We start from the raw sequence: 57,671 nt of genomic DNA on the forward strand, positions 1-57,671 counted from the left end.
GGCACAGAAATGGGGTTTGGGCCCCGCGAGGCTCCGGGTCGCTGTGTTCAGCATCTCTCCAAGGGGGCAGCCCCCAGTCCCCTCCTGAGCAAGATGGGTTTGGGGGGCAGTTTTTGGGAGCTGTGAGCCTCCATACACCTTGCTAATAAAGCCACGTCAGTGCCAGCAGAGAGGGGCCGGTTTGGGGTCAGTGTGGCTCCAGGAGCCGACTCCTGGCTGCTAAACCCTGCTCAATCCGGCCGGGAAACTGCAGCCCTGCCCTTGTCCCCGATGACACGCTGCCCCGAGCTGGTGGCGGCCCTGGGCGGGCCAGGCTGGCTTCGGGGGGTGTGCTGCGGGGCAAAGACATGCTCATCCCTAAAAGCCAGATTATTTTGTAAGGAGAGCCTCAACCATACAGACTGAATGTGTCCTGGGGCGGTGCTGGGAGGAGAGGACAGCACGCAGGGAGATGCACCTGCCCCGCACGGGCTGGGCTGGCCGAGGGGCTGCTCCTGGCTCTGGGTTAGCCGGTCCCGAGGCTGTGCTTGGGGCCAAAGCTTGGGAGCAAGAATGTCCCAGCTGAGTAGTTCAATGGCAATAATCCTATCGGGGGTTATAGCCTCGAGGATGCTCAAGCCCATTTAGCTGTCTTTTGGGATAAAAACCAGATCCCAAGTGGTCTCCTCTTGGCTCTTTCATGGCAACATGGGACCCGCCGGGAGGGACTCCCTGCCAAAACCAAGGGCAATGCCTGGGGCACAGCCCTGCCTTTATGAAGCTAAAAGAAAAAGGTAGGGAAAAAAAGAAAAAGATTTTAGAGAACCTGATCACCAAAAGGCTAGTCAGTCCTTACTGAGTCCTGTTAGAAGAAGAAACAGGCTCAGACCTTTTAAATCCTTTCAGATCCTATCCCTATTCCTATCTTATCTTATCCCCATCCTACCCCCATCGCTCCACCAGGGCACAGGTAACCGGGTGGCCGAACATCCCCCAGGTAGCACCTCGGGCACCTCAGGTCACCTTTCGCTGCAGGGCGAGGGCGACTTCTTGGTGCTCTCTGGAGAAATGTGTGTGTTGCTCGTACCCGGACTTTCCCAGCAATTCTGATGGCTCGGGCCCACGCAGGTCCTCTGGCAGTGACACGGTTATGGTTATGGTTATGGATATTGCCTGATAGGGAGATTAAGATAGCACGCCCTATCTTAACCATACACAATCCTGACATAATAGCTGCATAAAACATTTTGAAATGGAATGTACATGAGAGAGAGAGAGGGAGAGAGAGAGAGAGAAAGCGGGGGTCATCCCTTGAAGGGCATCCCCCTTGTGCTGCCGTAGAGATCTGCTGGCAAATACCTAATTGCAGTCGTGGGTTAATCATTAAAGAGCCGAGTTCCTGAGCTGGTACACCGGGGGGACAGCTGGCACATGGGGACAGGGCTTGCAGGGGAAGGGGTTTGCATCCCCTGAGCCTGTGGGTCCTGGGTGGGGAGTGGGACAAACCCATTCCTGGTCCCCTGTAGGGATGAGTGCATCATGCCCTGCAGCACCTATAGGGATGTGTGCCTATATAACACACGTGCCCTGCAGCACCTACAGGCAGCACCTCCCCAGCTCTCCCTCCTGCCCGTTTCTCCTCTCACCATGGGCCCTTTGCCTTTGCACAGGAGCCGCGCTGCCTGAGGACGCCTGGTGTGGGACTGGGGACGGTTTCGGCTGCCTTTATCTCCGCAGCCTGGATGGAGCCTTCCTCCACCGCCCTGGGGAAGACGAAGGGTAACGGCCTTTGGGGTGGCGAGGGCGGGCACCAGCCCAAGGGCAGCTTCTCTATCGGTACTGGCTGCTAGTGCTGACAGCACTCCAGGTCGGGTATTTTGTCTTCCAGCTGGTGAAACTTTTCCTTCCAGAATGCTTCTGCTCTCTCTTCCTTGGCCACAAAAATTAAGGAGGAAATCCTTCCCTCTGAGGGCGGCGAGGCCCTGGCCCAGGCTACCCCAGGAGCTGTGGGTGCCCCATCCCTGGGGGTGCCCAAGTCCAGGCTGGGTGGGGCTGGGGGCAGCTGGGGCTGAGGTCTTTCCAACCCAACCCATTCTCTGGTTCTGTGAAAATATTTTTTTAACTAAATATGCTTCTCTGTAGAAAACATGGTCAAGTAGATTTTGACAATAATACTGAGACTTTTATTGAAAATCAAAAAAGAAGCTATTGATTTGCAAATAGCTGCTGAAAGAGTTCTGGAACATGAGCCTTTCAGTGCAAGCAGAGGCAGAAAATGAAGGGGAAAAAAAGTCCTCCCTCAAAAACATAATGGGATATTTTTAAAAACGATGTGGTAACAGCTTGAGGATGAGGCTAAGCAAAGCCATCAGGCTTTGACCTGAGACAGAACAGCATTCCCAGCCGCGTGCTGCTGCCCCTCTCTCGGGTGGCTTTTTGCTCCCAGCCGCTGCGGTTTGCAGCCCCCACCACCTCGCTGGCCCTGCACAGAGCCAGGCAGACCCCGCAGCCGGGGCTGGCTTTCCTCCTGCTGCAGCCACGGGCAGGAGATTTTATAGGAAATGACAACAGCAGCAAAAAGAGACTGCTTTATTTTTGATGATGAGAGAAGACAGCAGCCCTTCTACAACATCTCCCTTTGCTCAGAGCTTAATCTCTGCTGTAGCGAATGACTGCATGCCTCCAACACCAGGTTTTCCTCTCCACCTGTGTTTGTGGTTGTGTTTAATGCAGCTGCAAAGCACCAACCCTGCCGCCCTGGGCTGTCACCTCCCCAGGCCACTGGAAGGAGCATCTCTGGGCTCGAGCCGAACCAAAGGGCAGTGTCAACCATCCTCCAAGCCACGTGACCACAGACAAATGAGCAGCTTACTAAAACGTGCAGGAAATTTTTCTGAACCACCCAAAATGCATGCTAGGATGCAACTGGCTCCACCCCACCCTCCCCACCCAACCCCATCACCCCCAGCTGAGTTCCCAGTCCCTGGGTATATCCAGCAGGTGCCTTGCCACCTCAGCTGCTGATCAGTTCCTCCTCCTCTCCCTAAAGGGCTGCAGGGAGCCTGCACAAGGATGAGCACCCAGAGGAGGTGGAGGTGCTGGTGTCCATGCACCAGTGCGGGAGGCAAAGCTGCTCCCTGCTGGGGTTTTGGAGAAAGCCCAGAGCTGCTGGGCTGGTGGGGCAGCTGCTGGCAGCGGGGGATGAGGATGGGGAGCACTGGGAGCGAGGGGTGTCCGTGCTCATCTGCTGTGGGCTGCTTCCAGTGCTTCCCGGCACGGGCTCTGCTGGTAGATGCGCTCCCAGGTGCGTGTTTGAGGCTTTGTTCTCACAGGTTTTTATTTCTGTGCACAATGCTGCAAGCTATAGCTACCTGTTGTTTTTCCAGGTTTACAAACAGCTTTCAGGGTTTACAAATGGCTTTCCAGGTTTGCACGCAGCTCTTCCCTTAAAACCCAGAGGGCTCTGTGTGGGCTCCAGCCTGCTCAGGGCTGGGGCTGCTCTGCGGTGCCCCTTGGGTGCAGGGGATGAGGTCCCCGGGAGAAAGCTGGCTGAGCTGGGAGCTCTGCAGGGACAGCTTGGGAAGATTCCCTAGGTGAAGAAGCTCTTAAAGTCCTTCCTGGGCTTTTTGTGGTGTCTCAATGGGAATGAAGGTGGAGCTCAGTGCAGGCCTGGAGCTCTCTCATAGCCCTGTAGCAGGGGAAAGCTTGAGCGCTTCCTCTGCCAGCAGAAGCATGTGTTTGCAGAAGTCCTCCTCTCCCACCTCCCCCTGTGCTCCTTCTCCGAGCTGAAACTGGGGCATCCCCCCCTGTGCCGTGCACATAGGCTGGGAGCTGCCGGCTGCCCTAGGTGCTCCCCTGTAAGCCCCGAGCCCCGTCCAGCCTGTGTCCTGGGGCCAGCCCTGCCTCACCTGCTGCCAACCCCCGGCACGGGAGAGGACGAGGAGCTTGCTTCGGGGGGGTTTTGCAATCTAGGTTAGGTGGGGAGCAGTGGCATCAGGAAGAGGGTGGGAGGCAGCCCGCACATGACGAGTCTGTGAGGTTGCTGCTCGGCGAGGTGCGCGTTGCATTAGTAATGTGTTTGTAGCAAATATCGCTGGGCTGGCATGGGAATGTGGGTCACCGCCGGCAGAACTGTTGGAGGAAGAGGGAGCTGCTTCTGCCGTGCTGGGAAGGAAGCGCACGGTACCGAGGGATGTTCCTGGGGGAGATTGAGCTGCGGTAACTGCTCCGGCTTGTAAGTAGCAGCTCTGCGGCGTGCCCGCGGGTGGCTGCTGCTGGGGGTGCCCTGGGCGGCGTGGTGGGGTGAAGCCCTGCGAGGAGGGGGTGTGGGGTGTAGCAGCTGGTGTTCCTGGGGTGTAATAGTCACAGCATGCTGTGAAACTCTTAAAGACTCACTTGCTGATGTTGTCAGTGGCCCTGGCCGTGTCTGGAGCATCCCTGTGCCCCAGCAGGCACACCGAGGGGTGCAGCCGGGCATGGATAACCACGAGCTCGGTGTGTTTCCCTGACCTAGTTCTGCCTCTGTTGTTCCGCATGTGTGCGCTTGGAGAATCTTTGTGCTTCAGGGGGAGTAGGATTTGTTAGTGGTAAGGAAAAGCCTGTCTAGCTTCTGACTGCTCGGGAGGTTTAAGCCAGCCTGGCTTTGCAGGTATGCTCAGGCTGGGGAAGAAGGCTCAGAGTCTGAGTTGAAGGTGCTGCAGGATGGGGATATCAGTGTCCTAAAGCTGTGTCTCGCGCTTCAGTGCAGAGAGAGGCTCTTGTCTCAGAGCAGACACTTCATGAAACAGCCTGGTTGGAGAACGCTGCAGGTGAAGGTGCTCCACAAGCCCCTGCTGACCACGGGCAGCAAAGGAGCAGCCTGGGGGTGGGGGTGGGGGTGCGTGGCTGTGGTCCAGGCAGAGCTCCCAGCTGTTGTTCAGCAGAAGTGCTTCTGCCTCGCTGTGGTCCTGGAGACCTCACCACAGCAGTGCTGTCCGAGCCCCTCGGGGCAGCTGGGGGCTTGTCCTGCATCCTGCACTCACCAGCAGGTGCCTGCAAGGTGAATGGATGTGTTCCTAGGGCTTGCCCATGTGCTCTCCAAGACCCCCAGGCTGCAAAATGTCCACCTGTGCCTGAAAGGAGCGACTTTCCTCCCCGAGTCTGGGATCGGAGCGGTGTCTAACCTGATTCTAGGTTTAAAAACAGGCTTGTGGGGGTTCGGATCTGGCAAGAACAGGCTGCATCAGCTGGTAGAGCTGCGGGCACGCAGCAGGAGTGAAGAGCTGAGCTGCGTGGGCTTGGCTGGGCTGCTTTACGCAGGGGCTGGGAGACCTCACTGCATCACCCTCTGCCTGCTGCCGTTTGCAGCTGGGGGCTTGTTCCACATGCATGCTGCTCACCTCCTGCCCAGCACTGAGCCTTGGGTTAGCTCACCCCTGTGCTGTGAGAGCTGGCCAGCCTGCCCAGCAGCGTGGGACAGGTGTAGCCCCCAGCTCGGGTGACCTTCAGCGGACCTCGGTGATCCAGGCAGACGGCCAGGGAAAGGAGGACTCTGCCTGGTGGGAGGAGATGGGGCTTGACCTGTCTGGGTGCTGTCCCTCTGGGGGTGCCTGTGGGACGAGCCGTGCAGTTGCTGCGGGGTGAGTTATCAGGCAAGGTCAGTGTGCCGGTGACCAGGCTGACAGAAGCTGAATGGCTGCTGGGTTTTTCTTCAAGTTCCAGCTTTCCCTGCTCGTTCAGAAACTCTGAAGCCACAGCCTGGCTGGTTCCTCACCGGTCCTGTGCTGTTGGAAAAGCGTGTGTTTCTGTGAATGTTTTGAATCTTTCCTTCCCTCCCTCCGGAATCAAAACTAGGGCTGAGCCGGAGTGCACACAAGCCTTTGAATATTTCTGCTATCTCCTGCTAACCACAACAAGGAACTCCCCGGCTCAGGTTGTGCTCCCGAGGCTGTTCCACTCGGTCCGTGCGGTGGGCTCAGGGCTTTGCTCTTCCTCGGAGGCGATGATGATGGGTGGTGGCAGCAGCCCACGGGGATGTCCCTCGGTGGGAATCCCGGTGCTGGCTCTGGCTGCGCGTCCTCGGGCCGCTCATCGTGATGTGTGTGCTGGCTCACCTCCTGTGGGGCCCTGAAAGGTCTCATTCATGTCCCGAATTACCCGGTCCTGAATGAAAGGGGCAGTGGATGTGCCAAGCGTGTGACGTACCCCAGCACAGCATCGTCCTTGTGAGCACTCCCCTTGTCCCTCCTGGGGACTTGGGGCGCCTGGCGGAGGCTTGGTGGCAGTGCTGGAGCTTGAGTCCCCTCCCTGCCCTGGCAGAGGGTGCCTGCACTGGGGCTCCTGCCCTACCGAGGGCTCCAGGTGGGGGCGGGAGGGGAGCCGTCCTGGTTCCTATAACTCCCTGGGTATTTCAGAATGTGGGTGGAAGGGGGAGGAGGGTGGCTGTGGAGAGAGGAGCAAGGTCAGTGAAGAACAAACATGCCTCTGTGCGCTCGTGCTTGCGCCGTCAGCTGATCGGCTCCGCTTCTCCAACTTTCCCCACAGAACTTATAAAGCACGGCCGCGAAAGGATAGGACAAACCATCAAGGCATCCGGCTCCAGGCTCTGCTCGTAGTGAGTACTGAAGCCCCTGAGGGGCTGAGAGCCCTTTAAAAGCCCAGCCCCACAACGCCCAGCCTGGCGGTGGATGGAGCTGGCTGGCACGGGCCAGATGTGGGCTGTCCCCGGGGCGGCTGCCAGCGCCCGCTGCCACCCGGCGTCTCCGGCCGTGTCCCCTCTGCTGCAGGGCCAGGGGGCTCTGGGATGGCTGTGGATCTGTGTGTGGGGGTAGTGAGGGGCATCGCTCGCAGGTGAGACCCTGGGGGGCTGGTGGGGTCTTCAGGGCCCCTTTTGTACCAGGGAGGCTGAGGCACAGGGGGATAGGAGCCTACAGGGCCTCTCAGTGGGGTCTTGGAGGTTGGTGGGGCCTTGGGGGGATGGACAAAGCCCTCTGGGGTAGGGGAGAAGGGAACAGAGCTCTTCTCCTCCCCTCTCTCTCTGACATCTGTTTAATCCTGGCTTTTGCAAGGGCTGTAGGGGAAACCTTAAAACCAAGGGGAATCGCTGGCGTGGCGGGACCCAGCGATGCTCACGCAGGGCAGGTCTGAGCCAACAAGTGCTGCTGAAGCCCCATCCCCTTTTCCTTGTAATTTGACAGCCCCGAGCTGCCCTGCATGGGAGCCTGGGCTGGGGGCTGCAGCATCCCTGCACAGTGGGGTTGGTGCCTGGAACACTGCTCGGGGTGGGTCTGGTCCTGCCTGGAGGGTTGCAGCCCCGTCCAGCCCTCATCCTGTGCTGCTGCTGGCGCTCTGCTGGGCTTCGTGTATCAGCGCTCTGAGCATGGCGTTTGGGAAGGCTGTGCTTGTTTGAACCCCCTGTGCACCCAAGAAGCTTTTCTTCCCGACCTCCTGTTGGCATGCCCAGTGTGCCCCATGTCCCCTGCCTCCCAGCTCACGTGCCCCTACCCCTGGGGGCAGCAGTGCTGTTGGGGGATATCTGGGGAGCTCAGCTGGGGTCTTCTCTGATGAGGGGAGCATGCACTGGTCCCTGGTAGGTTAATGGTGGGAAGCTGCTTTTTTTTTTTTTTTTTTTAAGTTTTTGTTGTCAATGCTTCCTTGCTCTTCTCTTCCCCAGTGCTGAACGAGTTGCTTTTTTAATGGATCGTTCCCGGAGCCCAGACACCAGCGCTCAGGTGAGATCGTGGGTCTGAGCTGGCAAGTCATCCTCACTGGGATGAAGAGAGGGGCTGGCCCTGTGGGAGAGGCAAGGAGGAGAGCCTGAGTTAGCACGCTGGGAGGTCTAGTCCTCTCTTGTCCCTGTGGGTGAAGCTGGGTGGAGAAAAACTAGAAGAGGTCCTACACAGATTTTGAGAAAGGCGTAATGCTCCCAGAGTCTGGGGAGAGGAAGCTTCCTGGGGACTGGGAACAGGAGGAAGGCTATGTGCATGTGTGCATAGGTACTGAACTCCTCACTGGAAGAGGGAGGCCATGATACTGCTGTAGTGCGTAGTTCTGTCCTCCCTTTCCCCTCAATGAGTTTACTGAGCACCCATCCCATCTCTCACTGATGGGTGTTTCTTGAGGGTGGGGGATGCTGTGCTGAGGCCAGGCAAACGCAACCAGTGGCGTGCTCCTTGTGACTAATACCAAACACCACTGTCCTCCTCTCCAGCCTCCAACGCCAACTGACAACATCAACCTCGGACCTTCTGCTAACCCAAAGTAAGCTCCCTGCAGGAGCCAGGTAGGGTGTGGAGCTTGCTGTGAAGAGATCTGGCAGGGGAAAGCAGTCAGCTCCTGTGCCTCGGGTGGGTGGCGGTCACGAAGGACCGAACAACTGCATTAACTCAGCCTTTAACCCCGTGGGTAACACCAACCTGCTGGCTTCTGAGACATCCAGCTGCAGGTCATCCTGGTATTATAATTGTTCTTCAGTCCTCTGTCCCATCCCTCTCTTCTGAGGGATACTAGGGGAAGACTCCTCTTATTTCTGTTTGCTCCCTCACTAACTTTCTCTCTGGAAATGGGGATAAACTGTCTTAGCAGGTGGGTTGCTGAGAGGTTCCTTGTCCTTTTCTCAGCACACTGGCATATGCAGTGTGAATCCCCAGCTGGCTGGCAGTGAGGATCACCTGCCCAGTGCCCTTTAATCCCTTTCACAAAAGCTCCTGTTTCCCAGAAGGACCACTGCTCCCACAGAAGTGTTGCTGTTGCATGTTTTTTCTCCCAGAAACATTAACTTGCTTCGCTCTTGCTCAACAGTGCCAAGCCAACAGACTTTGACTTCCTGAAGGTTATTGGCAAAGGAAGCTTTGGAAAGGTAAGTGGCTTTGTGCCGGTGGGCTGGAGCTCTCTGCAGGCAGCTTGGAAGATGTCCTAGCTGAAGGAATTTGTCCTTCGCTTGCACCTCTCCCGAGGAACGTGGCCATGTTCGGAGTGGGACTGAGACCAGATGGGACCTGAGAGAGGTTTTCATTGTCCATTCGTACTTGGAGCTGTCCTGCCACCTCTGTAGAAAGAAGCACGGGAGTGGTTCATGCTCAAGGTGGTGATAGCGACCAGCAGTACTTCTTGTTTTTTAAAGTCTCAGACTCTTTCAGTTAATAGAGGATGCCCAGACAAAGCTGTGCTTTGTAAAACGGTAATGATCATCTTTAAATGAGTCTCTCTGAATGCTCCCAAACCACTTTCTTTTGGGTGTGTAAGAGAGATTCAGGGATGCTGCGTACCTCTTTCTGGCAATGTGAAAGTCCTGAGTGTGGGGAGCCAGTGGGCTAGAGCCTGGGCTTTAAGCCTTTGTACCTGACCCTCCAAAGTCGTAGTCTCAGTATAATCACTGACAAGAGCGTTCAGCTGGTGAGGAAACACTAACAGTGGCAGAAGATGAGACTCAAACCTGTGTCTGTGACTCTGTTCCAGGTTCTCCTGGCCAAACGCAAGTGTGATGGGACTTTTTATGCTGTGAAAGTCTTGCATAAGAAAACCATCCTGAAGAAAAAGGAGGTAAGTCTGCTATCCCCAGCTGCTTCCACAGGCAGTGTGGTTAGTGTGTGAGCAATCCTGGTAATGTAATTGAGGCAAGCATTCATGTAGACAGCTCACATGTTAACCATGGATTTCTTTGTGCCATGGGAATATGGAGAAAGGACTGAGATGAATCCAGCTGAGAGCAGAGTGCTTCCCTTCCTGGGGCTGGAGATGATCCATAGGGCTCCCAGCTTCTTTCAAAATGGGTGAGCCTGTGCAGCAGGCTAGACTGGAGTTTTGCCTGAAAATCTGATGTCTTGCATGCTTTTTGCTAGCAAAACCACATCATGGCAGAACGCAATGTGCTCCTGAAAAATGTCAAGCACCCCTTCCTTGTGGGACTCCATTACTCCTTCCAGACCTCGGAGAAGCTTTACTTTGTCCTTGACTATGTAAATGGGGGGGAGGTGAGTACAAGCTTTATTTTTAATCTTCTATTTGGTCCTTCCCAGGCATTCTGCTTTACTGCCTACAACTGTTTCTTGTCAGAAGATAATGATGTTGAAGCATAACATTACTTTGCTGGAAAGCACCAGCTAGGAGCAGTACAACTTACCTCACTTAAAAGTTAAGTGAAGATGTTGATGATTAGGACCTGTGCCAGCTAATCTTCATGGCAAGGATGCTGAGAAAAGTGTTAGGGACACTTTAATATCCCCTGGAGAATATGGTAAATGCTGATGTTGGTGATCTTCATGGAAAACCCACTTGTGGCCCAGCTCTAGACCCCAGTTTTGTGCTTAGGTGATGTCTCTGCACTGTGTCAGGCTTCTCTTTCTGACCTGCACGAGCTGCTCTCCTCAGCTGCCTCTTTCTGTGCTACCAGAAACTGGCTGGGAGATGCTGTTAACATGGATGCCTTGTTTATATAGGGGGCCCTAATCCATATAGGGGTCTCTGGGGGGTTCAGCTCTGCATGGGTACCACTCTTCATTGCCCCAGTACAGCTATAACATGCTTTGTAGCAAGCAAAGAGTCTGAACTAGACCAGGAGATGGCCAGGTTTGGGGCAAAGAGCTCTTAAATGAGATGGTGATATAAGAAGAGGGCAAATGAAGCTGTTTCTGGAAAGGTGCTTAGAGAGCTAAATAAGACAGCATGATTTGGGCTTATTTGGTGCTGTTCATGTGCCACTTGCTGCAAATCAGTTTTCACTTGAGCAGCTGGCTTCTAGGCTTGCTCCAGATACCCTTCAGCTTCTAGAGAAGACATGATCAACCCACTCATTTGTTTTTAGCTCTTCTTCCACTTGCAAAGAGAGCGCTGCTTCCGTGAACCCCGGGCACGATTCTATGCCGCAGAAGTTGCCAGTGCAATTGGGTACCTGCATTCCTTAAACATCATCTACAGGTGAGGCACGTGCCCCTGCTGGGGAGAGCAGAGGTGGTGAGCCAGCCAGCAAGGCTGAGTGCAGGGCTGCAGGGAGAAAGGAGGTCTTGGGGAACTGCAAACACCGGGACTAGGGTAGCTGAAGTTTCCTATCGGACAAAAAGGTGCGCTGCTGGCATTTTACCCTGCAAGAGGTGTGCTGACTGCATGGGGCCTGCTGGGCAGTAAGCACTTCTAGACCAATAGTGGGGAGGAGAGAAAATGGTTGGGGTGAGAAGATCTACAGCACACCTTCTTAAAGAGGTAAGAAACTCAGTGACAGCTTCTGCATGAATGCACGGAGAAATACAGGCTAATAGCTGACCCTGTGTGATGAGAGCAGCCTTTCAGTATTAACATGTGTATGTTAATATCCAACAGTGATGGGAGGTTGCACTTTGGATAGGTCCTGGTGAGATGGTCTGTGAAGTCTTGGTAGCTCCTGTTCTCAGCTGATGCTGTATCAGGTGTCAGATCAGGCTTTTCTGAACATCTAGCCAAATCTGCTCAAACAGCCCTTCTTGTCTTGCAGGGATTTAAAACCTGAGAACATCCTTCTGGATTGCCAGGTATGTTCAGCTCTCATGCTGCCTTCCTTTTTGTTTTTAGAAGTGTTTGGATCATAAACAGAAGGCTACAGTCCTGCAAGCCAAGCTATTTCTCCACTGCATGGGTCTTGTGTGTATGTACCACTGCGTTTCTGTGCAGATCTTGTGACTGGGAGCGAGCATTCCCCCTGCACAACTGCGTGCAGATCTCTGCCTGTACCCAAGAGCTGGGACCTGGCTTGTGGGGTCTGGGGCTGGGGTGCTAGGAGCAAGTCGCTGCTTCTCTGGTGGTGACCCTATGCAAACTGGCTCTGTGATAAAGCAGTGTCAAAGCACAGCAGTGTTGAATGTCTCTCCAGCTATGTAGTTGTAGAGAAACCTGTGTGGGGAAAAGTCTGGATTTATTTTATGTATTTTCTCTATAGGTATGTGCATGGTAGGATGCCCAGAAGGTGAGGGAGGGGAGATGTGTATTTTGGTGCCCCAGTTCATTCATTAGATGCTGTGTTAATGCCAGTGCTTGGAAATGCTCTTTCTTTTTTAGAAAGAGTGGGCTGGGCTGAAATTCCTCTCTTCTCAGGGCCATATAGTATTGACAGACTTTGGACTCTGCAAAGAAGGAATGGAGCAAGAGGAGACTACTTCCACATTTTGTGGCACTCCTGAGGTATGGCCTGTGCTGCAGCTTCCCTATGCCCTGGGGGCTGAAGGCCTTCTGGATCCCATAAAGACCCCGTGGCTGGTCAGCATCTCTGAAAACATGAGCTGTGAGAGCTGGCCAGCCATCAGTTCCTGACGTGGTCAGCCTGAAGCTGGAGTGGAGATGAGGTCTTTCCTACTCAGCAGGGACTGTTCTACCTCTAATGGCTAGCTAGTACTTTAAATTTGCTGCATTATCAGGGCAGGGATCCCTGCTCTTGGAATGGCACCAGGGCTGCTCCAGGTGGTTGTGGAGACAACCTTGACCCTGGGAGCCTGGCCTGTGGCAGCTGCAAGCAGGCTGTTTACCTGCGCTGATACCCGGAGCTGCAGAGCATGGAACATGCTGGTACTGACACACACAGGCCTTGCTGTACCCTTCGGTGTGTCCTGGGTACCCAGGAGCTGCAAAAATCTCATGTCCTGAGTTGAGGATCTGGCTGTGGGGAATGTCCCCTTGCTGGGGAGAACTTTTCCTGCTCCTTACTGAGCTGGGGATTCTGGCAGCACTTTGCTCTAGATGTTATCCCTGTCCTGCTGACCTTCAGATGTCTTGAAGAAGGGTCTGTAACCAAGACACTCTGGTATTCAAGCTCAGTAGGAGGGGCAGGGATTTGCTGGTGGCAGACCTTGGTTTACAGTTGGGACAAACTTATGCAACAGTACAGCATGAACCAAGTGGGACTGTCTGAGCTTTATTTTTTTTCCTGCCTGAGATAGGGAGCCTGATAGCACTTGGACTAATGCATGAGAGCAGGATTGATGTGCTGCTTGCTCTGCAGGTCACTTAAATTCTTGCCTGCTGCTTCTGGGCAGCGGTTATCAGTAGTGTCACTGCTTTGGACAAACCTACTGGGTCTGAAAATTGCACATTTCTCAAAATTACGTGAGCCCGTTACAAATGTAATATGTCAGTGCAGGACAGGTTTGCTGGTTGAGTTGGGGTGAATGGCCAATCCTTGTACAAGCCTTTCCTAGGAAGGGAGCACTCCAGCCCAGAAAAACTCTTGTGGTTGTGGGGGGTAGGTGCCTTTCAAACACATTATTATGAGGGATGTGGAGAGTCTATCACAGCCTAGTAGGAGATGCAGTGCAGTTGTGTGCTTCCTAGTGTGTTTGACTAATGTGAACTGCAACCAGGTTTGTATGCTTATGAAGGCAAAGCCCTTCCTTTATAATTTGACCCCAATATTTACTCCTGACTCTCCCCAGTACTTAGCTCCCGAGGTGCTAAAGAAGCAGCCGTATGACAGGACAGTAGACTGGTGGTGCCTGGGAGCTGTCCTCTATGAGATGCTCTTTGGACTGGTAAGTTTGGGAGCTGTCTATTTTATTCTACATGGTAGAGAACTTAAGAAGTTATTATCAAGCCTTATGATGTGACATCAGCCTGGTGTGCCTTTGGTACCTGATATGGACAACTGAATTCTGAATGAAATTACCTGGTTCAACACCTGGATCAATCATACCCTTGCCCTTGGAACAGCTAGATGGCGGGTTTCCGTCTTTTCCCTGTGGGACTCGTTTGGACCTGTCCTTTGTGGTTCCTTACGCTTGTGTTTTATCTGGCTGCTTCTCTTCTCTTTCATATTAGCCACCTTTTTATAGTCGGGATGTGTCTCAGATGTATGACAACATTCTGCACAAGCCACTCCAGATCCAAGGAAGCAAGACTGTGGCAGCTTGTGACATCCTCCAGGGACTTCTCCATAAGGACCAGAAGAGGAGGCTGGGTGCCAAAACAGACTTTGTAGGTGGCCCCTCTCTTATGACTGAGGGGAGGATGGATAGGAAGCCTTTCTATTGGGTCTCTTTCATGCTAAGAGCACTGCCTTGGGAAAAGCTTTCTATGCAGATTGATCAATTTCCAGCCCCCTAAAAGGGGGCATGTGAGGTTAACTCCTTTCCAAAGGGAAATGCTGTGGTTCCAGATGTGGTGGCAAGCTAGGACATGACGTGATGGTATCATCCCTTCAAGGGATTACAGGGCCATGACCCTTATGCTTTAAGGACTTGTTACAGCACTCCTACATGGACATGTTAGCTCCAAATCTTGTTTCCAAAACTTACTGCTATGAAACCAGTTGGCAGTTGCTGGAAAAGAAAGGCTTATAGACTGACGCTCCCTCCTCTCTTTCTATACAGCTTGAGATAAAGAACCATGTATTCTTCAGCCCAATAAACTGGGATGACTTGTACAACAAGAGGATTACCCCTCCATTCAACCCTAATGTGGTAAGTGAGTATTTCTGTTGGTATCTACTTTAAATACAAAAGGAATTGGGCCTGTGAAGTCTGAGGCACTTCTCTTACATCGACACTGAGGGATGCTGAAGTGTAGGTTATGCACTGCAAATGTGGTGGTGATGACTTTGGAAGAGCGGCTGTGTTAGATTGCATACAGGTAGGAGGCTGGGGTCTGATCACTCAATGATGTGCCTCTCCGCTCCCTGGTTTAGGCTGGTCCAGCTGATCTGCGACACTTTGATCCAGAGTTCACCCAAGAAGCGATCTCTGCCTCCATCACCCACACGCCTGACTTAGCAGCCAGCAGCTCCAGTGCCTCAGATGCTTTTTTAGGATTTTCTTATGCACCAACTGAAGAGGACTTCTAAGTTTTATAGAGGCTTTGAGAAGCCAGATTTTAACTGAATGGGTTTTATTTGTATTTTTTTTCCTTTTTGAAAGGAATGGCACTGTCCTTTGCTCATGGTTTATGGGAAGGGGGACTAATACACTAACTGGCTGGGATGGAACAGAGCTCTTAATTTGTGCTGATTGGATTTCCCTCTATATGTGTGTTTCCCTGGCAGGGAAAGTGGGATACCAGTTATTATTATTTTCCCCTGAGTGTCTTGTACTACTTGGCAGAATTGTATTCACTGTGGTTGTATTTATGGTTGAGGTATGTATCGTCATTCACATCACAGCCGTATCTGTGTGTGGAACTAATGCTGCCCAGCTACATATGACTGCTTTGCTTTCCTATAACAAAGGGAAACTCTTCACCCTACGTGCAGCAGTGGCTTCCTTCAAGTGGAAGTGCTTATTTAAGTGGTTGGGGAACAAGTAGTCTGGTTGCTAGCGGCCAGGTTGGAGTTAAACTGGGGTAGTTCAGTAGGTCTGCCACCCAAGCTGTTAAAAATCTGGTAGCAGCAAAGGTGTGTGTTAAATTTTAATCCTCTAGAGCAGAAATGCAGGATTCAGAGATGCTGAAGAAGATGCAGAGCTGCCCCAGCAGCTGGGATGAGCACTGCTACTTGTGGAAGGAAGCCATTTCCTCATCCTGGGCTCAGACACTGTTCATCTTTTACTGCTCCAAAGGTGGCTTATGCGTTTGTAAATTCTGAAGTGGGCTGTAGCCTTTCATAGGAGCCAGTTTTTGCCAATGATCACTGGCTCTCCCTCTGATCCAGGACTGGGGTGCTGTATGTAAAAATCCCAGATAAAAACTGATGTGAAAGGGGCTGTGTTGCTTGCCAAAATAAAGATTTGGTAGGGGGGAGTGGAGGGTGGGAATCCTTTCACAGCATGTGCTTGACTTTTCTGAGGAACATAAACACTGAAGTGAGCGGGGGGAGCATGGGGCAGTGGGTGCTGGATGGTGGAGCCCCGCAGGAGAGCTGCTTCTCTCCTCTTCACACCACTGCAAGACTGGCTTCCATGCTCCCGGGGTGCTCTGAAAATGCCTGTCACAGTTGATCATAGATGTAGAAGAGTTATTTATTCTGCCTTAATTTAAATGCTGGTGTACTTATTGAATGTCACTTAGTCTTTTTCTTTTTTTTTTCTGTCCAAGTCTTTGCCCTCCTGTGGGGACGAGGAAGGGGGACAAGAAATTGTAACTTATGTACAACGCAGGGATAAACAAGGGCATTTCTAAAATTTGGGTAATGCTCACACTGTTGGGAAGCTTGTCTTGGAACTTTTTTTTTAATTACCAGCCTCTACCTTGTACATGCTGGAGTCATTAGAAAAATGACATGGTTTATATTAAAGTGCATACACTGATGTGTTTCCCTCTCTTGGGTCTGTGTGTAAACAAATGCTGGCGTGTGAGCAGAGGAGGGAGGCAGGTGGCGGGGTGCTGTGGAGTGGTTAATTTTTAATTATAAGCCCTTATTTGGGCCCGGGGGGAGCCCCTCAGGGGTGCGCAAGCCTCCCTGACGGGGCTGCCTCCGCGTCCCGGCTTGCCCGGCGCCGGAGATCCCCTCAGCGGGCGGCGGGGCGGAGCGCGGCTCCCCCCGGCCCGCCGCAGTGGTACGGCCCCGCCCCCTGGTTTCCCGAGGAACGGAGCAAACCACCGCAACGACCCCCAGCGCGGGGGGGGGGGGCGGCGCGTGCGCGTTGCTGGGCGGCGGGGAACTGCCGGGCCTGGGGCGGCCCCGCTGCGGCTCCGGCTCCTGCCCCGTGCCCCGGCCGGCGGGGCGCGGAGGGTGGCTCCGCTCGGCCGCTGCTCCCGGCCGCCGCTCCCGGCCTTCCCGCAGCTTAACCCCGGGTCGCCGTATGGAGAAGGGCCCGCGGAACGCCATCGTCTTCAACGCGTCCAAGGGGGAGGCTTTCACTCTCACCGGCAGCTACAAGGCCTGGCGCAAAAGGCTGCGGGGGAACTGGAGGATCCTGAGGTGAGGGCGGCGGGGCAGCCCTGAGGGGGGGCCGCGAGGCCACCGAGGGTTTCCTCCGGCCGCGGGTCTCCTCCCGAGGGCGCCTCGTAGCCCGGTGCCCGCTTATTGCGCTGGCGGCAGGCTGTGGCAGGAGCTTTGCGGCCGCACCCGGCGCCCGGCTGCCTTTGTGTGGAGCCCTCGGGTGGCCCAGCCGTGGAAGGGAGGCCTTAGCTTGCGCGGGAGGCGTTGCAAACGCACGTTTTAGAGGTTGGGATAAAAAGAAATCGGCCATTGTGCACGGGGTTATCGCCTGTCTGTCCACGACGGAGTAAGTCCAGAGGGAAAAGGAAGAAGGAGGAGATCTACTTGGTACAAATTTTAGCAGCAGTTGCGGCAGTTTGTACCAGTTCTGGAGCAAAAAAAGAAGTATAGCTTTAGAGGTTCTTTGCGATTTGATAGGTTCAGATTTCTAAGGATTATTGTCGCTCGAGTTATCAGTTTTAAACCAAGATAAAAGGATGTGAGGCGACTGAAGTAATTTGCTTTATGTTTGTTTGCTGGTTCTTTAAAAAAAAAAAAAAAGAAAAAGTTGTGGTTCAGGACCGTATCCCCAAATAACGTGTTTTCTTACTGATCTATTCGTAGCTTAAAAGATGAGATCACATCTGAGAAACTGTTTGGGGTGAAACTGTGGATAACGGCTGGTCCAAGAGAAAAGTTCAGTGCTGCTGAGGTAAGAAGTCAGTGATTGTTTGCAAGTTTGTTGTATTTAAGGTTGGCTTAATGTGAAATAGAAAAGAACAGCAAAGAAGACTTTACAATATTACTACTTTATACGAATTTACACAAATTAAGATTTGAATGCTTTTCTCATAGGATCATTCAAGTTCATTGCAAATAGTCAGAATCATTTACCTACCTTCATCTCAGTACAACTTCTTGCAGTCTTGCTTTTAGCTTCTTTCATGTATGTTTTTGTGGATGTTTGTTGTCTTTTAGTTTTTGGTTCTGAAGAAATTCCTGGAGGATGGTGGAGCCATCCTGGTGATGCTAAGAGAAGGCGGAGAGTCCCGATCTGGCACAAATATTAACTTTTTGTTAGAAGAATATGGAATTGTTTTCAATAATGGTAATGGGGCTTACTGATACCTTTTATTCTTACGTTTTCAGCAAAATCAAAAGGGCAGGTTCAGTCTTTGTAGGTATGAGCCTTGCAGATCCCTCTCACAAAGTATGTTTTTGTATCTTTTTGAGATACTGTCTCCTGAAATCTGTATGTGCATGGAAGCCTAATAGTGAAACACACCAAGAGCTTTCCATTGATGTGGAAACTTGACAGCAACAAGTGGCTTGGTAGCAACTCAGCCATCTCTGTGCCTTTGCTATATTTGACAACTTTGATGGTATTTACTAAAATAAAATTACTACTAATGACATTTATTGGTTAAAAGGCCTTTCACTTTAGAAATTTGTTTCCACACATTTTAATGAGTTGAATCACTCCATGCTCACCCTAAATCAACAGTGGCTCTTTCCTTTAGCAGACCAGTAAAATGCCATTTCTTAGGTTTTGCACAGCCAAAGTATATCAATCAGCTGTGTGTCTCAGTGTACATGAAATATTTTTAGGCTCTTTGGTGGTATTTGGTCCCTTAGGCTCTGTTTTTTGTTTGTTTGTTTGAATCAACACTATGAGCTTCGTGCTTTTGAAAGGTAGATAAAAATAGATAGATTAAAAAATAATTTGAACTTGACAAACTTGATACGTATTCTTTTAATTTGATCTTTTTTTTTAATCTGTAGAAATGTGGAAGACATGGAGATGTTTATTTTTCATATTTTTATTGAACTTGCAAATGTATTCCTGTTCTAACCCCTTAAGTGCAGAAGGAAGTGGTAGTGAAGGCTGATCTGAATGCTGGTCTGAATTCTTTTGAGAGCTGCATGCCAGTGTTTTGGTGTTAGAAGCAAACATCCGGGGAAGCCAAGAACTATACATTGCTGTGTCTGGCATATTGATCAGTGAAGATGTAAATTTACTATTTTTTATTTATTTCTTTTAATTCAAGATGCTGTTGTACGAAATGTATATTACAAGTACCACCACCCAAAAGAAGCTCTTATCTCTGATGGAGTTTTGAATAGGTAAATATTTTGGCTATATGGACCTTTACAGTGAACTGTGTTAATCCATCGTTTGTTCACTAGGTTTTGCTTTTCAATATGTTTTAGGGGAATCAGTGAAGCTGCAAGAAAAACAGCACTTGAGACAACAGATGAAGATGGAAGCGGACACGACTTGCAGTAAGTGTTTTCCTTTCAGGTAGCTGGTGTGAAAAGATTTAGCCTAACTCAATTAGCAGACTCGTAATCTAGCAGGAGTTTATTTCACTTGTGTTGAAGTTTTCTAATGTGTTTATGTCAGCTTCTTGCTTCTCAAGGTTATATCTGGAAAGGAGACTGTTTAGTAACTCTTGATAGCCACTTAAGGAGCAGGAGTGATAGATTTTGAGGTGAATTATTACTCTCCTGACTAGATCCTTTTTTTTTTTCCCTCATCTGTAGATTTGAGTTTTATTAAACAGCATAAATGTGAATAAGCTCTAGATAGTGGGTGGTCTGGCTGTGGACAAGAGGAACCCTACAATTTTTAGAGAGTTTTACTCCAGGGTAAGATAGACGTTTGTTATAATTTTTAACTTTCTGTCTGTACTGCTCTATTCTGCAGAGAAGTGAGGAGGCATTGAGAAGAATACAGTTTTTCTGTAAATAACTTCATATGTTTGTATTCTTTCTTGCTGCTGGTTTATAGACTAATAAGTAACTGCATGGTTGTTTACAAGGAAAAATGTAAGTGTAAAAACATTTAATATAGTTTTGTTTCAGAATATATATTTGTCTATGAGTTAAATAGCCCTGCACTTCTCTCAGATACAGGAGTAGGCAAACAGAAATCAAAAGCAATCTTTGTTACGTGAGACGAGTTGTCAACCTGGGAATGCCTGTAGAAAGAGACTAAAATGTCATTTTAATGATCTGAATTTTTCAAAGCATGGCTTTTGACATTCCACCACCAGTGTACAATTAAACTGCTCAGTTTAGGCAGATAAACTGAGTCTTACAAATATGTCCAGCCTACCTGATACGTGCAGGTACTTCAGGATGTTTTGTATTTCTTTGCAGAGCTCTCACTTTTGTGTATCCGTTTGGTGCCACACTGAATGTGATGAAGCCAGCGGTGGCTGTTTTGTCAACAGGATCTGTCTGCTTCCCGCTCAACAGGCCTATTCTTGCTTTCTATCAGCATGAGGTATGATTCTTCATGAAACAAACCATGCATTCTGCCCCCGCTCCCCACAAAAATTGTGATTTTTTTTTCTGGGAGCACTAGGGAAGACTATTTATTTATTTGGATGCCAGAGTGGTATTTTTAGTTCTTCTGTAATGTTTCATTGTTTTGTTTTCTTCATAGTTTCAGTGACTGTTTGATGAGATTATTAGTTTAATTAATACTAAGTTAACGAAGAGGATCTGTCCTTTGTTAGCTTATTAAAAATAAATAAAATTTGAAAACTAAGTAGTAGTTGATGGGTACAACAAATTAATATTGCTCCTGGATACAATTACGTTAGCACACATTTTACTGTGCAGATGAGTTGCTAACACTACTGTGTTTTTTGATATCTTAGGCAGGAAGGTGATTTTTTTTTTTCTGAGGATGCCTCTATTCATTCTTCCGTGTTGTTGCTGAAATGCACCCTGTAAATCAAAGACCATGCGGCAGCGTGAAGTGAATTTACAAGTACACTCACCGTTTGCATTTTATCTGCAGCTGTCAGAAGATGAAATAAAATCCCTCTCCACACACAATATTTGTGCATAGATCGAATGGGCCTGTAGGCTCATGCCTAACCTTGCACCCATGATAATCTTGAAATGATTTGCATTACTGTAAAAAAGCTGTCTTTGTAATGTAAGTCATCTAGGTTATGTAAAGCCATAACTTTAGAAGTGTTACGAAAAAAAAAACTTTAGAAGTGTTAGAAGAAAGTGTTTTCTTCTGAGAATTGTAACAACTACGTTAGTCTGGAAGTCAAATCCACATAACTTGTTTGTACCTCCAAGAGGTCTTTTGCGTGGGTTGATCACTGAAATGGAAACCATTACACATCATGCAGGTAGTTCTTCCTGTAATAAAATACTATGATGTGAACATCAAATAGATGGCATCATTTTTCCTTGTCTAGTTTGTGGAAGTTGGAGACAAAAAGGTAGAAGATGAAGCCAGAGACAGAGGTTCTCTTTCAGGCAAAGCAGAGCAACTTGTCAGAAGGAAAACAAAATCTCTTGGAGCACAGAAGAGATACGGTAAAGAACAGCAACAGAAAGAGAAGGAGTGGAAAGTAAGAGCAGAGGATGCTGTCTACTTATGCTGTTGTGGATAAAGTGTGTAGAATTCAAGTTAAAACTTTGTTTGCAAAACATGGAGTAAGAAACATCAGAAATTGTTAGACAGGCTGGAGCTCTGTTTGAGGTATCTTCAAACTCATTACAGCGGTCTTTATGGTTATATTATGCTGCGAGTTTCACGGTTGGTGCGGGGAGCATACAGGCTTTTTTGTTCTGTTGAAAACTTACTATTTTTTATGTGTGTCCTTGTGGAAGGATTAAGGGATAATCTGGTTAGAGAAGAATTCCAAAGATGTTTCATGAATGCATTTTCATGCATGTTTGATTTAGCTAAATGAAAATATAACAACCAGAATATTTTGCATTTTCATATTAGAAATAATGAAATTACCAAACTCTTCTCTCGTTAACTGGTGCGCATATGTGCTGTATTGACATGCACGTGTCATTGTCCTTCAGGTTTGTATTCATTTACTTAGTTCTTTTTTGCTTCATGGAAAAAAAATATTTTTTTCTGCAAAAATAACCTATGTGCAGCTACTGTTGATGATACTGGGATTTTGTTGATTGCCAGCCAGTTGTCTTTCTAATCTTATGAAATGCAGATCAGTATTTTTTGTAATTTTATGAGCCTTAAGAGCATATGCTCTTTTAATAATGCTGTGCTCTTGTGAGCGTGCCACGTTTGAAACTGCCTTTGGCACTACTTATTCCAAAATTTCTTATTTCTTTAAATTGCTTTGTAATTGGATGCCATTAACAATTGCCTCGAAAACTATGATTTGGAAGGATTTTTTTGCTATATTATATTCTTTATTGATAGAGTCAAGGTGGAAAGATGGCAGCGTTGGGATCTTGCCACATGTTCAGTGACCAATATTTAGATAAAGAAGAAAATGGTAAGATCATGGTAAGTTTAAAAAAAAAAAAAAAAAGTTTTCACAGCAGTTCTAAAGAAATCCAAGCTTACCGGGTTCCTCTTAAAGTGTAGAGCAAGACAGCTATGAAATTGATTCAGTGCGGAGATTCTGACCCTGTGCTAACATCCTGGGGACTTGGTCAGAGCACAAGTAGCAGGAGGACTTTCTAAAGACACAGCTTACGTTGTAGGACTCTGAAAAACTTTTCCTATTTCTGTTCACCACTTTATTGTTATTAAAATGGTCAGTAGATCTTTTTATTTATTTATTTATTACTTTTTCATAGTTTCTTTAGTGCTTGATTATTGCGTTATGATTAATAAACCTTTGCATGTATAGCTCTGATACGTGGTGATCACAATGCACTTTCCAAAGTGCACTGTATACCATTATGTGTAAGAAGGGTGTTCTCCTGAAAGCATACATCTCACAAAGTGTGCTCGTTGTCACGACTCATTGCTTCCCTAAGTAAATACATATAAAGTTTGTATTTTATCCCTAGATATTATTTGACTTACTACCCATTTTTTCTTTTTCACTCTATTTAATTTATTAAATTAAATTACGAGTGTTTAAGTATTATAGTAGATTACTCAGACCTTCCTGAAATTAAAGTTTTACCCTTCCCCAGGACGTGCTTTTCCAATGGCTCACAACATCAGATATCCATTTAAACCAGATGGATATGGAGGACCCTGAGGTAAGAGAGATCCGTCACATGGAAGTAAATAATAGTGTGATCCAGCAGCACCTGTTTTGCCAAAACATGTATTTAGAGCAAAATGGCTAACAGCTAGGTGAATACTGTTGTTGTTACACACCCCTTATTCAAGGTAAGAGGTTGAGTAGACAGATGGACTGGGCATAAAATATAAATTGAAAAAATGTATGTGTTAGACTTAGATTGGTGCTTGTGCGTACAGTTTCAATTGTGAAAGGCTCTTCCCAATTTGCCTGTGTTTCTGAGACTATTTGCTGTTCCAGGCTAGTAAGTATGCACTTGAGTTTATATCAAATTTAGTTTAGGTTAGGTTTTTTTTTTTACTGGCATATGTAAATGTTATTTTTATTTGGAAATAGGAAAAAATGTATACTCTTTATGCATAAAAAGAACAAGTCTTGCACAGTTGACTAGTAAGCTTTTTTTACTTTAACAAGAATTAACAGAAATTCAGACGCTCCATTCATGTGGCAAGTGGCTCTACAGCTAATACAGCAGAATTTGCACAGCTTCCTGATCTAGTAATCTGCACTGCAAAGGGTCATACCTGGTAAAGAGTGAAATAATTACTTATGGATGAGATTTTAGGTGAGGTATCAACTAGAAAGAGGCTATGTAAATGGATTGCTCTTTTTAAAGCACAATGGTGTGTGTCTGTGCGTATGTTCAGATTTCAGACTATACCATGCTCCCAGATACAGCTGCGCTGTCTGAACAACTGCGAGTCTGTCTGCAAGAAGGAGATGAGAACCCAAGAGACTTCACAAAGCTGTTTGATACATCCCTTTATCAGCTGGATACAACTGCCCTCCCTGCAGTTATCAAGTCAGCAGCTGTGAATTTTTTATTTAATTATTTTTGCCTTCTGTATTCTGCATTTTCTGCTTGTGTGTACTGTGTCTGCTTAGGAGCAGAAGAGACTGAGCTGTAGGCAGCATTCTGAATATGGATATACCAGAGGTTTGAGCATGACATTGGTTTGCTTCTTCTCTTAGCTGTAGTTTCTGATGTTCTTTTTTTCCTTTTTCTTACTATTGCTGACTCAGTGAACTGATATTTTTAGTAGAACTGTCTGCAGCGACGTTGGGTACTTTCTGAAGTGATAACTGAGAGCTAGTAGTTTTTCCACTTACGTATTACTTGGCATTGACTGAAGCTGAATTTCATTCACCTTTGCATTTCCCAATAATTCCGGCTTGAGATTTATCTGTTGCTGAGTTTTATCAGATTTGTAGCACTAGCAGCTTTGTCCCTTATAACTCACGTTATCTAGGTCACGTATGAGCACGTTGAATAATAGCAGGCTTAACACAGATTTCATGAAACTCCACTCTTGCAGGCACTTTCTTCCTGCTCCATATTTCTTGTATTTTCAGTAGATGTGAATTCGTCGTGAGATGTTTCTTCTGATCCCATAACAAATAATTTTTTAATGGCTTTTGGTTAGGGACTTTCTGTAAAACTTCTTTGAAATCCCCAATCAGCTTTTTTTGAACTGGATTACTTTTTCCTCGTGCACATTCATCTCTTTAAAAGTTGTTTGAAGAATTGAGAGGTGTGGCTTCCTTCTTTTTCCTCATCTGATATGTCCAGCTATCATTATTGTCTTCTCAGTCGTAATTTTAACTAACTTGTTTGCTTTAGAAGTCAGTTATTACCGATATGTAGTTCTCCGGGGTCCTTCAAAAATTGTACGTCCCAGTTTCATGCTATTACTTTGTGCAAAATGTTGACCCTGGTATTTTGTAAAAATTAACTTCTATAGCCTTTAATGCATGCAAATGGAAACGGATGGTGTGTTATTTCTCCTGTCATGCTGTCGTCTTCTGTGCTGCAGAGCTTATGAACAGCTGAATGTGAAGCATGAACCTCTCCAACTTATTCAGCCTCAATTTGAGACTCCACTACCCGTCCTCCAGCCAGCTGTAAGTAAAATCTCCATGCTGATAAAGGATATGGAGAGTCTTTGTTTCATATAAAAACTCTCATTTCCGTATTTCTTTTAAAAAAGAGAGGGAGAGAAATGCTGTAGTAATAATTAATGACTTCGGAGATGAATACATTGCAAAATCTTTTAAGGAGTTCTTATTTATGCTTTTCAAGTTCTGTTGCTAAGAATTCAAATGTAGCATCTGGTACCATAGCTGAACTTTCCTAGAGAGCTCAGAATGCCTTGCATATCTAATCCCTTCAGCCAACTAGCTGCTCCCAGTCCTGTGAGCCACTGGGGTTTGACTTTTACCTTTTACTGTGAAAACAGAAGGTGGCATTTCAGAAAGCAATGTATTGTAAGCAATACACTGACTGCTGCCAGGGGAGGTGCCAGTCTGTCCTGCTATTCTTCGATCTTCTGCATCTGTTCAGGAAGCAGAAAGTGAAATAGCTTTTTTACAGCAAAGGCTGGCCAACCTTTTACCAGCAGAGATTTGTGCTGGCAGCAACAGGAGCTACTGCAGTGTCGAACTTTTCTCAAAATGCAGGTATCTGCCTTTTGCCATCATGGCTCCATCCTTTTTTGGCTTGGCCACTGAGGAAATGTTACTGTGATGCTGACAGCTGCAGGGATGCAACTGAAAGTAGTGTCTCATGTGCTGCTTTTTTAAAATGTGTTCATTTAGAAATAAAGTACTCTTTTAAGCGCCTGTAAGCCCTGTTAATTGCACAGTTACACTTGTGGCATAAGTGGTGACTGCATAATAAAGAAAATACCCTTACCAGAATTAATGTAGATACGTTTCAGTGTGAGTTGTTATGGCCTGCTTAGTGCCTTGACTATCTGAATACTAAACTGAGTCACCCGTATCTCCTGGGACAAAATTAAAAACAAACCATGCAAATGCAGTATGTCTAGTTGTGATGCTAGGTGATAACTCTGGCATACTCATGACTAAATTCTTTTGGAATATTCAGTTATTTTTATGAAATACAAGTGGAATTTTTAAAAGGTTGTACCTTTGTACTCCGGGCTTTGGAGGTGCTTTTGACTTTATAATAGGTTTCTTCAAGTCCAGTCTAAAACTGGTATCTTAGAGATTTGTGAAGTATAAGAAAAATAATTGGCAATAAATTATGCTGATTCTCTTCAAGGTTTTTCCACCTGCTTTCAGAGAGTTGCCTCCTCCCCCTCTGGAGCTGTTTGACTTGGATGAAACCTTTTCATCTGAGAAAGCTCGTCTTGCAGAGATTACAAACAAATGTAAGCGGAGCAAACTGATTGTTTACACACACTTTTATATAAAAGTTTTTGGAGGGAAATAGGTGTTTCATGGAAATCCACAGTTGTAATTCTGGGCCAAGATTGCTCTGAGCCTTGGAAGTTGATACATGGCTTACTGGTCTTGAAAACATCGGTTAGCAGCACTGCAGTTTCATTTTCCTTTCTGTCTGTTGTTTTCCTCGTTTAAGTAGACATATGACTTGGAAGGCCTGCTGTTAGAGAGTTGCTGGCTTCCTTTTCAGTTATTTTGGGGAATGCTTTTTGAAGTTAGCAGTGCAATATCTCGTACTATCGGTAAGTACCTGTTAAGATTATGCTTAACACACCTTAAATTGAAACAAGAAGAGAAAGTACTAGCTGCAGAAATCCATCACGGCTAGTCCTCTGAACTTACTTGTAAGACTCCCCAGGATACAAAAGATGAATGGAGATTGGTATTTAGTATATTTTTGCCCAGGCAGCATGGGTATGTGTGATGTTCAACTGCCCCCTTCCTTGGGATGCTTTTTTAGGTACTGATGATGACCTGGAGTTTTATATACGAAAATGTGGCGATATCCTAGGAGTAACAAGTAAACTCCCAAAGGAGAAGCAAGATGCCAAAAATATTCTGGAGCACATCTTCTTCCAAGTGGTTGAGTTTAAGAAACTGAATCAGGTATTTTTAATAACAGAATTACAAGTGAATTATTAGTAGCATCAGCCAGCACTGAAGCTGATGCATCTTCGTAGCACCTGTGCTTGTTACGCTCAGGCGATACAGCAGTGTGTTGAGGCATTTGATGTACGATGAAGTAAGCCAGTGAAGTTTGATCCAGAACGCTTATGTCTGGTAATCTGTATAGAATGCGTAATGCTCAATTTATTAAGTCTCCCATTTATTTTAATTGGGGGATTAATACATGCAAGTGTAGTTTGGGTAATTTCAGCTAAATACAGTTCGTTTTAATTGTGCAGTATGATAAAGCAATGCGGCCTCACCAATGTTTGCAGTGCTTGCTAATGCTCCAATGTGGATGTGAAAGCAGCATTGTTGCTCCCAGGGAGCATTGTGTCAGGCAGTCAGTTTGATGCTTCTGTTTGGCAGATCAGATGTTTCTGCTGAGTACTCCCAGCTTCTCAAATAGTCTATTTAAGGTGAAAATCTGAATTTTTATAGTTACACTTATTGTATACAAATTATTATATACAACTTCTATAGTTAAAATTCTTCTGGTTTTGTTTCTGCTTTTCCCTTCCCTAAGGAACATGATACTGACACAAGTGAAGCTGGATTCCAGAATGGGAACTGAGACCTGGCTTTCCTCAGATTGAGATAGATCTAGTACAAACGTGCTTATCACCTTTCTTCAACCTCTGTGTTCAGCGCATTGATTGGACTGTCTCGGTAGTTCACTGAATGTTTGGATCAGTTCTGTGTGGTAGTTTGGACAACTAATGCCTTTTGAGGAGGTGTTTGTATTTTACAAGCACTTTCCAAGTAATTCCTTATTTTTCTACTTCTTTATTTAAACTGTAATTTTGTAATATATATATATATATCTAAAAAAATCTTGTGCTAAGAACATAGTTTTGGTCCTTCTTTTATTTTTTTTTGTAGCAGGGCTTACTGTGGGTTCTTTTGGCGTACATGTAGCCATTAGTTGCACTGTGGGGAAAGTTTGTTGGTTTGACTTGTGAACTGGAGAAGAAAATACAGCCATAAATTCAGGAGATGCTGAAAAGATGCTGCTCTGTCACCCCGTGGCAGTCACCTTTTGGCTTTCTGCCAAAGTCAGCCAAGAGGAGGTGGGTTTGTTACTGTAGGAGGAAAATACTTCTTGCCAGGGAGGGGAGGACTTGAAATTCAGCACTGATGACATTGCTGCACATCACTGCCTCATACAAGATTGGAAAAACATCATGAAAAGGAGGGACAGTCTTTGAATTAAAAAGGCTTTAAGATTTGACGGCTCACTATCACAAAAGTGTGATACTGTGCAGAAAACTCAGGAATTTTTTTACTTAAAATTATTCCCAGAGACAGTGAGCCAGTATTGCATAAAAATGGAAACTCAAGTGAAATTCATTGACCACGCCATGTTGAAGCTCAGTGCACGGCAAAAATAGAGCCAAGGGTATGAGTGGTGAAAGGAACAGACTTGTCAATATTATTAACATCAAATGTCTTCGTTGCTAAAGTTTTTTTTCTATCAACACTGCGAGATTGCCCTTTGGCATCCAAAAAAAATTGTATTTAATCTGAACCCAAACTGTGAAACTTGAATTTTTCCTCCACTCAGGCTTTCCATGCAACTTTTGTGAGTCTGTGCCTTATATTGCTCTGCCATGTTTTTTAATGTCAAAGCTGCTTTTTTTTTTTTTTCCCAGAAGATATGTACATCTTTTTTTCCCCTTAAAACCCACACTTACATTTTACATTCTTTCATGTTTTGGATGCCAAAGTGGTACAGACATTCCTAGAGCAGGTTCCCCAAAGCATCTACTCAGTCATTAATGAGTTGAGATGTGCCAGTGTAATATTGACAGAAGTGGTTGTATCTCTGCATACTTTGCAGACATTCCTTTGTCAAAACAGCATGTTTGAAATTTTTCATTTCTTCCTCTTTCATTTATTTTTCTTTAGTGACATGGTTGTGCTTTTCACACACAGCAGCACTGTGTACATTCCAGCTACAGGTTTACATAATAAGCTTTATCTTTCCCCTACAGTATCAATACCAACCAGTCAACCGGCACAGACTGCAGTTGAACCAAACAACTGTGTGATCTCCATGCTAATTATAGATCTGGTTTGTACTGTTCTTTGGTGTTTAGACTTCGAACTGTAAATACTTTCTCTCTCTGTGTCCCTTTTCAGAGTTGTTTTGTCACCTCTTCCTGATGTTGTAACACGTTTTTTTTAGAAAAAAGTCATCTGAGCAGCCAGAGAAGACAAGCAACTCCCTGTTTACTGTTTGTCTGTTGTGCTGTTGTAACAGTGAAGTAGAAGAACAGAATTTTTCAGTGAATGAAGGTTTTTCTTTTGGGGCCAAAACGTCTAGCGTGAAGTATGTGCAGAGGCAATAGCTAGCTGCCTTCTCTCTTTCAGAACAGTCCCTTTGGCCCTCTGGAGGTGTTTAAACTGTTATTCTGAAAACAGAAGTGCTTGCTTTGCTCATGAAAATATGACACACACTCCTTGCTGATTGACAGAATTTTGAAGGAGTTTAAACAGGTGAAGGCTTTCAAGAAGTGAAGTTGGGCCAAGGGCGAGTTAGGCACCCAGCTCGCCACAGACTTAACATATTAATGAAATTATCGCTGCACTTAGAGAAGTTGGGTGCAAGTTACTTTCCCCTTTTCCCTGTATTCTCTCGTGGGGTGTTTTATCACTTCGCCTTTAATTTATCCCTGAAAGAAGAGGGAAGAAGAAGAGACTGTGTATCGTTTTCTTCAGCAACCTCTAAATGCCCCGGAAAGCTGGTTTTGACAAGAAATTCTCCATGTCTCCGGTAAGCAGCAACTGGAGAAGGGAAAAAAAAAAAAAAAAAGAAGTGGACGTGTAAGGGGGGGGCAAGAACAGCTTTGGAAGGGGGGCGACGGGTGCGCTTCTTCCCCGGGGACGTGGAAGCGACGGAGCGCGGGCACCGCAGCTCCGGGCTCGCCGGGCTGTGCTTCTCCCCGTGTGCCAGAAGAGGGATCCCCAGCCCCGCCGCCGCCTCCCTCGCCCGAGCTCCCCGCGGGCAGCGGCCGGCCTCGGGCCGGGCTGCGGGGCCGGGCCCCGGCCGCTGCTCCCGTCCTCGTCCGGCCGCCCCCGGGGCCGGCAGCCAGGTAACGGCGTGGGCGGGGGGGCGGGCTCGGCCCCGGGCCCGGCCATTTTGTGGGCGCCGCGCCCCTCCTCGGCCGCCGGGCCCGGCCTTGGGGCGGGGAGGGAAGCGGCCGGGCCGCGGCCCGCTGGGGGAAGGAGGAAGCGATGGAGCCGGGCCCAGGGCCCTCGCCCTGCCCCGGGATAAGCCCCGCGGGCTGGGGGCGAGGGTTGGAGGGGGTTTGGGTGCGCTCGGTGCGAGGCTCGGCGGGCAGGCGGAGCTCGCCGGGCACAGAGAGCCAGAGACCACGCGGAGGAGGAAACTTAAATCTTTATTGCGTTAATACAAAAGACAACCGTAGGGGAGGAACGGGGAGTCAGGCTGAGTACCGGCAACAGCAGCTCGCAGGGTGCTGCCACCTGGTAGCGCCCCGAGCCCTTTCCCCTAAAATCTGGCTCCATCTGGGGGATGTCGAGCTTCACCTCGGTGCCTCACCAGCAAGCCAGCCCCAGCCATGTGGCTCCCGTTGTCCAGCACGAGCTGCCCACACCCCGCAGAACTCACCGGAGCCGCCAGTGGGGCAGCTCATGGCAGCGTCTCGGGTCTGGAGCCTTGGCAGCAGCAGCAGCACAGGGCTTGGTGCGCAAACGCAGAGACAGGCTCGAGATCGCTCAGCTGGGCCTCGTGGGTGGCAGCCCCATGGGGCAGAGCAGGGTGCCTCTTGAAGGTGCCGGGCCAGGTCAGAGGAATGATGACAGAGGTCTCCAGGGATGGCGTGTCTGGCTTGGAGCAGCCCAGTAACCTCAGCTCCTCGGTGCTTGTGTCAAGGGACAGGCTGGCATCCAGGGGGGCTTTTATTTCTGAGATCTCCCATCGGGGTCCTGGAGGCTTCCCAGGGGTTGGGAAGTCGCTCAGGTGCTCAGTGCTCTTGGAAAGCAGACTCTCCAGTGGCTTGGGGTGCTTTTCTTTCTTGCATGGTGTGGAAGTGTTGTGTGATGCCACATCCATCAGGCAGCCAGCTTGGCTGGGCAGCCCAGAGAGGTCGGAGGCAGCGTGTCCGTAGGGAGTCTTGCAGAAGCAGACAAGGCTGATGTCTGAGCTGCCCTGGGTCAGGCTCTGCAGCTCGGCCTTCACGCAGCTGCCCAGCACCTCCGGCTGCTTCAGGACACACAGAGAGCTGCCTTTTGTCACGCTCTCCAAGTCCACCAGAAGCTCCCAGGTGCTTGGTCTCGAGGCAGTGCCGGAGTCCGCGTAGTAACTGCAGACGGGAGAAGAGTGGGTACACCCAGGGGCCGCCGCCACAAACCCATTTTCCAGGATTTCCTTTACGGTCAGGATGCTGGCGCTCCGCCTCTTGGTAGACAGCATGGTGTGTCGTCCCACCGGTGCCACTGTTAGAATAAAGCGTTCGTGTTTGCTAGAGAGCTGCAGGAGAGCCGTGGGGCTGTGTCACTGCTCCCACTGCCAAACCCATCCCCTGGTCCCACTGAGGGGCTGTGGTGGGTCGGGGCAGGTGGGCACCCGGCCTGTCCTCACCTCGTAGTGTGACACCACCGCACCACAGCCCATTTATAGGGTCCATAACTGTGTCAGCCATGGGGGAGCGGCTCACCCTGGCCCTACGTCCTCCTCACCGGGATGGGGTTGGGGGAAGCACCCCCAGAGCTGCTTTTTAGCAGCTTCAGCCTGCGTGGCGCTGCTCTTAGCAGCATTTTCTTGAGTGGAGGGGCCTCAGTAAGCCTCCCCATGCGCTGGAGGTGCTGGGCTGGGGGCGAAGGGCACTTTGTGGGGCCAGGGCAGCGCTGAGCCCCCGGCAGGGCGCAGGTCACTGCGTGACCGTGCCACCCGCTGAGGGGACGGAGGCGGTCAGAAGTCACCCTCTGCACCAACCGCTTTAAAAACCGAGACAGAAAGCGCCTGAATTTGCTTTAAGGAGGTCAGCCTAGAGAAGAAACTGCCTCTGAGCGGCTAAAGCCCTCCGCCCTTAAGCATTTCAAGCAACCCGCCGCGGAGAAAACGCCCGGGAAATACAAAGCGCCACTTGCCTTCAGCACGGCCTCCCTCGATCCGGGCCTGCCGTCTTTGCTTCTAACGAGTTTATACCCCTGCTAATTAATTAATTAACCCCCCCCCGCCCCCCAGTGGGTGCCGTTTGGTTTCTGCCCGCCCGGGGGCGCGGACACGCGTGGGGGGCGCCCTCCCGCGCGCGCCTCTTTGTGAGGCGGCGGCGCGCAGGCGCGGCCCGGCCCCGCGCGGGGGGGGGCCGCCGTTGGCGCGAGATAGGAAAAAAAAAAGAGGGAAAAAGGGGAGGAAAAAAAAAAAAAAAGTAAAAACCGAGAGCCGCCGGGCCCGGCCCGAGCCCGCCATGGCGCGCCGCAGCCGCGGGTGAGTGGTGCCCCCCGCCGTGTCCCTGTCCTCCCCCCCCCCCCCCCGCCCCGTGTCCCTGTGGGGGCCGCCTTCCCGCCGGGCTCGGGGAGCGGCCTGCTGCTGCTGGCACGGGCGGATGGACGGACGGACGGACCCGCCGACGGACAGAGGGACCGGGCCCCCCCCCGCCCGCCCGGGGTCCCTCGGCGGCGTGGCGTGGGTCTACGAGGGGGAATTGGGGAAAGGGGGGGGGAAACGGGGGGGGGGGGGAGCTGGGTGAGGGGGAATGGGGGGGATGGGGGGGGATGAGGGGGGAATGTGAGGTAAATGGGGGGAACGTGGGGCAAATGTGAGGTAAATAGGGGATCTGGGCCCGGGTTTTGCCCCCCTGTTGGCAGCACGGTGACAGCGGCTGCCTGCTGCTGCTGCCTCCCCCCACCCCGAGGAGGGGAGCGGTGCCAGCCCCTGGGCACGGCCCTCACGCAGGGACAGGGGCTGGGAGAAGCCCCCCGACTCCTTGGTGAGTGGCAAAGCGCGGGCTGGGGTCTGCAGGGTCCCCTCCGCTGCCTGGGGAAGGCCTGAGGTGACAGGGCTCGGCTCAGGGTGGGCGTCTGGAGGGGGGTCTGGGGCTCTGCACGCCGCGGCCGCTCCCTCCGCTGCGGTTCTCTCAGCAGCACCCTGTTTGTTTTGGCAGCGAGGACCAAGATGAGCTGCACTGCCAGGACACCGACTCGGACGTGCCGGAGCAGCGGGACGGCAGGTGCAAAGTCAAGTGGACGCAAGAGGAGGTGAGTGAGAGCCTGGCGCTCGCCGAGGGCAGGTGTTTGGGGCAGGCTGCTGGCGTGGCTCCTGCAGCTGTGCTCCTCCACCCCAGTCCTCACCCGCTGGCTGCAGCCCCAGCTTGCGTTGTCTCGCTGCTGGAGAAGGCTGTGTGCCTGAGGTCTTAGTGAGAAGAAGCTCAGGTGAGTTTGAAGTACAGCCTGGAGAGCAAGGGCTCTCGCTGCTTCCACACCTCAGCCTTGAGTGAGGCGTCTGCTGCCTGTAGCTCTCTAGTGGGGCCCTGGAGGATGGCCGAGGTCTTCAGCGAGCTGACTCACACAGTGGACGTGCCCTCCCTTTTCTGCAGCTAAAGCAGGGAATGTTGAGACTGTTAGGGTCGTGGCTTAGTTGTTCTGGCTGAAAGCCTGAAACTGTTTGGGGTGTTTTCTGCCGTCCTCCCACTTCCTCCATAATCCTTGTGTTTCGTGTGAAAACTACAAAATGTTCTATCACCCTTGGAGGCTGAACATGTGTGAGAGTGGTCTTTGTGCAGAGATCAGAGCCTTAGGCTCCTGTTGGACAGGGAATTATTTCTTACCTTTGCCCATCCAGAACACACAGGGAAGGAAGTCTGTAGCAGGCTTTGTGTGAGCGGTAAGAGTAGGCAAACCTGGGCTGTGACAGGGTGTACGAGAGAGAAGATGTAGAGACTCTCAGCGCAGGAAAGCAGTAGGCTGTCTGGCCGGTGGTGATGCACTTCCAACAGTTGGTTTTCTTGGCCAGGCAAAAACAGTGTCTGAGTTGGGAGATGGGCTGCCTGGTCAGGGGCGTACTGGGGCTGGATAAGCCCTGGCCATGTAGTTTGAGCCAAACTGCCCTGGGATGGAGATGAGGTGGGCCTGGGTGTGACCACAGCGACTGAGCTCATGTTCTGTGCTCAGCTCTTGTTGTGCGCACCCTCGTTCAGAGCCCTGAACCAAACAGCTGGGCTCCATGCACCAAGGTGCTGCGAAAGGACAGTGAGAGCCACGTTCCTCCCCGTAATGCAGACATACACACCTTGACAGTTAAAAATACCTAGATTGTTCTTGATGCTGTCAGCCCAGGAGTGCCTGTGGCATGTTTTGCCTCAGTGTATGTGAAAGTGGATGTCTTTGTTCTTTGCAGGATGAGCAGCTGAAGATGTTAGTAAGACATTATGGGCAGAATGACTGGAAGTTCCTGGCCAGTCACTTTCCTGTAAGTGACCCCTTGCCCGGTCGGGAATCGTAGTGTTTGCATGTTGTTTCTTGTGCTCAGGGCGCTGGTTCTCTGTGTGCAATGCCTTTTGCAGTGGGACTCTGTTCTGTGGCTGCTACTGTCAAAGAAATCGGTGCTCCTTCAGGGCAGGGAGACATTTCTTGCTTAGAGGACTTTCAAGGGCACGTCTATTGGAGCTGGGACGAGAAACTGAGGTTCCTGTCCCTGTCTTCCATGCCTAGTGCCCTAGTCACAGTATGCGTTCTCTGTGCATCTGCAGGTTTTCCAGGGGGCAGGCTGTGCGTGTGGGGAATGCTGTTACAGGGCCTTGTGGAGCCTCCAGTCTGATGCACGGCTACTCTGATTCCTTTCCCCAGAACCGCAGCGACCAGCAGTGCCAGTACCGGTGGCTGAGGGTGTTGAATCCAGATTTGGTTAAGGGCCCTTGGACCAAAGAGGAGGACCAAAAGGTAAGTCCAGGAAGGAGAGGGTCTGAGCTGTGACCCTCCGTGGAGAGGGCGGAGGTGTCAGACCCGCAAGTCTTCCCTGAAAACAGTGGGTGGTTCTTCCCAGTGGTGGTACCCACAAGAGCAGTACTCTGAGCTGTTCTGAGCAGCCTAACGCAGCTGTGGTCGTGATGAGCAGAAGCAGCTCTAGGCCTCTTCAGCTAAAGCATAGAATGGTTTGGGTTGGAAGGGACCTCAGAGATCACCTGACTCCAACCCCCTGCCGTGGGCAGGGACACCACCCGCTGCGTCAGGTTGGCCAAGGCCCCGTCCAGCCTGGCCTTGAACACCTCCAGGGGTGGGGCACCCACAGCCTCTCTGGGCAGCCTGTGCCAGGGCCTCACCGCCCTCTGAGGGAAGAGGCTCCTCCTAAACACTCTCTCTGTTTCACACTGTGCTGCTGTAGTAGGCTGGCAAGGGAGAGAGCAGAAAAGGGAATTAATTCATCCAGCTGCTGGTAGATTTCTGCCTGACCTGGCCACGTTGGGCCTGAGAGAAAATAAAACTGGCTTTTTGTGTGCCACAGTAGACAGCCTAAAGTGGATCTCTGATACTGGCCAGGTGAATTGTGACTTCTGAGAGTGCTCCTCTCTGCTGATTCGGGAGTGAACCGGGAGTGGCTAGCTTAGACACACATCATCTTTATGTGCCTAAGAAAATTTGAAAATAATTCCTAGTCATGTGCTTTCTGGTGCAAGATTTCCTGGTTTATCAGTTTTTCTGCAACGCTTCTGCTCTCCCATTTCTTTCCGTTTTGCTCCTGCTACAGGCTGTTGTGGTCCCTTCTGCAGCCCAGGCTTCCTATCCACGCGTTACATCAAACGCTTCTTGAGGACGCTTATCACGATGCCCTCCCACCTTCCGACAGCAGAGCAGCTGCTGCCTGCTCTCCCCTTGCCCGGTCGTGTCCCAACTGCCACGCAACTTATTCTTGATGCCCCCTACCGCCGTGGCAGGGCTGGGCTCCAGCTTTCTCCTGCTCAACCTGAAACAGCCTAGAGCTTTTCTCTGCAGCCTCTCCAGCTCCTTGGAGTGTGCCGCATCTCGGTATCTTCGGCCTGTTTGTCTGCCCCGGACAGTCAGTCTGCAGCAGGGGTGTTAGTTACGAACCCTGTGGGTATGATCCGTGAGCCGCCTGCTACCAGCGCCTCTCAGCTAAGCTCAGCTGGGCAGGGTGAAAATGCCCCTTTAGAGCCGTCTGGCCTCCTCTGTAAGATTCCGGCAGGCTCAGTGTTGCAGGCAGCAGGTTATGTTGTAGCGATTTGCCCCCACTGTTGCCTGGATGTATTTCAGGGCAACCAGAACAGGTTCCCCTCCCAGAAACGTTTGCAGTGAACCTCAGGCAGAAGCGACAAAGCCCTAGGTGAAGGGGAAGTAGCAAACTGGATGGCTTTTAGGTGAATATTGCCCATTTCTGCTTTGGAGCTTGCACTGTGCGTCCTGATGTTAGCGGAGCGTGTAGCTGTGGGCCCTGGCGTGTCCTGAGGGTGGCACCCTCTGTTACAGGGGGGCTGCGCCACGCTGTCCCTGCGGGCAGAGCAGTGTGGAGCTGATGGGGACTCCCTCCACGCAGCCAAGGTCTCGGGAGGAGGGAGGGCAGAGGAGCCTTGGAGCATGCCTGTGGGACTTGACGCTTGCTCTGCACCCGCTGCGCCTGCCCGTCTCCATCCCAGTTCTCTGTGAGCTGTCGCCTGTGTTCATAGGTGTCGTGTGGCAAGGGGGCTGCACGAGAACAGCCTCCTTCAGAACACGGCTAGATTTTGCTCACAGAAATGTTCGCCTGACTATCAGTGCTGGATCCCTCCAGCTTTTTTCCTAAGGGGTCCTTCTCTGTCTGCCCCTACCCGGTCCCCATAGAGGTGAAAAGCAAAGCCTGACGATGGCTGTATTGACCCTCCCCTCCTTTGTTCCATTCCCTTATTTCCCTCCCGCTCTTTTCAAAGGTAATTGAACTGGTTAAAAAATATGGCACCAAACAGTGGACTCTGATAGCCAAGCACCTGAAAGGGCGGTTAGGGAAGCAGTGCCGGGAACGCTGGCACAACCACCTGAACCCCGAGGTGAAGAAGTCCTCGTGGACAGAGGAGGAGGATCGCATCATCTTTGAGGCCCACAAGGTCCTGGGGAATCGCTGGGCTGAGATTGCCAAGCTGCTGCCTGGCAGGTAGGACCTCTTTGCTCACTGGTACCTTCACAGCTGGGTGGCCGGCGGAGATCCATGTGCTGGGCTCACCAGCTGGGGCTGGGGAGCTCCCGGGAGCTCTTAGGTGTGCTTTAAAGCTGTGCTTAACGGTGGTTTTGTTTTCTTCTGCTTGCTTTGCAGGACCGACAATGCTGTGAAGAATCACTGGAACTCCACCATCAAGCGGAAGGTGGACACGGGCGGCTTCCTCAACGAAACGAAGGAGTCCAAGCCTCTGTACTTGCTCGTGGAGGTGGATGACAAGGAGAGCCAAAGTGGATCGAGAGCTGGGAGCCAGGTACTGCAGCAGCACGTGGGCACTCGGGTCTGTCCTCAGCTCTGCTGACGTGCGTCAGAGCAGTTCAGCCACCCTTCTGCTGCCCCTAAAGCTGCCTTCACCACAGCCTGGTGTCTGTGTAGAGTCCGTGCCTTCCCCCGGCCTTCTCCAAGACACTGACTCTTGACAGATCTCCCCCTCCGGGAGCTAGAGGTATAACGTGTGCCCGAGCGTGTTATCCACGTGGAGGACAGCAGGCTGCTAGTGCTGTCGTTATCTTGCCACCCCCGGCGTCAAGGCTGTTGGAGAGTCTGAAGATGTTTTTTTGGCTCCATGGTGCTGTTGCTGGTGGGAGAGGCTGCTCCAGACAGCGCAGTGAGGGGGGCGTGGGGAAGAGGTGTTGAGTTCCCTTCCCCTAAAGCAGAGAGCGGGGATGACACGTAATTGTTTGCGTGAAGAAAGCATGCAGTTTTTAAGGGTGGGCTCTCGGGAAGTAGGAAATGCAGAACTACTGCTACCTGCTCAGCCTTCATTTGACTTCCCCCGAGATGCTGTTGAGAGGAATATTCAGTTAAACGCTTCCGTGCTTATTAAGTTGGATAGAGTCCTGTTTCAGGTGGTGTACGGGACAGAGCGGGGAGGGAGAACAGGGATGTGAGACGAGCCAAATGGTTGGTATGAAGCAGGAGGAGATGAATGGGTCCCAGGATCTGTGCTCTCGTCCCCAGGCCTTGACCTTGTTTGCTCGCTTCCTGCTAACGGCTGGGCTTTCTTTCTTGTTTGTGAGAAGAGCGTCCTGCCGAACTGGCCGGTCGATGTCTCTGAAATAAAGGAAGAGGACGTCAGCGACGAGGAGGTGACGGGCCTGCAGGAGCTGCCCTCGGAGCTGCCAGCTGCTGACCTGGCAGAGCACAACGGCGAGGGGACCCCAGATGACATGGTGCCTGAGGAGGACCCGGCGTGCGTCCCGTCACCGTACAAGTGGGTTGTCGAAGCTACCAACTACTTGTGCCCGACGTCTGTGCCCGCCTTCAGTGAAGCTCTGGACATGATTGAATCTGTAAGTAACGCACCCTTGCTCCTCTGGCTAATGGAGGGTGGCTGTGGTAGGGCCCGATTTCCACACCGTTCCCGTTGAGTGAACTTACTGCGTCCCCTTGCTCGTCGCCATGGGCGTCCTGAGCAGGGCTGGGTGGATTCCTTTAGGCTCGCCTTCAGCTCGATGGCAGCACAATGCTCTGGTGATGTATAAAAGGGCAATGTCCCTGCAGCCGGGTTTATGAGATGATTATCAGGGAGAGATTCACTTTGCAGGTGTAAAGGAGATCAAAGACTGTGCCCAAGGCTTAATGGCCCATTTGTGGGTCCTTAGAGGCCTGCCTGTAGGGTAGTTCGGGTATTGATGGCGCTGAGCTGTGCCGGGGTCTGGCTATTTTTAATCTGGTTCCAGCAGGGTGCTTTACGGCAGGGCCCTGTCTGCACGGCATTGCTGTGACCAAGCCTGTAGTTTGGTGTCAGTTGTGTCATTCAGCCCCTGTCCCTAGCCACTTCTGGTTTGTCCCATGTGTGCAGATGCAGCTGTAAGTGCAGCTGTGCTGTGAACTGAGCTGAGAAACCAACGTAGCATAAATAGAAAAAACTGCCCCGTGCAAACAACGACTTTCAGCTGGATCGGCTCCCTGCCCTGGCTCCCAGCTGTGCTGACGGCAGAGGGGAGGAGGGCTTGAGCTCTCCTCTAGCCAGGCTCCTTGCAAAAGCTGCCGCAGTCTCACACACCTGCTTATTTCACCTCCTGGTTGATCTCCGCATCTGCACCGCTCAGCTGCTCAGCCTTCCTCCCCGGGCGGTTGCTGAGGGCTTCCTCTGTGTGCAGGACCCGGACGGGTGGTGTGACCTGACCCAGTTTGACCTGCCCGAGGAGCCCTCCGCTGGCGGCAGCAGCAGCAGCAACAGCCCCGTGAGGCAGACGCCCAGCAAGCCAGCGCCGTCCCTGCCCAACGTGACCGAGTACCGCCTGGACGGCCACACCATCTCCGACCTGAGCAAGAGCAGCAAGGGGGAGCTCATCCCCATCTCCCCGCACGCAGAGGTGAGCTTTGGCACGCCGCCCTCCGTGCTGAAGAGGCAGAAGAAGAGGAAGATCTCCCTCTCCCCCGTCACGGAGAACGCCCCCAGCACCAGCCTCTCCTTCCTCGACTCCTGCAACAGCATGACGCCCAAGAGCACCCCTGTCAAGACGCTGCCCTTCTCTCCATCTCAGGTATGGAGCAACGGCACAGGCCAGCCCGTGCTCCTCTGCGTGGGCTTGTTTGTGACCCAGTAAGCACGTCAGTACTTCATCTGCTTGCCTCAGTGCTGTGTGTTCCCATCAGCTCTGCCGGCTTTGTGTCTCTCCTCCCTGGGACGAGGCAGTGCCAGTGCACGGGCTGTGTGCGCCTTCCCGGTAAAGCGAGGTGCAGAGCTGCCTTCCGGCACTGCTTGTCTCCAGCGCTGCCCTTTCCCTGGGAGCAGCAGCCCGCGTTGGCCTCAGCAGGAGCACTTGCAGCACAGGGGCAAGCCCTGCTGGCCTGAGCCATGGACAGGGCCTCTGCAAGGACGGAGCAGCACTGTGCAGATCCGCGCCTGCCTGCCGCAGGGGAGAGCGTGGTGCTTCTGTCTCTGGGCTGCTCTGTGCAGGGCATTACTGCCCTGGCAGGGGGGTGGCAGTGTGGCAACAGTGCGGGTGGCTGTCTCGGGGTATTTCCAGTTAAATCATCCACCTGGGCTGGGCAGCGCATGCTGGTGCACGTCTTTGAGTTGCTGTGCTTGGGAAAATGCTGCTGGGCCTTATCTTTGTTGCAAAACAAACTCAGAACGGTTCCGTTTTACCGTCGTTCTTACAACGTCTGCACACGTGCGTGCATGGTTTCCCAAAAAACACCTTGCTGGAGCACTGCGGCGTTCAAACACCCTGACCTGTGCGTTGATGTGGTGGAGTTCTGCCTGTAAAACAGGATAAGTCACCCAGCACAGCTCCCACAGCTGCTGTCGTTCAGAACCCACCTCCCTGTGCCACTCGCTGGCTAAGCCTTCCGAGCCCTTGTATTTCTGCTGTTTCTGCAGCCCTTGGTGGCACATGGGAGAGCACCACAGGCCACTGACACCCAGGTTCAGGTGGCCCTTGAATGCAGGGCCAGCAAGAGCAGGGAAATCAGAGTAGGGGCTGAAACGTGCAGTTCTGCAGAGTGAGAAGCTGAGAGGCCTGGAATCAATCCGAGAAGACAAACTGCATCTCCTGTCTCTCAGACTGAACTCCAGCCATCGGTGAACGTAACACAAACAGCTCTTCTCTCGCAGTAGGTTTTTGGGTACGAACCTCATTCCTTGTGGGAGGAAAGCTGTCATTTATTAGCTGTCATGAAATAAAATCCCAGCAGAGGTGAGGCAGTCAGTGGTTTTCTTTCAGTTTAGCTTGAGGACAGCTCAGTACAAAACCTGTCAGCTTTTATGCAGCCGGCAGACTGTTGTGTTACTCGGACTGACCTTGTGTTTGCTGACCTGAGCTCAGAACAGAATTTTGGTGTGCAGGCAGTACGCTTCCTTCTCCACTTCTCTTGGCGTTATCTGGACCAGTGCAAGCAGAGACCTCCCTCCACCTTGTAGCTGCCCAAAGTTGTATCTGCTTTTCCCTCTTGGGAACTGAATAAACTTCCTAGGTGTGAGGCACCTTCTGGCACCTTCATGCACGTGCCCACGTAGAGGACGGTGCCGCAGTAAGTCCCAGCTCATACAAGAGTCGTCCTGGTTCCTTCTGGAACAGATCTGCCGGTGCCACTTGGTATGGGAGGGTTGTCCCTATATCAGGCTTTCCGCTTTGTTTACGTAAAGATACTGACTAGTGATTTCATGTTAGGAGGTTTGAGACTGACTGGGCGACTCTTTCTTTCCTGTGCTGTGCAGTTCCTAAATTTCTGGACCAAACAGGATACGCTAGAACTGGAGAACCCATCTCTGACCTCCACGCCTGTGTGCAGTCAGAAGGTGATTGTCACCACCCCTCTGCACAGGGACAAGACCCCTCTGCTCCAGAAAAACTCAGCGTAAGTCCTTTCTTTCTCCTCACCCATTCCCTGATACCTGAACGTTGTCCTTTCTCACACGTGAGTGATCCGAATCAAGCGTACCTCCCGCGGTACTTGTACCGGCACCACCGAGGGAGTGGCAGGGCGGTCTGGGGATTCCCTGAAATCAGGGTCGTACCAGCCAGCTGAGGGAGGGTGGCCTGCACAGCGAGTGTTTTCTGTCTCTGCACGTCGCTACGCTGGCGTGCGGAGGTGCTGGCTGTGGTTCCAAACCTGGCATGACCCGGAGCAGCTCCCACACCCCGGTGGTACGACCTGGCTGCTCGAAGTGGGTGCGCCCCAGGGACTTCCACTGGTCCAGCTGTGACGGGCACAAAGCCCCGGCTGGCCCCGAGGAGCTCCGCCAGCAGAAGCGCTGCAGAGTAGTGCTGGACTGCAGGGCTCTGCGATGCCTGGGTCACAGGCGTTGTACTGCTTTCTGACAAGGGTGCTGGAGCAGCATAGCTGGTATTTCTGAAGGACGTTTTCCCTACTAAAGGCTCCTCGGTGCCTGTTTGCCCAGCTTATGCCCCAGGAATGCTCCAGCCAGGCAGACGGTTTCTGCTGTCACTGTGTGAGGCTCTGCAGGTGGCTCGTGTAATGAGAGGGTTTGGAAGGACGGGCTTTACTGAGTCGTTTATACCACGTTAATCCTTTTTTTCCCCTATTTTCCGCTGCCAGGTTTGTCACGCCAGATCAGAAGTATGTGGTGGACAACACTCCGCACACCCCCACGCCTTTCAAAAACGCCCTGGAGAAATACGGACCAATAAGGCCTCTGGTACGTAACAGGTCTGCAGCTCGCTGCTGGCGGTGCTTTGCTCCCAGGACACGTGGTGAATACAAAAGGGGTGTGGGGTAGGTTGCAGCCGAGCTGTGAGCCAGCTGTCGTCTGTGCAGTAACAGGGTACGGTCTGGTAGTGCCAGGCTGAGATGAGAGGGATGAAGGAGACCTTGTCAGAGCGAATATGGCGTGGTGGGTAGCAGCAGGACTTCCAGCTCCTCTGCAGAGCTGCCAAAATAGCAAAAACTGCCCCTGAGTCAGGCTGCAGTGGTTGGCTGCTGACGAGCTTGAGGAAGAGCAAGGAAATGCTCTACCTTTGTGTCTGGGTCTCTGACACGGACTTAACGCAGGTGCTGGGGGCTGGCAGCTTCAGTATGCCCCGCCTTCGGTGCCCGCTGGTCTCTTGATGGCATATTTGGGATGTAGCTGGTCAGACATTCTCCCGTGTATGGAGATCTTGTAAATCTGTTAGGCTAATAGAAATCTCGTCATGTCTTTTCCTGCTGGGAAGTAAATACCTCGCAATGTCTGTCTTCCCACTGGGAGCTCCCGTGGGCTGCTCTGGCCCTATTGTCTGCGGAGGGAATACTAGGAAGTCTGCGCAGTGTACGGATGTTGACTGTCCTGTGCTCTGTCTTCCTGCCTCCTCACACCAGCCCCAGACTCCTCACCTGGAAGAAGACTTGAAAGAAGTTCTCCGAAGTGAGGCTGGCATCGAACTTATCATAGAGGACGACGTGAAGCCTGAGAAACAGAAGAGAAAACAAGGGGTGAGCTGGTTTAACATCCAGTATCTGCTTTCGGGCTGTCCTGTGCTGTTGAGGGGTGTCTTTGCTGGTTGAGTTCATCCTACTGTTGATGCCAAAAAGCTTTTCAGCATGTGGCTGCTACCTTTTAGTCCGTGAGGCTGCTTATGTGCCTGAAGTTAAGACCTGCTTAAAATACTGCCAGCCGTGGCCTGGTTTATGCAGAACTCATGTCTGTGCTAGGAGATGCTGTCTCCTAACGTACAGGAGAGACTCGTGAAGCATTTGTGGCAAGCTGGGCTCCCCAGAGGCTGAGGACTGGTACACAAAGGCTCTTGGCTCAGTTGCCAAAGGTGTTGTGGCCTTCCCTTCCCGCTGGAAGGGGCTTTCCCTTCTAAATCAGTGGCTCCTGGTGCCAGCGAGGAGAGCCCTAGCAGCTGCTGTGCCCTGTGGTGGGGAAGGATGCAATACGTCTTCCTGAGGTGCTGGTACAACACAGATGTGGGGTGACGTGGGCTTGCTCTGCACCCCGGCCCTTAGGATGGGAGGTCACTGAGTTGCTTCGTGCTGACACGTGTGTTTGTGTCCCCCAGCTGCGCAGGAGTCCCATCAAGAAGGTCCGGAAGTCGCTGGCCCTGGATATTGTGGATGAAGATATGACACAGAACGTGCCTGCCCTCCCCAAGAATATCTGTTTCAAAAGAACCCAGGTGAGGGGTGCTGGGAGCAGAGCAGGGAGAGGTCTGGCTGAAACGGGGCCGAGAGGCGACCTTGGCTGCTGAGCTGTTTTAGCAGGGGATCTCTGGGTAGGGAGCTGGGCTGGCTGGATCTGTAATCCTTGTTCAGGATCCTCCACAAGCTTTCTGGAGAGCTGCGGGGGGAGGGTGCCTGCCCGAGAGGTTAGGATGGGTTTTTGGAAGGAACTGTCCAGAAGGCAGCAAGATGGGCTTGGTACCAATACCGTACTATTTCTCCTCCTTGCTTGGCTGCCTGCAGAACCTGCTGCTCTGCTTCTCGCTGCTGTCAAGCTCTGCGTGTAGGTGAGGAAGCGAGGGGCTGTTCTAAATTTGTGTTCTCCAATACCAAAGCGCAAGCATTTCACCGACGTGCCACACGCCCAGACTCTAAACGTATTGTGGCCCTCTCCTTTCTCGTCCCGCCACATGCGTTTGTTTGACCTCAAGAGTCTGGTTTAGTGAGCTGATCCTGCAGACCAGTATCAGAAGGGGAAGATAATCACTTGCTCTTGGCCACTTTGGCTCCCTAAATTGAGTAGCCAAGGGAGAGGATGAACCCTTGATGCAGCACTGTTGCGAGGAAGGAGGAAGCAGATGGCTCCTCTTCCACCAGCAGCTGTTCTGCAGCATCAGGCTGCTACTGAGAGCATTCCCAGGCGTCTGTGCTGCCCTGCGTCTCAGTGCTGCTGAAGCAGAGGGCTTATTCTGCTCTTCCAGCACTTCCCTGGGCTTGGCTGTAGGCTTCTTCCCACCACCACTGATGCTTTTGTTTGCTGACTGTAGTGACCGTGGGACCTCTAGCCCTTGAAAGCAACAGAAAGACTTTTTATTTTTTTTCTCCTGACAGTAGCAACTTAACATAGGGTCTACAGGGTCCAGAGCCCAGGCATGGTGTGGGACTGTAGGTGAAATGAATCGCAGCATGAAGGGGAAAAACACTAGGTGAATAGAAATCCTGGTGAAAAAGCTGCCTGCAGAAGTAGGTGCGAATTCCCTTCTCGTTTGACCACGGCCCCGCCGCTTTTCTGCCTGTGAGATGGGAGAAGCCTTACGTGCCCTCATCCCCAGAGCCCTCAGGCTGCCCTTGCCGAGGCTGGCCGTAGGGGTGAGAGGCACCTTCCTGCCTGGAGAAGACGAAGGCTGTATTTGAGCACAGCCACTTGTTTCTTGCATCATAGCCATTTGGGGTTTTTTCTTTCTCTGCAAGCCTGCCATGGTTAGTAAGCTCTCCAAAGGAACCCCGTGCAAAGCAGTGGTGGCTCGGCCACCTGCCTTTGAACACGTGGATGAAGTGGTGGATTTGTTAGCTGGCCTTTTGGCCAGGCCAAATAGCAGCGCTGTTGGGGCAAACTGACTTCTTTCCTCATACAGTTTTCTCTCCCTTTGCAGCCTGTGAATTTCCTGTCGAGGTCCCTGAACCTTTCCTCCTCGAGCAGGAAGAGCGACTGCGGCTTGCTCAACAGAGCCTTCGTGCAGGTGCAGTCCGAGAAAATGTCCTACAGGAAAATGCCAAGCCATTTCAGACCGCCGGCACCGGTAAGCCCTGCAGCCTCTCCTGCCCATCGGCGGGTGAGCTGGTGCTGCAGCCCTTGTCCCTCCTCGGGACCAAGCTCGGGAGGAACACCGTGCGCTCTTGCGTGGGCGTCTGTACGCTGTCAGGTCTCTTTGCACCCAGCTTTGGGGATGCTGAACCAGTAGCGTCACACTACAGCTCCCTCCCCTCTCTCTGCAAGCCCGCCCTTCTGCTGGGGCTCAAAGCCCCGTGGCTCATCAGAACTGTGGCCTACGCAGCGTGGTTGGCCCTGGATTTCCTCCTGGGAACCCGCATCCTGTCCCAGTCCGGCAAGGAATTTAGATGAGGAACCCAGTAGTGAAGTAAACCTTCCTCTTCCCAGCGAGCACTCCTCGTGTGGACAGCAGCAGGTTAATCTCTTGTTTCTCTGACCATAGCAGCTCTGTGAGGTGCTATATAAGTGCTAAACAAAAAGGTACTTTCCGCCCCTGTGATTTTAGGGTATTTCTGAGTTGTGGTGAAGGCTGTGTGACGCAGGCAGCATCGGCTGCGTTTATCCTGCTGTTTACCTGAGCAGAGGCATTGCAGAGCTCCAGTGGATGCTGTTTTCTTGCCCCTCAAGCATACCCTGTGCTGAGGGGCTGGTGCCCTTATGGGTATTTGACTCTGTGGGGCATAAATGGTTTCTTGTGATCTCTGTAAAACCCCGGGGTATCAGCTGCTGTACTTGCAGGCAGAGTGCAGAGGTGTATCCCCACTTTGTTTGGGTACGGCGTCTGAGATGAGAAGGGCATGATTTTTGCAGGTATGTGCCTGGGCCAAATCATGAGAGCTCTCTGGTAGCTTGGATGAGGATGGAAGTACGTGTTTTCCCTGGTGAGGGGTGAAACTGCAGCTGGGGGCTGGTGTGGGGAGGGTTTCAGATCCCGGGAAGGGCTCAGGTGCAGTGTTGTCTTCTCAGAACGGCCTTGGCTCTGTCTTCAGCTAAACGCAGCATCCGTCCCTGGATTAGAGCTGTCTGTTGTGAAAGCTTTCTTCTGACAAATAAGTACTCCTCGGCCAGAGTAATTCCTTCCCCTTCTCAAAGTAAACCCTACTTAAACACTTCCATTTCTCCTCCTGTCCTAGGCAGGGTCGCACTGCTCTGAGCGCTAATAGATCCGTATAAATAAAGCTCTGCAAGTGACTTGAGGGTGACGGAAAGGCAGCTTGTGCGGTGACAGGGTACAGGTGTGCAGTGAAATCCCATCGCCCAAAGACAGCCGAGCTGCCCGTGGTGTTCCTGGGCTCTTGGGATTTATTGTACCACCCTAGTGCTGCCAGCAGTGGCAGTTATTTATTATTCCCACTTAGCTGTGGGCTGAACTTAAATCAGCCCCAAAGCCGTGCTGCGGCTGTGTGGGGCGTTACTGTTAGCAAGCACTGCACGTCAAGCTCTGGTTCTTTGCAGTGCACGTGAGGGCATATTTCGAGTTCAGGGCACCGTACATCTTCTGACTGCATTTATCAGAGCGTTTGCAGAGGCTAGGAAAGCCAGAGCACCTCATGGGAGCCCCTCTCACACACAGTGACTGAGGCCCACCTGGTTTTCAGCTCTTCCTGCGTGCTGGGAGGCCAGGCAGTGCTGAAGCTCCAGGCACCGATTACTGCTGAGGATGGACGGTCTTTCTGCCCAACCTAACCCTTCGAGGTCTGGGGCTGAGCAGCTCCCGTAGGAACTGAGCTGATTGGGAATAAACCCCAAAGCCGGTCCTGAATTCCTTTCGTCCCTCTGGGCTCCACGGTGAAGCTTAGTGGGGTTGTGCTTTGGGCTTTTGGTCTCAACTCGAGCAAGGGAAAGCCCTCAAGGGGTCCGTGGGTGGTTCTGCAGCGGAGCACTTACCTGGGAAACTGCTGAATGTGGTCCCCGTGCTAGAGGTTCTTATTTTCCATTGGGTAGCAGGTAGTTTTATCTATTTTCACACGCTGTTTTAAAACAGGTGTTTGTCCCGCTAGGACATAACGAGTAGGGTGCCCAGCCCCCTCCTCTCCCTTGACTGTGTTCTACACCTGCTTTCTCTTCCCTTCGTAGATGACCAGAGCTTGGAAAGCGGTGGCCTGCGGTGGAACTCGAGACCAACTCTTCATGCAGGAGAAAGCACGCCAATTTTTGGGCATGTTGAAACAAAGTCACACATCAAGGACCTTAATCTTATCATGAAGGATTGTTCTGCTCTTTTTATTTTATTTTTTAAATTTTTTTTTATGAGTGGAGGGGAGGGAACCACAGAGGGGTGAGGAAAATGAAATCCTCTGCAAGGCCGTAGCCTTTAGGGGTGAATTTTTTCCCTCTGTTCCCAGGTAGATCTGCATTGTATTAAATTGGGCTAACTGCTGGCTAAAGTGTGGGATGCGAGTTCTGGAATCATTATGGAAAGGCAAACGAGGGAGGGGTGGAGAGCTGACAGCAGGAGCGCTCTGCAGGACCTGGGCTCTGCAGAAGCAGAAAGCTGCGCTCCGCCTTGGAGCCGCGCGGGCACTGGGCGCTGGACGCGGACCTTGTCGGCTGCCTGGATTTCGCGCTGCCTGCTCTGGTGCCTTGGGAATGGCTTTTGTTAAGGTTCCTGCACGCCTCACATCTCACTTCTGTCTTTCTCCAGGGGATGGAGAGGTTCTCCTGTGTGCCAGGACAGGGGAGGTGTTGTGTTCTTGTGGGGGCCGTGCTTTGGGGTGACCCGCAGTTGGAGCTGGCCGCCCGCTCCCCGCGGGGCTGCTTTGTGCCGCCGTGCTGTAGGGCGGGAGCAGCGGGTGCCTCTTCCCAGGGATGTGCTCCTCTTGAAATAAACGATGGTGCTAACAACGCCCTGCCTGACCCTGTCGTTCAGACTCGCCTCGACTCTGCCTTGGGGCCTCAGGACGCGCGGAGGGAGGCGGTGCTGTGCCGGGGTGGTGCCGGGTAGCACGCTGTGGACTGCAGCGTTTTGGGGGCTCCTGAGAAGGGGAGGGAGCGAGGAGGGGCAGCTCAGGGCGACTGCAGCCCTCGGGCAGCTGCTGGGTGCCGCTGGCCCAGAGGAGCCTCTGCAAACCTGGGCTCCTGGGCGGTGGTACCTGGCTCTGTGCCCCCTGGGGGGGGGGGAGGCTGGTCCAGCTGACCAAAATGCTCAAAAATTAGAAACTGGTGGGGCTTAACGCTGGAGACTGGGCCTGTACGAGACCCGAGGGGCAGTGCTGCTGCTTACATGTGGTGTTTGAGATAGGCTGAGGTCAACTGACGAGCAGAAAGGCTCAGGGCTTGTTACGGAGGCAGGAAAGCCAAGATAGCAGGAAACACATTTTTGTGTGGGATCTGTTTCCTGTGGGATTTCTTCTCCCCATGTGGGGGAGAAAGGGGTGGCTTCTTCTCACCCCCAATAGTTTCATAGGTTTAGGAATATATTTTGCTACTTCATGGGAAGGTTAAAGAGTGGACGGAGGCTGCAGGGAGCGTGGGCTGGAGAACAGCACGTGGAGCACCTGGCGGAGCAGAGCCTCTTCTGTCCTCCTTCCTTCAGGGGCCGGAGCCGTGTGGGTGCAGCCGTTGCGGTGAATTTTTCTTTTGATGTAGCCGAGGATGAAATGCAGCGATGAGAGCAGCACGCGACTGCAGTGGGAAGCCGCTGGAAACACTGACGAGCGGCTCGCTGGTCAGACTGGCGCACGAACAGCTCTGTGACAGTGCCGTTGGGTCTCTGTTGTGATGTGTTGTCCTTCGGGAGCCAGCAGCGGCCCCGTGGCTGATGTGCCTCGGGTGGGGGGCAGCACAGCAAGGGTGTCCGCGCACCCCTTCCGCTCTTCAGCAGGGCCACTCTCCGTAGTCCCTTTGCAGGCTGGACAAACAGGGGAGCGCTGTGTACGTCTTGTTTTAGGCTGTCGTTGACGTTGGAAATACAGAGCCAAAAAATCCTTGCTGACAAACTTGTTAATAAAACCTTAGATCCTGGGAAACAAGGGAGTGTTCAGAGCCTGGCTCATTTTTCATTTCTACAAGCTCTGGGCCAAAGCAAATCCATGAAGTCATTTTTATTTCTGTTTCTCAGTGCTGCAATGTTTGCTTTGGAAATACGGCTGGGACCACTTGTCTGAAAGCCTGGCTGTGGCTCTTTGAATTTTCTTGTTATTTTAACAGAAATCATCATCAAACCATCCATCCCTGTTTGGCTTCGGGGGGCGAGGGGAGAAGCAGCCTTTGGGCACCTCCCAGATATTTTTTTCCTGATTGTCTTGGACACATCCCAAGCTGATTCTTATTTTCTTTCAAGCCCTTAGCGTTGTGAATTTTGATTGAGATCATCCACAGAACTGCTCTCCGTGAGGATTGCCTTGTCCCAATGACTCTGCCGCGTGGCCAGAGCTCCGGCATCTCCGAATGGCTTTTGGCTTTCCTCTGCGGGAACAGAGGACGCCTGCTCTCTGGGTTTAGAGGTCTTGCTCATTCCTGTCCTGGGTGTCTTTTAAAATAATATTAAAAAAAAAAAAAATTGCATTTGCTTTCCTGTGCTGACGTGAGCTGAGAGTGGGTGCTGCCAGCCGCCACTGCAGGATAAATCAGCGCACGAACCTGGCGCGTTCGTTTCAGAGCTGCCCCTAAATTAAAGGATTATGAGGCTGAGAAGTATTAACTGCTACCCTAACGCTGTAAATCCAAATGGAGCTGGGTGTCCTGCTTTGCAGATGGCTTATTAAGAAAGATCGAGGGGCGGAAAAATAGAGAGGAAAATGAGTAAAGCTAGCGTGCTTAATGAGTAAAGAGACAATTAGCTTTTAATTGGAAAATGGAGCTCCTTGTGTGGATGTTCCCAGCCCGCCTTGGCCATCCTTGGACCTGGGGCCGCTGCTGTGCAGCTGGGGAAAAAAGCCAGACTTGCTTTAATTCAGATGCTCCGGTTCATTTCCAGTAAAAACCAGTTCAACTCCCCCCTGGCTGCCTGGGCCCACTGGGGCAGCTCTGGGCAGGGTGGCTCGGAGATGGGGATTCCTCTGTCCCGCGGCGCTGGTCCCAGCAGTGTCCCCAGGGCTGCTGTCCCTTCGAAGTCTCTGCAGCAGTGCGGCCACCTTGGGCCACACAACCCTCATTCACAGACACCTGGAGATTTAATTCAGCTTTAAATGAAAGACCAGGAAGGCAGTGTCCCAGGAGGCGTGGTGCTGGAGGGGATTTCTTCCCCTCTGCAGCCCTACTGCCTGGAAAGGTGTAAAACCACAGGGCGCTGTGGGGTTTTTTTTTCAGCTTTGTATTTGCTTTGGGTTTTGCGTTCCTGACTTGAGGCAGATGCCACCCTTGTTCGAGTCCGGGCGTGGAAAGGGGATTGATTGTAGTGGGGTGAGAGGGGAATACCAGAGCTGGCGCTCCTGGGGTGACGGCAGTGCTCAGACTGCCGCCGGGACATCGTGTCCAGCCAGGACAAGCCCTGGAAAAGCTGAGGAGAGCAAAAATGTCAGGGTAAGGAGAAAAAAAGAGGGCAGTAAGACTTTTAATTGCCAGGGTCTTTTGGGGGTGGACCTGGGTAGGCAGCATGGCCCATGGATGCCGGTAGCCACCAAAGGGCTCTCAGGTCCAGGCCTCGTTCCTGCTGGCCAGGGGTGTCGCGGTTTGTCCTGTGCTGCAGCGAGCAGCACCTTGGGTAGGGGGGGACCCTTGGTGCAACCTGCTGCTTGCAGAGAGCTCGTCCCTGCATGCAGATGAGGAGGGATGCAAAGGGTCTTTTCTTCCTCTTTCAGGTATTACCTGTAACCAAAGGAATTATATTTTATGCAAGTACACAGCAGATGCGGTGCTGCCAGAGAGCCTGAACTGCGTGCTGATCTCTGCACAGCACGCGTCATCCGTGGAACCTGGGCAGGGCTAAATTACCCTGGCGTTGGAGGGGGAAAAAAGATAGAATTTCCTATTGGTGGCTAAATCTGACTTGCACACCTCCAGTGGCTGCAGGAAGGGCGGCTGTGTTAGACCCCAAATGGGATCTTGCGATGGAAAAAAGCCTGGGGGCAACAGGGGGGAGCTGGGTGGGTGGGGGACTCAGCATCGCGCTGCTTTGGCCCCAGGGATCGCTCAAAGCAGCGCTGTGCCTCCCCTCCCGCCCTGCTTGGGTTATTTATTGATGTTATTTCCCACGTGCCTTTTTTTTTTTTTTTTTTGACACTCTAACCTGTGGGTTTAGAGGCTTAGGAAATTAAAAGGACAATTTTAGGCTGGGAGATACATGCTGAGGATTAGCTGAGTAGCTCCTGGATTTTGAGGGAGCTGGAGACCACTCAAGTTAAGGCTGGCTGTAACCAGACAGGAAGCTAATTGTACTTTGCAAAGTGCAATTTTTTTCCCCCTGTTTCTGGACCAAGGAAACTGCGATTTCTCATCTCTGCTAGTTGAGAATAATGAAAAGTTTAAAAAATGGCGCAACGTCAGGGAAAACATTTTTCTGTAGAAGCTGAAGGGATCGCAGTGAAGAAACGTGTTTTCATTTGGAAAACACTAGAAAAAAGAGACTTGGGGGTATTGGAAGCCCCTGCTGTAACAAGCCTCAGCACAAGTGCCTGCAGGATGAGCTCCATGCGGCTGCGGAGGTGAGCGCTGCCGGAGAGCCTGGCTGCCATCCGCTGGGCACTGACGGGCACGCAGCAGATGGGGTTTGGGTCTTTAAATACATACTTTTCTTCCTAGGGAGGCTGCTTTAGTGTTTATGGGGGGGGGTTATTTGTAAATGTGTTACTTGTGCCTTGGGCAAAGACGCGGGCAGCACCTCACTGCTCCAGCGCCTTGTGGCACCTCCAACCGTCATCGTGGCGGTGAGCGGAGCCAACTCTGTGTCCACTGCTTTCTGGATCTCAGGGGCGAACTTGGTCTGGTAAAGCTGTGTTTTTACGATCCTGCATTTGCAAAGCTGTCACAGCAGGGGCCTGGGGGCACGGGCAGCAGCGGATGGCGCTGTGGGAGTGCCTGTGCCAGGGAGATCCTGGCCGTGGGGTTAGGATCTGCGGCGCTGGAGAAATGAGGGCTGCTAGCTGTGATCGTGCAGCAGGTAATGGGCACCAAAATCGGTGTCAGATCTGCCCAAAAGCACTAGATAAAGGAGTGGGAGGGGGGAGGGAGAGAGTAATAATTTTAGATTCAATTCGGCTGATGCACTCGTCTGTTCCCAGCGTTAGTGTAAATCAGGGTTTGAATTAAGCCCAAACAGCCACAGTTGCTGTCTGAATTTGCCATTTCTCAGGCCCTGCAGAAGCAGACAAACACAAAATCGATATTTCTTCTAACTGTTGCTAAGTTTTCCTTACAGATTGTTTTCTGACTAATAATCCCTGCAGCCGCTGCCCTCCAGAGCCCTCTTGCCCGGGGCCAGATCCTGCCCCACTGCTCCCTCCTGATTCCCAGCCCAGGGCATGCAGGACTCCTCTCTGCTCCCAGGGCTGCAAGAAAACACCCTGCTTTAAGTCGAGGGGAGCACAGCACCCTTCCCTGCAAGGAGGAATGCCTTTTTCTCCTCCTTTCTTGATGCCAAGCTTCATTTCAGGGAAGCCTGGGAGAAGCTGGGGCCAGGCTGTAAGCCACATGTGCTGCTAGCTCCGTGGGTGTGAGCTGGCTCCTGCCCCCCGCTGGGGAGCAAAGGGGAGAGTGACCTGAATTTCAGAGTCGCTTTGGGCAATGAGGGCAGGTATTTATTTGCCTTCCCTTCCAACCAAATGCATCTGATGATTTGGATGGAGAGACGGATTGACCCAAGGAGCTGCGAGGCCTGAGGAGGTGAGGAAGAGCAGGCCGAGGATGCCGGCTGGTGGATGAGCACGCAGCACTCTGGTGGGACGGCCTTTCCTGCTGTAGGAGCACGTGGATCAAGAATAGAATAAATACTCCAAAATCTGATATGAAGTTGGTTGCTCCCAGCCCGGAGAAGAGGCGTAAATGGCTCTTAGTTACCTGCTAGGGAGGTGCAGCTCAGGATTGCTGCTTTGAGTGCTTTCAGGTAAGTGTTCTGCTGTAGGTGTCGGGTGGGATGTTATTTTCTCCTTGCCCTGGGAACTGATAAGAGAGCCCCTGCTCCACCTCCCAGAACAGCCACCCCGTCTCGCCTCACGGGTTGCCCCGAAGGAGATGTGATACAAAGGAGGCTGCCTTTGCCTTGCTGAGGTCACTTAGACCAGGAGGTAATTTGGCTCTTTCCCTGGTTAGGACCACACTCCCTTTGCCTATGAAATGCAGATAAACCCATTTATCTAATTTATTTATATATTTGTACCCCTCCCTACAAAGGGTTAGGGGATCCACAAATGCCAAGCATGCTTGTTTATAGCTTGCTAGATTTAGGGTTGTGAGTTTTCTTCCAAAAAATATGTTCTGTTTTCTGTTTTTTATTTCATTTCAAATGTCATCCTTTTTTCTCTTCTTCTTCCAGGGCCACCCAGGGATTTTATTCACAGAATTGGAATGAGCTGCAAAAGGGATAAAGATCATTCACTGGAGCCTTGAAAGAATTGTCTGAGCTCCATGAAATGGAGATTAGAAATAAAGCAGGGAGGTGAGGCCCAGACTGCAGCACGGACGCCTTACAAATGCCTGGCTGTGAAAGTGAGAGCGCTGCCTCCCGGGCCTTCTGTGAGCATGGGAGGAGGCGGCTCATGGTAGAATCTGGAGCACAGCCTGGGGCAGGTCAAAAATGGGGGACAGTGGGTTCTGCCACGGCTTATTTTGAAGTTGGTACATGTCCCCAGGAGGACGGTGTGAGGAATGCCCTCGCCTTGCCCGAATTGCCACTCTGGCGCAGCCTCTCCCTGCCCATGGGCCTGGAGGCCGGCGAGAGGCCTGGGGCACCTCCAGAGCGAGCAGTGGTACCGGCAGCAGGGCCGTACCCCTGGGCTGCCTTGGAGCACGTCCTTCTGGTGGTTTTGGGCATAAGATGAAGGCTGACCATGATGGCTGCTGCCCTGCGTGAATGGGAGACCTCAGCAGTGGCTGGACTTTGTGTTGGCCTTTGCCTGGTGCTGCTGGTAGTTTGGGGTGGGCTGGCTGCATCTGGCTTGCTTCTGGGTCTGAGAACTCTGAGAGTTCTGAGAGGCTTTTTTTTTTTTTTTTTTTTTACATTCTTTTTACTTTTACAGGGTTGCTTGTGAGCAGCCCTGGCAGGGCTCTGGCTTGCCTTCCCCTTTGTGCCTGCACAGCTGTGTGCGGTTATATACGTGATATGCCCAGGAGCCCGTTGTATATGGGCTGAGGACCTGGGTCTGACGACTGCCAACGCCTGTCCTGTGTCTGGGCTGGAACCGATGGCTCTTGTTTTTCCTATCCCATCAGCTATGTTCCTATAAAGCACTTTCCTCTGGACTGGCACTGCTGGTATTTGCCCCCTCAAACCCATGCAGAACCCGGCCCTCCTGCACTTTGGCATCCAACCCCCATGCAGGTGGTGATGTCTGCTCATGGCTTCGTCCTGGCCCTAGATGTTTATTTAGGTAATTTCTGCTGCTCCAGCACAGTTTGCTGTGAGCTTAAACCAAAGAAAAGGTCTTGTTGGAGGGTGCAGGGGTGGCCAGTCCCTGTGGCTCTGGTCACAGTGGGGTGCGGTATCCTATGTCCTCTGCCAAAAGCTCTTCTGTGTTGACGACCTTAGTTAAAAGTCAAGAATCGTGTATGGCACAGCTGAGCAGCTCCGGCTTTGGGTGTCTCTGGCTTGTGCCTCTCAGCATGACGCATGGCAGAAGGCCTCGAGATCTGATTTCTTCCCTGTCCTCCTCCTCTCTACCCCCAGGCAACCGGAGGGAGGATGTGGAACTGGAGGGGAAGGCTCAGGGGAGGGTGGGTGCTGCCACGTGCTGCTCTCGGCTCCCCTCGAGGTGCTGGGCTGCAGATGTCAGAGGCTTCTGAGATCCTCCCTGGGTCCCTGGTCACAGACCTGGTGACAGATCTGCTGCTTGTCCCCAGACAATTCGCTCTGGCTTTGTGTTAGAGGCAAGGCATTCGCATGTGGTGATTATATTAGAAAAGATGCACTTAAGCATCAAATGTGTGTCTTGTTCCTTCTGTTGCTTTTTCTGGGTGCGTAGATGACCTGGAGAGGTGTTTTTAAGATAAAGTAAGGGGAGAGGACCCCTCTTTTTGCTTGATTTTGCTTGATCAGTCAATCCGTGTCTCGTGGGTGTTTTTGGAGTGTTCTGTGGTGTGCTGGAGAACTGCTAGGCCTCTGATCTCTGTTGGCAGAACCAGCTGTAATGAAATATGAAGCTTTCCCCATCTCTCTCCCTTATCTCGTCTCAGACTGGAGTTTTATCAGTGCCCTTCTGGCTCTGGGCTGGCTGCTTTCCTCTCCCACCCTCGGGGCCGTGTCTGTGGGACAAAGGTGATGCCAGGACATCAGAAGGCCGTGGGGAGGTGGAGATGACCAAAGGCCAGGTGGTGGTGGGAAGCTGGTGAGAGTGCAGCAAAGTGGCTCAGTACAGACACAGGGCTCCAGCTCCGCACCAGCCAGCAAAGGGAAGGAAGGCAAAGCTGCTGTTTCTGAGGATAAGCAGAGTCTTGGTCCTCCCTCTGAACAGACGAAAAATAAAAGTCATTTTGGGCATCACTGGTAAGGAACCAACTAAATATGTCCTTTCTTGTCCCCATCCTCAGCTAAGGGCTGGCACACAGGGCTTCTGCAAGCATCTTGGTGGAAGTGCTTGGAAAACGCTGTCCTTGAAATCCTGAATAGCTTTGTTTAGGAATCATGCCGCAGGTGTGGTGTCGGGGAGCTGCCTCCAGTAACGCTCCGTTATCACCCAAAGTGCTCTGTTATCACCCAGACCGTGAGTAATGCGAACCAAACGCAGCACCAGCCTGCCTGGGCTCACAGGCAGCCTCAGACCACGGGGTGAAAAGTGGCCCCACACATCCTGGGGGGCTCCCCATGGGGACAGGGCTGCGTGACAGAGCCTGGCGCAGGTGGGACAACCTTCCAGGCCAGCTTTGCATCTGCCTGCTCCTGGTGGGCCTGCTTGTCCCCTGGGACTTCTCCCTTGGGTGAGGTGAGGTGGAGAGGGATGGGTGTGTTGTCAGCTCAGAAAAAAGGAAATTAATTTCCAGAAGCAAAGCTGGGAAAATATGGAATTGCAAGATTGTAAAAGCTCTGCTGCAGTTGCTGAAGCGCTTTTCTGTCATGTAGGGCTTGCTCCTGCCCACACATGCTTCTGAATAATCACAAGTTTCTTCTATAACCGTGTTTATTGCATGCTTGCCATGGTGATGTGCTGTCCTGTGCTGCAGATGTGACAGCACCCAAGCTGCAATTCGGGCCTGAGGGAGCAGCTGATTCCTGGGGGTGCTGATGGGGCATGGGAGGGAAATCCTCTGGCAGTCTTCTGCCCATCTCCTCAGCCCCAGGCGGCGATGCAGTAGATGTACAGAAATTACTAGCACGATCATCTTGTATGTTTTGGTAACTGAGCTAATTAATAGTGATGGGTCAACAATTTTTAGGCTTTTAGGATTAGCACCAGGTTTAGAAGAGGGTCACACGTGTCCGAGCAGCAGTGCACAGATGTAGGCAGAGCGGTTGCAGTAAGTGATGCATGATTTATTTCCTGAAGTGTTTTTTTTTCAGGTTTATTTCTTGTTTATGAAGGTTACAGACTTAATCCTCTTCTTTCCTAGCTGCTCCAACTTATTCAATCTCTCTTATTTAGGCCAAAATAAACACCTTTGCTTTTTCAGGTAAATGATTACTTTGGGGTGAGTTGACCCAGCTCCCTAAATGTCACATTATTGTGTGAATCGCCTCCTTGATGCATTGCAGGGGGAATTGGTGGCAGCTGAGCAGTTGGTGCCATCTCATGTCCCAGCAGAGCTGCTGAGCCTCAGAGACCAGTGGTGTAAATCTCTTCTGATTTGTTTGACACTCGTTCTTCTCCTTCTTCTCCTTCCATAAGGCTGAGCAGGTTCGAAGTTTACTCATGTGACAACGTCAAAAAAGGTGAGTACACCTGTAAAACACTTGAACGTAAATCAAGGGGGACCTGCAGTAGATAATTCCTCTTATAAAAGAGTGTGGGAAATGTAACAGAGAGGGCAGGACCTAGGTGGCTCTGCATTTTCTGCAGGCCATTGCCAAGGACGTTGCTCGCCACCTGTGCTGGGCAGGGGCTGCCCTGCAGAGCACGGCTGTTGCTTTGCCCCCGGGGCAGAGATGGCCAACCATTTTCTGCTGCTGCTGTGGGGATGAGGGTGGCAGCGGGACCCCAAGGCGTGGATGCTGCTGAAGCTCCGTGTGCATTTGGGGACAGGGCTGGCCTGGGCTTCGCCAAGTGTTAGTGAAGGGTTTATTTGTGAGCTGCTTCATGGGGTTGTAGTGGAGAAGTAGGTGATGTGAGGGGAGCCGAGGACCCCCTGCTCTTCAGCTCTACCCACAGAGCAATGCATCCACCCCTCTGTAACGGGACATTGGGAGTCGGGACAACACCTGTGGAGGAAAGCTGGTGTGTGGAATGGGATGGGATGCCCCGGCTTTGTTTTCCTTCCCCAAAGGGGTGATCTGCCAGCTGCTGCATTCCTAATGGCTTCCCGGGGCTGTTCATTAACCTGCCAAGTCGAGCAGCGAACCTGGAGCAGTGACTCCGGCCGCTTGCCAGGACGTCTCTTTCTACCCCAATAAACTTCCCATTCGCAGAGCTCAGCTGATGGATCTAC

General features: G+C 51.4%; 4 protein-coding genes across 11 annotated transcripts; 3 read left to right on the forward strand and 1 right to left on the reverse strand.

The window, feature by feature from the left end:
• Nucleotides 1-1,652: 1,652 nt before the first annotated feature.
• On the forward strand, nt 1,653-15,501 carry SGK2 (serum/glucocorticoid regulated kinase 2). Of its 4 annotated transcripts, none has more exons than XM_040575909.1 (14): nt 1,653-1,758; nt 6,502-6,571; nt 7,631-7,688; nt 8,168-8,217; nt 8,758-8,815; nt 9,415-9,498; nt 9,798-9,929; nt 10,760-10,872; nt 11,423-11,459; nt 12,019-12,105; nt 13,350-13,445; nt 13,732-13,887; nt 14,283-14,372; nt 14,597-15,501. In XM_040575909.1, the coding sequence occupies exons 1-14, from the start codon at nt 1,722-1,724 to the stop codon at nt 14,750-14,752; spliced, it is 1,224 nt and encodes a 407-aa protein (XP_040431843.1). In that variant the 5' UTR covers nt 1,653-1,721; the 3' UTR covers nt 14,753-15,501. The 4 variants fall into 4 exon arrangements, with proteins under 4 accessions (XP_040431843.1, XP_040431842.1, XP_040431845.1 ...); XM_040575908.1 differs by lacking the exon at nt 1,653-1,758 and adding an exon at nt 2,998-3,283; XM_040575911.1 differs by lacking the exon at nt 1,653-1,758 and adding an exon at nt 4,101-4,213.
• A 965-nt stretch (nt 15,502-16,466) lies between these two features.
• Nucleotides 16,467-27,568, forward strand: IFT52 (intraflagellar transport 52). 2 transcript variants are annotated; one of them, XM_040575913.1, is made up of 14 exons: nt 16,467-16,762; nt 17,387-17,474; nt 17,741-17,870; nt 18,811-18,886; nt 18,974-19,045; nt 19,925-20,051; nt 20,989-21,144; nt 21,975-22,061; nt 22,703-22,771; nt 23,463-23,617; nt 24,630-24,717; nt 25,880-25,988; nt 26,522-26,667; nt 27,254-27,568. In XM_040575913.1, the coding sequence occupies exons 1-14, from the start codon at nt 16,644-16,646 to the stop codon at nt 27,299-27,301; spliced, it is 1,470 nt and encodes a 489-aa protein (XP_040431847.1). In that variant the 5' UTR covers nt 16,467-16,643; the 3' UTR covers nt 27,302-27,568. The 2 variants fall into 2 exon arrangements, with proteins under 2 accessions (XP_040431847.1, XP_040431846.1); XM_040575912.1 differs by lacking the exon at nt 20,989-21,144 and having other exon boundaries at nt 16,470-16,762.
• Nucleotides 27,569-30,115: 2,547 nt separating this feature from the next.
• On the reverse strand, nt 30,116-31,939 carry LOC121079028. The gene is made up of 2 exons (XM_040575867.1): nt 31,843-31,939; nt 30,116-31,188 (listed from the first exon to the last, which is right to left on the reverse strand). The coding sequence occupies exon 2, from the start codon at nt 31,163-31,165 to the stop codon at nt 30,383-30,385; it is 783 nt and encodes a 260-aa protein (XP_040431801.1). The 5' UTR covers nt 31,166-31,188; nt 31,843-31,939; the 3' UTR covers nt 30,116-30,382.
• A 53-nt stretch (nt 31,940-31,992) lies between these two features.
• On the forward strand, nt 31,993-47,847 carry MYBL2 (MYB proto-oncogene like 2). Of its 4 annotated transcripts, none has more exons than XM_040575864.1 (14): nt 31,993-32,182; nt 32,859-32,952; nt 34,091-34,162; nt 34,540-34,632; nt 36,612-36,832; nt 36,992-37,148; nt 37,918-38,187; nt 39,001-39,387; nt 41,067-41,206; nt 41,909-42,008; nt 42,668-42,781; nt 43,351-43,467; nt 44,884-45,030; nt 47,079-47,847. In XM_040575864.1, exons 1-14 carry the CDS (start codon nt 32,163-32,165, stop codon nt 47,205-47,207), a joined length of 2,061 nt encoding a protein of 686 aa, XP_040431798.1. In that variant the 5' UTR covers nt 31,993-32,162; the 3' UTR covers nt 47,208-47,847. The 4 variants fall into 4 exon arrangements, with proteins under 4 accessions (XP_040431798.1, XP_040431800.1, XP_040431797.1 ...); XM_040575863.1 differs by lacking the exon at nt 31,993-32,182 and adding an exon at nt 32,278-32,380; XM_040575866.1 differs by lacking the exon at nt 34,091-34,162 and having other exon boundaries at nt 32,043-32,182.
• The last annotated feature ends 9,824 nt before the right edge of the window (nt 47,848-57,671 follow it).

This window comes from Cygnus olor, chromosome 16 (genome assembly GCF_009769625.2).
Source record: "Cygnus olor isolate bCygOlo1 chromosome 16, bCygOlo1.pri.v2, whole genome shotgun sequence".
Classification (NCBI taxonomy): domain Eukaryota; kingdom Metazoa; phylum Chordata; class Aves; order Anseriformes; family Anatidae; genus Cygnus; species Cygnus olor.

Excerpts from the sequence above, each read along its gene's own strand:
- SGK2 (XM_040575908.1), top strand. The coding sequence starts at position 3,052 with ATGAGCACCCAGAGGAGGTGGAGGTGCTGGTGTCCATGCACCAGTGCG. Across the intron at positions 7,689-8,167 it reads GCCCAGACACCAGCGCTCAG|CCTCCAACGCCAACTGACAA; the intron begins GTGAGATCGTGG and ends CCTCCTCTCCAG. Across the intron at positions 13,446-13,731 it reads ATGAGATGCTCTTTGGACTG|CCACCTTTTTATAGTCGGGA; the intron begins GTAAGTTTGGGA and ends CTTTCATATTAG.
- IFT52 (XM_040575913.1), top strand. The coding sequence starts at position 16,644 with ATGGAGAAGGGCCCGCGGAACGCCATCGTCTTCAACGCGTCCAAGGGG. Across the intron at positions 20,052-20,988 it reads TTGCTTTCTATCAGCATGAG|TTTGTGGAAGTTGGAGACAA; the intron begins GTATGATTCTTC and ends TTCCTTGTCTAG. Across the intron at positions 21,145-21,974 it reads AGAAAGAGAAGGAGTGGAAA|AGTCAAGGTGGAAAGATGGC; the intron begins GTAAGAGCAGAG and ends CTTTATTGATAG.
- LOC121079028 (XM_040575867.1), bottom strand. The coding sequence starts at position 31,165 with ATGCTGTCTACCAAGAGGCGGAGCGCCAGCATCCTGACCGTAAAGGAA.
- MYBL2 (XM_040575863.1), top strand. The coding sequence starts at position 32,301 with ATGGACGGACGGACGGACCCGCCGACGGACAGAGGGACCGGGCCCCCC. Across the intron at positions 36,833-36,991 it reads GCCAAGCTGCTGCCTGGCAG|GACCGACAATGCTGTGAAGA; the intron begins GTAGGACCTCTT and ends CTTGCTTTGCAG. Across the intron at positions 43,468-44,883 it reads TCTGTTTCAAAAGAACCCAG|CCTGTGAATTTCCTGTCGAG; the intron begins GTGAGGGGTGCT and ends CTCCCTTTGCAG.